Source organism: Leptopilina boulardi, unplaced genomic scaffold (genome assembly GCF_019393585.1).
Source record: "Leptopilina boulardi isolate dan_hultmark-lab unplaced genomic scaffold, ZJU_Lbou_2.1 LbouV2_226, whole genome shotgun sequence".
NCBI lineage: Eukaryota > Metazoa > Arthropoda > Insecta > Hymenoptera > Figitidae > Leptopilina > Leptopilina boulardi.
In genome coordinates this window covers 412,018-484,106 of record NW_026137781.1, presented here as the reverse complement: position 1 = coordinate 484,106, position 72,089 = coordinate 412,018, and the positions used below count along the sequence as shown (strand labels likewise).

General features: G+C 27.1%; 3 protein-coding genes across 4 annotated transcripts; 2 read left to right on the top strand and 1 right to left on the bottom strand.

The window, feature by feature from the left end:
* Window positions 1-35,428: 35,428 nt before the first annotated feature.
* LOC127279924 (uncharacterized) lies at window positions 35,429-49,588 on the bottom strand. The gene is made up of 2 exons (XM_051302581.1): window positions 49,441-49,588; window positions 35,429-37,851 (listed from the first exon to the last, which is right to left on the bottom strand). Exon 2 carries the CDS (start codon window positions 37,826-37,828, stop codon window positions 36,557-36,559), a length of 1,272 nt encoding a protein of 423 aa, XP_051158538.1. The 5' UTR covers window positions 37,829-37,851; window positions 49,441-49,588; the 3' UTR covers window positions 35,429-36,556.
* Window positions 49,589-53,288: 3,700 nt separating this feature from the next.
* On the top strand, window positions 53,289-62,292 carry LOC127279923 (uncharacterized). Of its 2 annotated transcripts, XM_051302579.1 has the most exons (8): window positions 53,289-53,442; window positions 53,518-53,622; window positions 59,236-59,391; window positions 59,581-59,768; window positions 59,986-60,204; window positions 60,290-60,556; window positions 61,103-61,312; window positions 61,486-62,292. In XM_051302579.1, the coding sequence occupies exons 3-8, from the start codon at window positions 59,247-59,249 to the stop codon at window positions 61,807-61,809; spliced, it is 1,353 nt and encodes a 450-aa protein (XP_051158536.1). In that variant the 5' UTR covers window positions 53,289-53,442; window positions 53,518-53,622; window positions 59,236-59,246; the 3' UTR covers window positions 61,810-62,292. The 2 variants fall into 2 exon arrangements, with proteins under 2 accessions (XP_051158536.1, XP_051158537.1); XM_051302580.1 differs by lacking the exons at window positions 53,289-53,442; window positions 53,518-53,622 and having other exon boundaries at window positions 59,126-59,391.
* LOC127279936 (uncharacterized) lies at window positions 56,668-59,091 on the top strand. Its single transcript, XM_051302596.1, has 2 exons — window positions 56,668-58,987; window positions 59,084-59,091. The coding sequence occupies exons 1-2, from the start codon at window positions 56,668-56,670 to the stop codon at window positions 59,089-59,091; spliced, it is 2,328 nt and encodes a 775-aa protein (XP_051158553.1).
* Window positions 62,293-72,089: the final 9,797 nt, after the last annotated feature.

The window sequence follows — 72,089 nt, the reverse complement described above, 5'->3', positions numbered from 1 at the left end:
GTCAATAAATATCATAAATTATGTAAGATAAAAAATAGGAAAATCAATGAATAATTGAAGTAATATTGTATTGAACTGTCAATTTATTATAAACGTTTGAAATAAAATTATTTCATAACACCAAAAATTCTTTTCACTTTCCTCTATAATATCACAGTGGATACATTTGAAAAATATGATTTTTTACATATAAACATGTTTTTAGTTTAAATTTTTTTAGTATCACGTAATCTGAGTGTTTCACGAAATATTTTTTTTTATAAATATTATCGCGACTATCACATTTCTGACGCTTTTATTTCTAATATCACACTGGATTTCTTTAGAAAATATATTTCCTTACATAATAGACATGTTTTTAGTTTGCACTTTTTTAGTAACAAAAATCTCATCGTTTTACAAATTAAAATTTTCATACTTTTCAACACGTTTAAACGCCACACTCACATACACTTTTATATATATATATATATATATATATATATATATATATATATTACTTTTTTTTGACGCAACACGAACAATTTTTCTCTAAAAATCACAGTCTTTGTAACCTTTATATAAATATTTTTGTAAAATTGCAACTCTTAAATATTTTTTATAAAAATCCTGTAAGCACTTTACCATTTCGATTATCATTTCTTCATCGCGAACAATTGTTAAAATTAACGTTTCGACTGTTGTATATATTATTAGTTTTGCTACGGATCTCTCAGTAACAAACAATTGCCCCTGAATTTGATAATAATAAGTGTGGTTCTTTTTTAGAGTTAAAAAACCACTCTCGTTATCGATTTCTAAAAACGGTATTGTTTTTTCGGATATAGGAGAAGATTTTCGAGAAAATGGACATTTCACTTCAACGACTTCATCGTTACCCAAGAGTCCATCCGGAGAAGCTCCTAAGAAAGGGTGGGTTTGACTGACAAAAAAACCACAACTATCCACTTCTACACCGAATGTCGTTTCGTATATATGGATAGCTTTATTTTCGTTTTAAATGCCCCAATTTGTTGCTTTTGATGTAAAAGATACGGGATTGATCAGCTTGTGAGCAACTTTCATTTGATTCGTATCGTCGCGATTAATGCAGCAAGTGTAAAAATTACTAGCTGTGATACGATTTTCTCGATATTCGAACCAAGAACTATTCGTTGCTTGACCTCGTGTAGCTTTTTCAATGTCAACAATTTCTTGTGGACAAATTTGCAACAATTTAAAATCATTCAAAATGATTTTTTCAGGGTCAACATTAGTGTAAGCGTGGTCCCAAATCGCAGCATATGTATCAGCCGGTTTCAAAAGTTGCATAAACGGCATTTTCGTATTGTGGGTTGCTGCAAAATTTATGCACTGATTTCTTACTTTTGCTTGGTAAGATTCTTTGTCTACAATACTTTGGTCTAAAACAAATGGTTCTTGAACAATTTTTCTACTTCCTTTTGGTAAATTAGCAGCTTTAATCGGCGATCCAAGATACATCCGAGATGGCCTATGGAAAGTTTGTAATTCCTGTGTACAAACTGTCCTCAGTGTCATCTTTTTCTGCCTTCCCTATTAATAATATTAATTCGAATTAATTAATCATAATATTTGTGACAGTTTATAATTAATTAGTATTATTTTCATTATATGCGTTACCATTTGCTCAATTGCCCACAGAAGCACAGCAACATGTTTGCAATGTGCTGTGTCTCCACTTCCCACAGCACATTCACAGTGCGACCCATCTATAAATCCATCTTTCGACGATATTTCAATATCGACTCTGTATTGAACGGATTTTTTCATTTGAGCTAAACATTGTCCTCGAAGAAATGTGGAATTATTTGTTTTAGCAACTCTGACATTTAGCAAATAAAAATTGTCATACATTTCTTTTCCCAAGTTTGTCTTCACTTCGTAACTGTAAAAAATATGATACGTAAATAGTAAATTATAGTAAATACATAAATATTTTTATTATTACCTATTTAAAAAAAATTCCACTTGAGATTTCGAAATTAACGGAATATTTGTTTGTCCATTTACGTCTCTATATTGTGAAGCATCAGGTGTCCAAAATGAAGCATCAGGACCAACTTGATGACCCTGAGAAAGAAAGTCTTTGTTCTTGTCGTAGAATATTAATCTAGGCGATAAAATAAAATTTGTATTTGTTATTAACATTAATAATAATTTATTTAATTGGTTAATTGATTGATTAACCAATTAATTAATTAATTAGTTAGTTACTTACTTACTTAATTTTTAATGGACAGTAATATGTTTGTCGTATTTATATTCAAATTTTATTTGTATTTTATGAAATATTTATTTAATTTGATTTTATTCTTTTTCAATCATTACTATATTGTGAAAAATATAAAAAACAAACAAAATTTACTTATTAATCATTTAAAAATTACAATAGAATTACAATATTTCTAATATTCAATATGCAAATAAGTAATTGTTTTTATTTCATTAGACAACATAACCTCAATTTTTTTATTTTGTTTTTACAAGACTCGGAGTTTTTATAATACTTTTAAATGTATTTAAACAACAATATTAATATTTTAAGACAAATTAAACACAATTTATTGAAACTTTATGTGAGAAAGATTTCTATTTATACACTTGCATATATTTACACATTTTCTTAGATGTATTATTTTATTTTATACATACCTTTCTTGTAAAACTTTCTTTTTTCCTGTAAGACGAAGTCCTCGCTTACGTAATTCGTTTTTCAATTGCACACACGACCAAGAAAAATATTTATTTATCTCGTTACTCATGTTTTTATTTTATCAAAACAAGAAGAAAATCAAATGTCATTTTAACCGTAATCAAAAATTTGGCGCTCCACGATCTTGCTATGGTGCTGCCCTCTGGGCTCAGCTTTACATATAATGGTCCCCATTACACATAGGTATAATTATATATTTGTTCAATGACTAAATTTACTTTTGCTTTTATTTCAGTAAAAATTTATTTTTAATATTAATAAATGCTGCTTGTTATTTGAAAAGTCACATTCTAATATATTTAATATTTACAAAAAAAGAAAACAATGCAAAATTCTTCTTATAGATTTTTGAGTTTACCTATTTTAAAATTAGAATTGTGTGACTTTACAGTTACTTAGTGACAGGGCACAGACAGACCAGTGGGGATTCCATGCATGCAACAATTGAAAATGCAGCAAAAGATAAATCTGTCTTCAGTCAAGAGGAATGGTGTGACATAATGCAAAATGCAAAAGTTGAAAATCCAGCCTACAATGTTCAAGAAATGACTTCTGACGATTTCCTTGACTTTTCTGTTTTAACGGACAAAAAATTTTGGGCAGATAAGAGAACTTCTCACATCAGTGAAATTAAAGTTTTTCCGGATAAAAGACTAAAACTTAAATACGATTTTGCACCAAATGAAACAGAAATAAAAATGAATTTCAACGTGAACGTACAGTTAAATAAATGTTATCCACAAAAATTAAAATTGGACAATGCCAAAAAGAACGATTTATACACCTTAATGACAAAAGGGTTGATTCCAGAGAAATATCACGCTTTTTACAAACAAATATTAGATTAATACATACTACGCTTTCTGTACACATTTAGTTATATTTTTAAATATTGCAGTCATTTAATGCTACGAATCATAGAAAATACTACCTAAATTAGAGGAATTATTATCGATTGTTATGATATGTTCTATATGAATTTTTACTTCGAAATTTAATACAATATTTCGAGATACACTACAACTAAATTTTCAATAAATTTTTATTATTATTATTATTATTATTATTATTATTATTATTATTAAAAATGTTTATATGTCGATAAATCTTAAAGAAATAAAACAGAATTATTTATTCTTTAAATTAATAGCAAATTTAATTACTATTTTGCATCAAAAATTTATTTTACGTTTAAAATTTAATAAACTTACAAAATATAATAAAAAAGCTTAGGGGAGGATGGGGCAAGGATAGTTAAGGGGCAAGGATAGTTAGTGGCTCTAATACAGAAACGGCTCGTCAAAAAAACGGGTCATTTATCATGTACACTCGTCTTAACACCAAAAGATGACAGTAAAAATTTGAGCTTGCGGGGACACTATTTGTAGAAGCTACGTGCCCATTTGTGTTACATCTCAGTTTTGCTAAAATATTTTCACCTTATTTTTATTATTCAATCTTATTTTTGCGGATATAATTTATTAAATATATTTGGATGCGTAAATGTTTTCTGGTGTAAAATTTTGTGCTGAAAACGAATATCATATTCGTTTTTTAAAAAAAAATTTTTTTTGTACTAAAAATTTGTGATAATTCGAAAAAAGCGCTCACGGGGCAAAACTAGTTAGTGCTTTGTTGTAATACTTATGACAAGGTAATGTCTGGCTAACACAATTTTTTAATTGCAAACGAAATGCTAATTGCTTTTTATGGATCGTGATTTAATAATTTTTTTGTTTTTCAAAAAATTCACAAAAAACATGTTTTTTTTTGATAAAAATGATCATCCTTAACTGCTAAGTTGTATTAAACATGATTCGATTTAATTAGAACAATAATTTTTATTGTTATTTCTTGACAAATATAATTCGATACCTTGAAACAATGGAAAATCAAATTTCATGATTTTTTGTATCATTCTTAGTAAAAACAAATTTTCAACTATCTTTGCCCCACTAGTGGGGCAAGGATAGTTAAAAATTTTTTTTTACTTTTCCAATATTATCTCGAAGGCATTGCAATCTACAAGAAAACAATGTATAGCAAAATTGTAGCTAAATAAACAGGCTTTCCAACGATACTATTCTTTTTCCGATGCCAGTTTAAATTTCACGGCTAGATCCAAAAATATCTTACCTAACTATCCTTGCCCCATCCTCCCCTATAATTTCATGTTAAAATTTCTATTTAATATTTCAATTTATTGTCTAATTTCGCGTCATTGTGTTGCCAACCTAAAAAAAAGAAAAAAAAATTTGCATCGTTGAAAAGGCACTTTCTTCATCCTTCGCCCGAAAAGGTACTTTTTTCACCGCGTTCGCGAAAAGGCACAGTTTTCACGAATATTTTGAAACGGCATCTTTTTCGTCGTTGGCCTGAAATGGCACAGTCTTCCCCCCAAGCGACGAAATACCGCTTAGAATTTTTGAAAGAAATATTAATAAGAACACTTAAATTATCTTCATATCCTCAGTTCCTGAACAAATTTAGGAATAAATTCTTGAAAAAGTTTTTCCGTGTAAAGTGACGGTACCAAAACGATACAATTTTCAAGATCATTTTCAAAAGCAACGCATTCCTTTTAAAAGCTATCTTGAGTTAAGTATCGGAAACTTTTCTGATATTCATTTACTTGTGATCATCTTTACTGTAAAAAATATCGGAATTTTTTCCGATGAATTGATAAGAAAATTTTCCGAAAAGAATAGTAAAAAAGGTTTTCCAAATATTTAGTTGGAAATATTTCCGAAAAAAGTAGGAAAAATATTTTTTCTATAAAAAAAAGGAAAATATTCCAAAAAATTATAAAAATCTCCTAAATTAATGGTTTTTTTACCAAAATTAGTAAAAAATATTTCCTAAAAATGAAGGAAAACTATTTTTTTCATACAATAACGAAAATTATTCCACAAACTTGGAAAAATCTCCTAAATGAATGGTTTTTTTACCAAAATTTATTGGAAGTATTTCCGAAAAAAATAAGAGAAATGTTTTTTCCACTGAAAACGGAAATTATTTCACAAACTTCGAAAAATTTCCTAAATGAATCTCTACGAACTTGGAAAAATTTCCGAACTTAACGGATTTTTTTAACAATAGTTATTAGTTGGAAATAATTCCGAATAAGAAAAGAAAAATACTTTTTCCATACAAAAATGGAAATTATTCTACTAACTTGGGAAAATTTCCGAACTTAACGGATTTTTTACCAATAGTATTTGGAAATTATTCCGAATGTAGGAGGAAAAATACTTTTTCCATAGAAAAACGAAAATTGTTTTTAATTATTCGGAGAAATTTCCAAAAAATATTTTTTTTACCACTATTGTATAACATTATGTATTTCCAAAAAGTTCAACCCTCACTACTTTTTTTTTTTTAATTGACTATTACTCCGAAACTTTTGGTCAAATATTTTTACAATGTTGAGCAAAAACATTACATTTTAGTAGATCATTCGAACCATATGCAAAAAATCTCAAAATTCGGCTTACAGAGGAAGTTATAGAGAAAAGTCAAATTATTTCCAACCCTAACTACACTCCCCTAATAAAATAAATTGTAAGAATGTATTAAAAAAAATAAATTTTTAAAGATTAAATATAATATAAATAATAATAAATATTACAATATTTAGTTACTTAAACATTTAAATTGAATAACTAATAAATTAATAAAACATTAATTTTGAATTATAATAAATATTATAAAATATATAAATATATGACTCGATTTTATTAATTATTTGTAAAATTATTAACAAGAAGAAATAATTATATAACATTAAATCAATCAATATAAATTATTATATTTTTCATGTATAAATATAATTAATTCAATACTTTAGAAACATTAAATTTACTTTTGAATATTCCCGCGCTGCTCAGAAGAGTTTGCGCATGATAAAACTTTAGACAGTAGCCATTAGGGTGCGTAAGGGGTTTTTCTTCTCATTAATAAGATACTTGAATAGGTATATATAAAGAGACTGCAGCACCGTCAAAGGCACAGTTTAACTCTGTTCAATTTTTGAATTATGTGTTCAATCACAGCTGACGAATTTTTGTCACATCTATTTTTTAGAGCTGTGTAAATGAAATAATTAAATTTTTTTGGTTTTTTTAAAGTACTAAAATTTATTTTGTGGCACACTATTGGCATGTTACCCAAGCAAAACTTTACAACCGGCGCAGTGTTGCGCCAGTACTGGCAAAGTACTAACTGCCAATATTAAACCAATACTGGCATATGTTTGGGATGATAACGTTTATCAGTACTGGTCATTAGTAATGGCTTAGTACTGGCGGTCAGTACTGGTTCAATACTGAAATTTAGCAGTAATTCTGTATTCAAATATATTTTTTCAGTGTAAGAAAAATAATTTGAGAACTTCATTAATTATGTTTTTTTTTTTATTAAAAAGTTTGAACATTAAATTTAAATTTCATAATTCCGTTAACGAATCCATTGCAGTAATCGAAAAGAAGTATTAAAATTATATATATATATATGAGAGATTCTTTTTCAATCGCCCCAGCCCAAAAAGTCAATGTTCTGGGATTGGCTTCATACTTTGGTAAATTGTTCTCCTATATGATAGTAATAAATCCCTAAAATATAAACTCATTAAAAAAATATTTGTAGAAAGTAGAGGGGGTTGAAGTTTTGACGTTAAGGGTAACATTGTCATTTTCAAATCCGTATAACTATGACAAAAGTTAATGGATTTTAATTTATCTATAATGAATTTTATTGCATTTTTCACGTACTTTTCAAAAATGTATACGAAATTTAAAAAAAAAAATTTTAACCCCTTTTTTTTCAAAATCAACCCTTATTTTTCGCTTTTCACCCCTTCGGGTATTTTTTTTTTTTTTTTTTTTATTTTCATTGGAAAGCTGAGGTTTTTTCCCATGAGCTATGTAAATATGAAAATGGGACAACAATAATTTTGTGAGTAACAGAATATTAAAGTAGGCGGTGCCGATAAGGGTGCCGTTAAGGGTAACATTGTAATTTTCAAATCTGTATAACTTTGACAAAAGTTAATGGATTTTAATTTATCTATAGTGAATTTTATTGCATTTTTCACGTACTTTTCAAAAATGTATACAAAATTTAAAAAAAAAAATTTTTGACCCCCTTTTTTTCAAAATCAACCCTTATTTTTCGATTTTCACCCCTTCGGGAATTTTTTTTTGTTTTTTTTTTATTTTCATTGGAAAGCTGAGGTTTTTTCCCATGAGCTATGTAAATATGAAAATGGGACAACAATAATTTTGTGAGAAACATAATATTAAATTAGGCGGTGCCTATCTAAATCCTCAAAGATGATCTCCAGGTACACCCCTTATCGGCACCGCCTACTTTAATATTCTGTTACTCACAAAATTATTGTTGTCCCATTTTCATATTTACATAGCTCATGGGAAAAAACCTCAGCTTTCCAATGAAAATAAAAAAAAAAAAAAAAAAATACCCGAAGGGGTGAAAATCGAAAAATAAGGGTTGATTTTGAAAAAAAAGGGGTTAAAATTTTTTTTTTTTAAATTTCGTATACATTTTTGAAAAGTACGTGAAAAATGCAATAAAATTCATTATAGATAAATTAAAATCCATTAACTTTTGTCATAGTTATACGGATTTGAAAATGACAATGTTACCCTTAACGTCAAAACTTCAACCCCCTTTACTTTCTACAAATATTTTTTTAATGAGTTTATATTTTAGGGATTTATTACTATCATATAGGAGAACAATTTACCAAAGTATGAAGCCAATCCCAGAACATTGACTTTTTGGGCTGGGGCGATTGAAAAAGAATCTCTCATATATATATATATATATATATATATATATATATATATTTATGTAAATATTATACTTTTATATATATTTAATTTCTAACCAACAATAATACACAATTTTCATTATTTTTCTCAATACTGGCATTCGGTATTGAATTAATACTGACCGAGTAGGGGAGACCGGGGCTGTTTGGCGCAGGGGTTGCTTGGCGCACTTGAGTTTATTCAAAAGTGTTAAGTTACATTAATTTTTCTCTTTATTCTGCTTAAAGTACTTGATAAACTGTAAGTTTGTACAAAATTTCATTAATATTCATTAATTATTGTGAAGTATAGATTAAAATAACTGATTTTGGCACTCCAAAGTAATTTTTTAACCTCTTCATTTTTTTGTGATATCTCTTTAAAAAATTAATTTTAGAAGAGCTTAAATATTAAGTTCTGAGCTCTATACATTTGTTATTAAGAAAAAAAAAATTTTTTGATTTATTTTAACAGTTTTTATAAAAAATTAATAAATATTTCAAAAGTACATTCGGGGTTAGGTGGCGCAGTTATCTGAAAATTTCGTTAAATATTTATAAAATGAAGTTGATTATATGAAATTTACACATTAATAAGCACCAATAACAATCCTATACAAAACATTTAACCGAATAATTGTTTTTAAATATTCACAGCGTTATTATAAAAAAAAAAAATATTTTTTGGTAATTTTACGATTTCATTTAAATCAAATTTCATTTAATTTAAATGAAATTTTCCAATTTTTAAATTTATAATAATTTTATTGTAAAATTACAGTACAAGACTTATTTTGTTAAGTCTTATATTATTTAAACTTTAAATCATATAATTTAATTTTAATTTCACTCCTGCGCCACGCAACCCCGGGCCGGGGTTGCTTGACGCGCTTTGCACAGCTTCAAATAAAGTGGTATAATAATAAAAGTATTAAATATATTTCAACTTTTCTTTTTTAATTAAAGCTGATATGTTACAACAAGTTTTCTATACATTAACTTTTTAAAAAAAAGCAAAAATGAGTGAGTTACACAACAAAGAGTAAAAAGTGCGCCAAGTGACCCCGATCTCCCCTACTCGTTTGCCATTACTGAGTCTATAATACTGGCACAGTAATGGAAAAATACTGGCATGCCGGTATTGACTTGCAGTATTAGCACAGTACATAATTTAATCCATATCAGTACTGAACCAATACTCGCAAGCCAACTGTCGGCCAGTCAGTATTGGTGCATGATTGCGCCTGTTGTCAATATCGGCGTTTGACAGAAATTTTTGCTTGGGTAATATTGAAATGATGATCGATTAGTTCAGTATTGGCCCAATCTTCGTAGCCAAGGAATAGCCAGGAATCTCGAAATGCGGCATTTGACTCGGTTGCCAATAATAATCCAATATTGACTACCAATGCATGTCAATGTCGTGATCATCCCAAGACTTTTGCAAGCTTGGTCCAATATTGGTTGCCAATTCTTAACATTCGATGTGTCAATTATTCTATATGACTATTTTGAAAATGTAGAAAATGGGAAGTTGTGCCTCACATCATATTTAACAGTTTTTAATTCTAATACGCACTCTCTATTTTTATTTCGCATTATTTATGAATAATTAGAATTTTTACACAATTTAAATATTGTTCTTTGGTAAAATGAATCTTTTTACATCGGTATTCACTGCAAATGAAATTAATTACCTAGTTTTATTCAATTATTTTTAAAATAATTTAATTTTATTTGAATTATCTAAAATTAATCTTTTAATATCTTATCTATTACTTTGTTTTATGTAAATTAGCTTACTTTTTCATATTTCATAATTTAAATAAAGAATATTCTTAAAAATGTTTTTTTCTTTAATTTACAACGGTGGAACACAACTCCCCACGTTTTTTGAAAAGTCATAAAACCAGTATTTTCGAAAAACAAGCAAAATTTTTATTTCCGTTTTAAATATTAATTAATTGATCATGCCAAAAGTTGTGTTTGTACGTGTACTAAAAGTTCTATATAATAGAATAGTAAAAAAAAATTATATAATAGTTTTGATCGAAAAACAAAACCCGGAGCACAACACTCCAGTCTCCCCACTTCGTACCATAATTTAAAATGTACCAATGTACATTCCAATATACAATAACCAATGCATTCTACCAAAGATAGTAATTCGCCAAAAACTAGTAGAAACTGAAATAAAATTCATTTTTAAAAAGACTGTTGAATAATTTTTTTTAAAACAATTTAAGGTCTATTGATATAGAAGAGGGGGGGGGGGGTTTGGTCAAATGTCCATGATTGTTCACAATGGAGATAGGGGGGTAAAAAAATAATAAAAAATTTTTAACGTGGTAAATAGATAGACGGCCCCTTAATAATTTTTATGAGCATAGATAAATTTTTTCCGCCATATTTAGTCCTAAATTTTCTATATTTTCAAACTGACGTCGGATTTATAATCTGCAACTGCACGAACTCCCGATTAGTTAACAGATTGAAAGTCATTAATAATTTTTTACTCTCTTATAATAAATCTAAGGCGACTTAGAAGGGGATCTAACATCTCTGTCATCCTTGTAAATTGATTACAGATTTTAAAACTGATGCGATCTCGATTTGAAATAAATCAATCTACTCCAACAAAATGTTTAATTAATATTTAATTCATGTTGCTTTTGTATTTCAAAACGTAATGTAAGTTCGTCTTCTTTGGCATAATAGTTGTTCAGCAATATCTAGTTGAAACTTCAGGAAATTAAATTTAGACAGACTAAGATGCTACCATGACGGCGTTATCTTTGTGCACACTGCGACTGCACGTGTTCTTCCTTATGTGTTACGTGAATACCCTACCCAATCGCTAAAAGAGGAACGTTCCTCCCTTTCATATATCCGTAACGTTAGATAGAGCGAGAGTGTACCTGAAAATTAATGTGACTTTAACAGCGAAGCTATCAACTGCTGCTATCGCAAGGCATTTACATTTGTTCCACAGTAAATGTGCGTAGACTAACATGATATCAGAAACATTAAATAAAATTATTCTTATTTAAAAACATTTGTCATTATATGTAGATTTGTTTAAAACCCACAGCAACTATTAAAATCAATTAGAAAATATATATTTGTAGATGAGTCACTTATATCAGAACAGTTAATTCTATTCACACATATATACATATAATTTTTTCTCCAATCAAAGGACATTTTGTTGCTTGCACCAAACTTGCTACATGTTTGCCTGCAATCTTGCACGGCAAGCTTCCTGCAAGCTTTCGTGCTGATTCGGCATAGATGTAAGTCTTTGATAAAAATATTTTTTCATTTAGTTCAATATTTTCTGAGAGGGGGGGGGGTGAAATTTTTTGCGTTTTACGGTATACCGCATGTTTTAATAATTTTTTTAAATATCAAAATAAAAAAATTTTATCAATATTAGTTTCAAAAACTTTTTTGATGCTCTTTCGATTGGTAATATGCATTTTTGAAACAAAAATTTTTTGACCAAACAAAAATGAAACTCAAAAATAAATTTGACTTTTCGGGGTGAAAAGTACGATTTTTTTTTTTTTTTAATCGAAAACTGAGGTGCTTTGGGGGTATAGTCTCGGTATACAACCAACTTTCAAACAAATTTGTAATGATTTTTCGACAAAAAGTACAATTGCTAAAAATGACACGAAGCAGACCGTGGGGTCTGTGTGACCCCATTTTGATTTTCAAGACATTTACAAGCCAAAAAACTAGTGCAATGTAGTTGGTAAGTATCGAAAAGTGTAATCAGTACCTGAAACTTCTAACAGATGGCGTCAGACTCGACCAATTCAAAAATGCGTCCAAGATATACTAAGCAAAAGTTGAGGTTGTGGTCTCGGAGACCCCCGGTGTATTCTGAGGGTTAAGCTAAAAGTTCGCTTTTCAAACACAGAAAGTCAAATTTCTTTTTTAACTTACTTCTTTCTACGTTTCGCCTAATTCTTAAAAGTTTCATTTAAAACTACACTTAATTTAATTTTTTAATTAATTAAATGTGTCCTTATAATGAAATAAGTCTCATAACTGAAAAAATAATGAGATAATATTAGTTTATAGTTAAATTAATGATTATTATACCAGGACTTCTCAAAAACAAATCTTTATAAAATTGAACGATTTATGACATGAAACCGTATTCTATGAGAAATATGTGACTCTAATTTAGTTATTAGTATGTATTTTGTTTATTTAATGACATATTAAACTATGAAAAAAATTAATTTTAACCCCAGAATTAAAACATGTTATCTTAACTTTTGTGGAGCATTATTTAGAACAAAAATATTTGCTTTTGTGTGTCACGTTTCAGAAATTCTTGCCCAAACGATAATTCTTTATGATGTATAACGTACATGGTAAAATCCCAGAAATATAGCATTCCGGTTATTAAATCGTTTTAAAATCGGCTTAGCCTTAGTCGAGGTACTTTAAGCTGCTTGGTAAAATGATTATCATAGCTTCCCATACTGAGGATACACTGATTTCACACTAGCTGTTATCACCCGTTGATTAATTGTTATGCAATATGACGTCGCACAGTCCTGGATTAGACTCCTATGAGGTGGTTTATACCTAGAAATGAAGGGGAGAGCGCCTTCTATTGTAGCTACGTTATGACAGGGATCAGTGTGGAGTTTCAATCTACTCCTGAAATTTAAGCCATCCGAACATATTAGGCTAATGAATATTGGTATGTAAATACATAGATGTTTATTTAAATTTGTGAAACAGTCAGGTTGAACAATACAGCTGCTGCAATAATAATTTTAATCGAATGTCTTCTATCGTAGGTTATAATAGGTACAGTTGAAACTATCGTGATTTAAATTTATAATATGATCCAACATACTGAAATATCAATCATAAAAAATAGAGTAAGTATAAATCATAAATTATAGAAATAATTTTTCTCTTTGTTAACTTAATACTTAAAAAAAAAATAAAAATAAAATTGCTTAAAAAGCAAATTATGTTAGTCTAGTTTCAAAAATATATAATATTCAAATCACAGAGTAATAACGTTTACTTAAAGTTCCCAAAGATGGAATCAAATTACCAGATTCGTAGCACAAATTTTTTGTGTTTATGTTATAATAAAATGGAATCAGTAGGGGAGAGTGGGACTGGTTGCACCACTTTTTTTAAAAACTGTAATAACTTTTATAATATCATTCATTTCATACGTTACATACGATAAATTAAAAAAGTAATCACTCTTTTATGACTCAAGAGTATATACGTCACGTAATATAATTTTCTATTAATAAAATCATCATTTTATAAAAAAATCGCTATTGGTGCAAGATGCCCCACAGATGGGGCGTCTTGCACCACCTATGGTGTATCTTCCAAAAACTCGCAATATGGGCAGCGATTATGTATTTTGATTTAACTTTGACGTCAAAGTCATTTTCATTTTGACTTCGTAGTCAAACGTCATTTTTTGTAGTTTTACGTAAAATGATTGTTTTGATTTGTCAAATTGTAATAACCACAATTTATTTAGGAATTAAATTATAAAAAAGTAAAGTAAGTAATTTTAAACAGTTAAAAAAGCGGTATAATTAAGGAATTTTTAAAAGATTAATAATTAGGTTAAAATTATTTAATAAAAAATTATTTCATCTGTCAACAGTAAGTATTTTTTAATGTTGAAATCAGGGATATGTTATAATTGTTTTGAATAATGCCTTACTTTCATTTTTATAAATGTAGTCAGAATAAAATAAACTAAAATATTAAAAACTAAAGAAGAAATTATGTCGTTTAAAAGATAATTCAAAACATAAAAAATTACTTACATTTGACCGATGAAATATTTTTTTCCTAAAATAATTTTAACTTAAATTAGTTTCCTACTGTTTTGAGCAAATTGACATTTTGTACATAATTTACTGATGTAATTTAAAATAGAAAATGCTCAACATAAATTATTATTAAAAATACTCAATATTTTGGCATAATGTAATTGCAATTAATTCCTAAACATAAATTCAGTAACGAGACTTATTTATATTTGTGTAAATAAAAATTAACGATTAATTTTATTTAAACTGTAATTAATTATATATAACTAGTAATATTTAAATAATTCTTTCAATTTTTCTTCTTAACATATGTGAATGAATAAATTACTTAGTTTTACTTAGTTTGTTAAAGTTATAAAAGTTTTTTTAAAAATCTTTGTAATGCTGTCTTGATCTTTTTAAAATTACTTACTTCACTTTTTCATCATTTAATTCCTAAATAAAGTTTTTATTCTTAAATTTTTAATAAACGGAAAAAAGTAATTAAATACTTCAAAATTGTGGTAATTCCAATTTGACAAATCAAAACAATCATTTTACGTAAAACTATGTAAAATGACATTTGACTACGAAGTCAAAATGAAAATGACTTTGACGTCAAAGGTAAATCAAAATACATAATCGCTACCATGTTTAAAAAAAATTTGACTCGATAATACTATCCTAGAAACTTTTGTTTTCAAGTGAACTTACGATTATAATTACTTTTATTAAAATCGCAAACACATCGAAAGAAAAGCAATCTTTTTTTGGAAAAATAGGCAGAACCAAATTTAGTATTTTACCCACAGGCTGATTTCAATTCTTAACCGACAAATCAGGAAAAATAATTCGCGTTTATGAACTTGCGTAAGGTTAGGTGTTCTGTTTAGCTAACGCCATCCGTGATCAAAACTCATAAATTCCTAGAAATGTAAGAAATATCTCATATGGTGCATCTTGCCCCGTGGTGCAACCAGCCCCACTCTCCCCTATTTCTGAAAGGAGTCGCCCAAAACCTTTTAATTTTCTTTTTCGTTATAATACATATGGAAAACTAGGAGTTTTCACCATGACTGACCGTTTTCTAGGTCGATTTTTGTAAATTTCTACGAGGAAATTAACCTAAGTTCAGAAAGATGGAAAATCAGATGGTCGATTATATAATTCCGTTTCCACTTTCACTTCCAGGTTTTCTAATTTTCATTTCTATTTCCATTTCCTCTTCCTTTTGTTTATATTCATTGCCACTTTCACTTCCTCTTTTCCTAATTCTCATTCCCATTTCCACTTTTTCTAATTCCTATTCCCACTTTCACTTCCACTTTTTATAATTTTCATTCCCATTTCAACTTCCGCTATTTTATTTTTATTACTAGTTTTTCTTATTTTTACTTTCACTTCCATTCCCATTTTTTTAAATTCCATTCCCACTTTCACATTTTTTAATTTCCATCTATTATAATTAAAAAAGTGGAAATGGTTGTGTGAACAGAAATTAGAAAAAACAGAATTCGAAATGGAAGTGGGAATGAAAATTAGAAAAAGAGGAAAAATGGGAATAAAAATTTTTAAAAATTGGTCAAGTGCGAGTTACACTTGCTTACCTAGGGTTCCGTTCACGATTATTTAAATGTTTATATACACCGAGAGAAAGAAACTGTCGTTTTAATGGTAAAACCATGCTATTCTGGCATGAGTTGCAACTGCCAACAGAAAACAGCTGTTTTAACATGAAACACTGCCGTTTTAGCATTGTGATACAGAGCGTTCGCAGTATCACAATGCTAAAACGGCAGTGTTTCATGTTAAAACAGCAGTGTCCCAATGGCGGTGCAACTCCAGCTACAATAGCATGACTTTACAGACGTCGCCATGTTAGCCAATTGTTTATTAACAATCCACTAACCCAAAGTACTTCATATAGGGCTCCTTGGATGCAGAATTTTCTCAACTTTCATTTAGTAATGTCAAAATTATGATACCTTTATTTGTTTATAAAATATATAATTTTTTATTAACATTAATTAATTAATTAACTAATATATTAAAAATAACAAAAAAACATCTCAATATTTTTTGAGGTAAAAATGCACATTTTTAACTTTCAAAAAAAATAAATAAATTTAAAAAAAGACCAAACTTAAAAAAAAGTCAAAAAAATTTTTGATTTTCAGAAAAAGGGTCAAATTTTGAATTTTTTGAAATCTTTTTTTAACCAATCGAAAGAGCACAAAAAAACATTTGGAAAACATATATGTCAAAATTTTTTTTATCTACTTATATAATATTAACAATTTTTAGTTAATTAATTAACTATTAAGGTTAATAAAAAATGATATATTTCATAAACAAATAAAGTTATCGTAATTCTGACGTTACTAAATGAAAGTTGAGAAAATTCTGCATCCAACGAGCCCTAGGGTATATGAAGTACTATAGATTAGTGTATTGTTAATAAACAATTAGCGAACATGGCAATTGTTTATAAAAAATCCTCTAATCCAAAATAGTCCATATAGGGCTCGTTAGATGCGGAATTACGTCAGCTTTCAATTTGTACCTTCAGGATTGCAAAGAACTTTATTTATTTGGGACATATTTCATTTTTTATTGCTATTAATTAATTAATATCTCGAAAATAACAAAAAAGACATCTCAATATTTTTTGTGGTGAAAATACACATTTTTAGCTTTAAAAAAAATAAATAAAAAAAATAAAAAGGACCGAACTTAAAAAAAATTAGAAAAAAAGTTTAAATTTCAAAAAAAGGGTCAAATTTTAAATTTTTTCTGCACCATTCGAAAGAGCAGGAAAAAACCTTTCGAAAACTCTTCGACAGTTTTTAAAAAAACCTAACAATACTTCGTGGTTAAATTACTTATACAGCCCGAACCGATCAACTTTTTTTTCACTTAATTCACTACAGGAATTTTACCCCATATGTACAAAGTTTGAGATGATTGGTTAAAAAATTGTCAAATTTAAGATAAAAAGGAATTTTGAGCTTTTTTTAGGAATTTTGAGTTTTTGTAGCGAGGCAATATTTAAGCCAATTTCAAAAGGAATAGCTATATTTTTCGTGAAATCTACACGTGAAAACTGTTAAAGCAAAGACGGGGGGGGGGTCACGCTTTTTCAGAAATTTCGAGTTTTTCGAATATAACTATATGCAATCCAATTCCAATCGGGTTAGCTATAATTTTCCTTTAATCTACTCGCGAAAATACGTATGTATACCAAGTTTGAGCTGAATCGGTTGGAATTGCTAGGTTTTAGAGGTGGGGGACATGATTTTGTGGATTGACATGAGTGAAACCATAACGGTTCACTGCGTAAACGAAACCCTAAAATACATTCTCTTTTGATTCTCTTTATTCTCGAAAACTTGCAGTTTAAGAGAATCAAAAGAGAATTAAAATTTCGACTCGGGTGGGAATAGAGGTGATAATAAAAATTGGAAAAAGTGAAAAGGAAAGTGGTAATGAAAATAAAAAAGTGAAAGTGGTAATGAAAATAAAAAAGTGGAAGTGGGAATGAAAATTATAAAAAGTGAAAGTTGGAATGAAAATTAGAAAAAATGGGAATGGAAGTGGGAGTGAATATAAGAAAAAGTTGTAATAAAAATATAAAAGTGGAAGTTCAAACGGAAAAGAAAATTAGAAAAAGTGGAATCGAAAGTGGTAATAAGAATTAGAAAAATTGGAAATGGTAATGTTAATTTCCCTTTAGAAGTTAGCCAAAATTGACCTAGACACCAGATCATACATGGGGACCTTTTTTTGCTAAGAAATACAAATTTTCCGGAATTTTCTCCCGGGAACTTTTCCACGTGGGAGTGATTGCATAATAGATTTTACAGTACATTTTAACCCTATTTATAATTAGTTTAAATATTCTTTAATTTTTAAATAAAGTTGTGAATTTTCTATAGTTTAAATTATTTTCAACTATGTTTATATTCTTCTTCTAAATTTTTAAACGGATAAGTAAGAAAAAATAATTTTTCGCAGTCATGAGATTTATTTTTTCTTAAAAAATATAAGTAATCCCAAGTAGATATCTGCCACTGGCATAGTACTGACCCCACACTGCCAGTCAGTATAACAGTAGGTACTGACTGCCGTACTGGGCCAGTAGTGGGACAACCCTGGCTGGTAACGCTGTCCAGTACTGATTTTGTCCCGCTCACCAGTACTAACGTAGTACTGGCAAAGTACTCATCCGGAGTTAAAATCTTACTTTATTTTTTACAAAATGCTATTTACATGGAAACGCTTTCCATTGTAAATTTCATTCTTATAAGCTTATTATTCACATTTTTACATTTAATAGTTAATGTTATTTAAAATATTTAAACTATTATTAATAATAAATAATTAAAATAATAATTATCGTTTTTTTAAATTTGTTTTACTTCGCACTTATAGTTAATTTAATAATTAATATTAAATATTAACAAATATTGTACTTATAACACTTAAAACTAAGAATGAAAAATCTCGCACGCGTGGGAGATCGAACCCTAAACCCTAAGAACGCAAATCAGATACGCATACCGCACAGCTTTTTTTTTTTTTTTTCATTTATTTTAGAGGAACAACATAGACTTTACAAATAGTAACGAAATAACAAATGAAAAAACAACGCTGTGTACATTCTTTGATAGTTTCTTTTATAGTATCGAACGGACCGCTTTGGTCAGAACTCGTCGAATGAACATATGATATTGGTGCGTATGTAGTTGTAGCATTTCATGTCCTAATAGTAGAAAAAACGAAGACTCGGGTTTTCCATATAAACATTTCGTAGAGGGTTTAATATCGTTGCCAGAAAAAAATACAGATATTGCTATCACAAAAACTGAACGTACACTTTTAGAATATTGAATAGAAAAGAAAAGAAGAGAGAAAAAGAGTTCTATTGTAAATAAGAAAAAAGATATGCCAAATTTAAATTAATACAATTAAAAGTATTTGAGAAATAGTTCTTTATGATATTCGTTCTTTTCCACTTCCTTTTTCAGTTTATTTTTATAAAAGTGAATTTGTTGACCTTTGTGTCAACAATGGAGCCCTATTAATTTTTAATGATTATTACTATCTCATATAACTTAAATTGAATTTTGCCTGATTATTATCTATCTCAATTCAATGTAATCCCTGATGAGATTGAGAATGCGATGAGACATAATTTTTTTATGAAATGCAATTTGTGTGTCGACTATGAGTCTGAAATACTTGCAAGCGTAATTGTACTGAGAATTTATTTATTTTATTTTTTTTTTATTTTTTTTTTTTATTATTTTTTTTCCTCCCTTGAGGCACAATACATTTCCAAAGTATCACACTCCACTCAAGTTACATTCGATCGGCGAAAAACATTATTAGTTATCGTAATTACACTATCAATTCGGGATGGACAGGATAAGGAAAAAGAACACAATATCAACAGCAATAAAACAGAATTAATAAAATAAAAGGAAACCAGTTTGCATATATTTATTTTTTCCCAAAATGGGACTATACCTCACCGTTTAGCCACCAGCAGGACTTTAAGAATAACGAACTGTCCTTATTTCTCTCTCGGGCGGATGCCACTCTAGAATATTTTACTTTTACTCTCGGATTTGTTTCCAAATCAATTACATTATATTTGATTATTCTATCGCGTGCGTGTCTTTGAATGTGGTAGAATATAGGGACATTATCCCCATCGACAATGAAATTATATTTGTCCAAATAAAGGAAAGTATCGGGGGCGAGGTTTCCAGTGTCTATTAAGTTTTTTAAATTTTTGTCATTCTTTTTGAAGCTATTCGAAATGAGCGGATTCTCCGTGTTCTTTGTCGTCCTGATGATCGCATACCGCACAGCCGCGCTGGCTTGAAGTGCTGACTTGAAGTAGTTCATCCTAATGCAAAAGTTTTGATTTCGAAGACCGTATTATCTTTGGATCATGAAAATAAAATGAATTCATTCTAGAATTTTTTTACCTCACAAAAATTTATAATTATTTCAAAGATTTTATGAAATAAAACTGTATATCAATTTCAGTTGAATATCATTAATAAATTATTTTTACCGTAAATAATTATATTAAAACAAAAAAATGATTGATGAATTACACAATTAAAAATAAGTTAATAAAAGACGATTGTAAAATATAAATGGTAAAAAAGTTTGAAAATTTAATTTAAAAATACATCAAATATATCGAGTTATGAAGAACTGTCGATTATAAAGGTGTGTAATAATAAATTTGACACATTTTACTTTTAATAACAAAAATGGAAACACAAAGAATCAACTATTTGTCGTTTATTATTATATAAATAAATAATATTAATAAAAAATCATCGTTTTCTACCTATTAGAACAATTTTAAGACTTTTTATTTAATGTTTTTTTACCAGCGATATAGTACTGATTCGGTGTGTATGACAGTCTACTGCCAGTACTGGTTTTAATATTTTTTTACCTCCGACATGGTACTGATTCGGTGTATAAAAAAATTCAAATTTCAGAAAACATTAATTTCTTGTGTAAAACAATACATAATTAAATTCATAACAGTAAATTCAATTTTTTTATCTAAACTTTTCGATCAACCTTTTTTTTGTATGAAAAGTATTATAATAAATGTGATATTTTGGGGAGATAATATTCTTTTAATACAGAGATTTGAGATCTATAATGTTGGCTAATGAAAGTCCTTGGTTACTTAAATAAGCTGTTTTAAAAGTATATTTTTTAATATTCGTGCGATTCCAGGTCAGATTTTCACTTTTTCGGAGTAGGTTAACCGATTGCAATGAAACTTTGGAATTTTTTTTACATATTGTTCGACTAATCTTTAACGTAAATTTCAGCTTAAAATATTTGTTAGTTTACGAGATTTGCAATAATAACAAAAAATTTTAAACTGCTATATCTTCCGTTCTATTAATCAAATTGAGTTCTATCTTTTTAAAAAATATCAAGGAAAATGAGAAGAATAAATCTGCTTTACAAATTTTTTTTCTAATTTTGCAACTAAAAAAATTATTAAATAATAATTGAATAAATTTCGTGCGCCAATATAAAATTCAATTTCTTAAACGCTAAAATGATCTTACCTGTGTTTCCTTTAAGGAGGTCACCCCGTGTGATGGGTTCAAAAAATCGATTTTTTTTGTTTTGCATAAATTTCATCTACAACATATGTTGAATATGTGGGTAAAGCGATTTTTTGATATAAAACGTCCTGTAAAAGTTATAGCACTAATAAGCCAGTGTGTTCAAGCGCGCGGTTAAGCATACTTAAACTTTCAAACGCGTTTTTCTCGAAACTACTTCAATTTTTAATATTTTCAAATAATCCTAGTTTCGGCGATAGCTACAGCCTTACAGATTAAAATGCTATTTTGCTTTTGGATCAGTCAATCAGCCGGAATCGTGGACGCCGATGGACAACTGTCTAAAAATCAAAGTTCCTTCACAGGAAAAACAAAGTGTTATTTTAACACCAGAATTGGTGTTAAAATAACACGCAACAAATTTTACCCTAAATCTGGGTTAAATCTTATGGGTTTTAGCATTGGAGAAAATTACCCGCAACAAAAATAACACCAGCTTTTTTCTGTGTTGTATTATAAGTCCAAAAAATTTAAGGATTTTTACTTGAAATAATTTGTACTTGTTGTTAAAATGTCACTAAATGTCCAGTAAAAAATTTAAAGTTTTATGTTTTCATAGATTCAAAAATAAAATCGCAAAAAATGGCAAAAATAGTTGCCATCACACGGGGTGACCCCCCCTAATGTTCCAAAGGAATCAAAGTGCAATGGTAAGTTTAACTTATTAAATTTTAATAACTTCCGAGTGTAAACAATTGTAATTTCTGCTTTGTTGACTTGCAGACGACATTTGCGCACGCAGTAGCATTCTCATGTAGACAGTTTGGTTACAGGAGAAATAATCTTATCAAAAATAAAATACTGCATATATTATTTGCTTTTTGTATCTCAACTAATGGGCAAAGAATCTTTTATAAAACGATGGCAAAATATTTCCTCCCCCCATGTCACAAACTTTGAACACTCCTCTCCCCCTACAACGTCATGTCACACACGTACATTTTTTGATACATTACATTATAGACTAGAAAATTAAAAATAATTTAAATTTACTTAAAACTTGTTAGTTTACATCGGTGAAGTTCAAAACGTTTATGATAAACGATTGGAAAAAATATATTGTTCACTTAAAAAATAGTAACTAATTTTTTGCCTACAAAGAGCCTCGGCAAAAAATTACCCTTTTTCGTACCTCGAATTTTGAAACTTCCTTTAATACCAAATGGTAACATATGATTGCCCAATAATCCCTGCAAAATTTCAAGATGAGCATACGCTCCCTTTCGGAAATACAGGGGGTCAAAACGAGCCATGTCAAAAAAAAGAACATGCAACATCGAATAATAATTTTTAAAAAAATCCGTCAAAATGGTTCCTTCAAGATTTTTGTCTGCTGATTAAGAATTTGAAGTCCGTTTTCAAAAATTCAAAATGGCGGATCCAATATGGCGGACATGAAAATAAAAAATCGACTGAATTCGATTAAAACACGTTATTCGGGGGTTTTTGGGGTCACTGATTACGAATTTAAGATCCGTTTTTAAAAATTCAAAATGGCGGATTCAATATGGCGTATATGAAAATAAAAAATTGACTTGAAAATTTACTTGAAAATTGTTACTCAGGGGTTTTCGGGATCGCTGATTATGAATCTAAGGTCCGTTTTTAAACATTCAAAATGGCGGATCCAATATATCCAATAAAGACTAAATGTAATGCCGAATCCAGCATGCGAAAGGAAGATGTAATAATCCCACCAATAAAGGTAAGATGGAATAATCCAACCAACGAAGGCAAGATGTTATCGACAACCAGATCAACGAAAATAAGGGATAATAATCCAACGAACAAAGGCAAGATGTAGTCGACAAATTATAATAATAATAATAAATTCAGGCTTGATACCAGTCACAAGGGGTAAAAGGCTCAAAGGAGGGAAAAACGTAAATAAATTACCAAAATTACGTTTCTGCAGGCGCGAAAGAGTTTGTGTTGTAAACTATTTTTATATTTACTATAGCTAACTGCGGGGGTGGAATTTGATAGTTATTTTTCTTATTTGATTTTTACATTATTGATTTTCACTATATTTCATCCACTGTTTTTCATTTCTAAAATCAAAATTTGAATTTAGATGACATTGAACACCTCTGAGTAACCATACTAACTGATCCGACATTTTTTATTTTTGAAAATGGACTTTAGTTTCATAATCAGTGATCTTGAAAGCCTAAGTGCTATAATAAGCTATAGGCATCTACTAACAGAAAATATTTTGCTTTTAATTTCTGATGAATCTGTCATGTCTTATGCTGACAACGCCAAAACAACTTTTTTTGAAGGGTCACAGAAAACAAGGTCCCAATGGCTGAATTTTTAATCTTTTTTAATCAAAATTTCATAACTTACTCTCCAAATGTGTCCTTTTGATTATGTACATAAATTGTTTGAATAAAATATTTCATTTTATCTATTAGAAAAAAATTCGTAAAAATATGCTTTTTTGGGTGAACATCTAACTATCAAAAAAATGAATTCCAGCTTCAAAATTTCCAAATCGTTTTGAAAGGAATAAGAAATTTAAAAAGTGATGTAGATGTGGTTATTTCTATAAATTGACTATATGTCAGGCCATTTAGAGCGCATTTCTATGTTTTACAATTGACTGCGTCAGGTTGTTGAGAAGAATATGTATAATTTACAGTATAAATTTTAGCCAAGTCAATTAAGAAGAATAGATTTTTTTTACTTTTTTTGCTTTATCGAGGAATTGAATAAAAACGTAAATTCGCCCATTCAAAGGAATTCAGATTCTGAATTCTTTCCAATTCTTCTGCTTTGTTATGTCTCACTTTATTCACAAGAATTTTCATGTAACAAGAAGCTAAACAAGTTGTAAATTCAGATGTTCATTACATGAACATTTTGCTTCCTCTTTACGATCAGCAAAAAAATTTGCTTCCTCGTGGAGAAAGCATTAACATTGAAATAAACATACAAAAATAATATAATAATAATATAAACATTTGAGTACCTATACATACATTTGAGTTAAATTTAAAGAATTAATGGAAGTTATAAAATCAAAAATTCACATTTAAGCCGAAATTTCTAAATATTAATGAAAAATAATATATAATTTATAATTATTTACAATTATATCGATTTGTTTCAATGCAAGAAACACAATTATTTGATATTTAAACTTGAATTTAAATAAATACAAAATTTTTCAGCTAAAATGTGAATTTTCTATTTTTTAACTTTCATTAATTTATTAAATTTACCTCAAATGTAAATTTTATATATTTTTATAAACGAAAGGACTACAAAGCTCCCTCGACGAGGAAGCAAAATTATATAGATTTAGTCAAAAAAAATTTATAATATTTCCAAAAAGATTCTCTATATGGCCTTTAATTATCACAATAACATATTTCTTGGTATTATTGATCCGGTCAACACGTTTCACCTTCTCTTTATAGGTAGGGTTAACACCTTTTATCTTTCCATCATAGGACGGATTATCACATTAAACCTTGCCTTTAATGTCCGGGAAATATATCCTCTAACTTGCCTTTAATTGGACGGATAAACATTTGATACACTGCCTTTTATCTTATCTTTTATCTGCCCTTAATGGTTGAATTAATAAATTCTCTATCTTGTTTTACTGTCAGCTTGAATAAATTGTTAGTCTTCCTTTCGCGTACACAAACCTTATTTGACCATTACTAGCCAATTAAATACCATGCACATTGCCGATACTAGTCGAGAAACCAATTTTTACTAGGCTTAATTGTTTAGATGAAGTACAATATGTCAATAAGTTTTATTCTAATTTAAAACTATTTAAAATGCATATGAAAGCATTATAAAAAACCTCGTATTTAATATAATGTGCTATGTGAGTATTGTTATTCATTGTTCAGTCTTTATAGTAAAAAAATTCGGAAAAAAGTAGTGTGATCGTACAAACGACATTAACACTGGTCGAACACTGACATGTGTCATTTTTTTAAAAAGTTTTAGTAGTTATTAAAATGTTTCCCTGGAAATATCTTTAATATTTAAAATTATCTAATTTTCGAAATGTAGCATACTGTTTTTAATTTTTTCACATTAAATTTACCAACTGCGACTTCCACGCAAAATATTTCAAACAGTTCTGTAAATAAATTCGTACAATGGCTGTTTAATCTTGATGATACGGTATATGACTGAAATTTGATTAATTATGTAACTTCAATGATTCGAAGATATAATTTAAAAATTCATGAACCTATTTGTGAAACTATAGAAAACAATACCATAACTGACAAAACCTTAAAAAACATTATACTCAATGTTTAAAGAAGAATGTAAGTATAATTACATATAAATGAAATTATAATTTCAATATTTAAATGTTTAATTAATATTACATATTTTATAGAAGAGAAAAATATAAGGAAACTTGTGAAAGGAAAGAAGAAAATATATTGCTAAAATTGAAAATGAATTCTTCTATTTTAAATAACGATGTTAAAGAGAATTCCGGAATTGTTTTAAAAGTCAACCAAAAAACATCAAAAAGAAAAAATAATATAATTGTTGTTGAATACGAATATTTCTGAAGAAGAGATAATTTTTACGAATAGTGGTATTTATTGTGAAAAATTGTTTTCCAGGAATTAATACTTTTTTTAAAAAAATATTTTTTTATAATTGTTTGTTTTTTATTATTATTTAATAATATTATTTTTAAATAATAAAAAATTTAAAAAAAATAATGCATACTAATTATTTTTTTCTTTTTAGAGAGTTATGAAGATAATTTTTCTATTCCAAATAAAATGAAGATGTCACAAAAAAGTAAAAAAAAATTGACATGAACAAGAAGATTATTAGAATCATTAAAAAACTTGAAAATTATGGCCATAAAAAAGGAACACTGATTTGATGGAAAAATTAAAAAATATTCATTCAAAATTGTAAAAAAAAATTATAAAATTTATATATTCGTTTAAACAATTTATAATTTAATTTTTCATTTGTTTTTTGAAAAACATATTAGTACAGGATCCGCATAGGAACCGATCTTCACTGATCTGTTTACCGGATGAAAAGTGCTTTAAAGTTTAAAAATTTCATGAAAAACAAAGATTCGCAAATGCTTTTTATCCGAGCGTTAAACAATAGGATAGCGTTACTGAATGGCGGGCGCCATCTATAATAATGCGTAACACGTTAAGAACATTTTGTATACAAAAATTGAAGTTACATTCTCTAAGATGGCGCCCGCAATTCAGTAACGCTATCCTTATGTTTAACGTTCGGATAAAGAGCATGCACGAATCTTTATTTTTCATAAAATTGTTAAACTTTAAAGAATGTCAACCGTGATTCCTGTAAATTTTTTCTCAGACAACTTTATATTATCGTGTTCGCAATAAAATTATCTATCTTTCCATATATGAGGCATTTTACGTGTAATGTCCTAAGTTGAAAAATTGATTTCTCAAAAAAAAGTGAAACTTGGGGAAATTGTTGTTCTACCTAAAAGTAAAATATCCCCAAAAAAATTTTGGACTTTTTCGAAATTTTGGGGGAGATAGAGGGGCGTCAATTTTATGAGTTTACCCTGACACCGCCTACTATTTGAATTTTTGCTGTCTATAAATGCAATAAAAAAAATTTTGTCAGATATGTTTTTTGAATGATTTTTCATGCTCTTTCCAATGGTGAATTTTGAACTTCATTTTCTGTATAATTAAACATAAATTTGCTATTTTCACTAAAATCGGTCCGTTTTTTTTTAAATAAATAATTGCAAACGAAAGCTGAGGTTTTTTCCGGTCTGTATATAAATTTTCACAAATGCCGATTTAAAATTCTCATTAAAATTTGGAAGAAATTAAATACACAATCTCACTTTAATACCAATTTGTTGGAAAAATGACATGTAAGCTGGTACAGTAGGAAGTAAATTCAACTCAACCTTAAAAACAAACGAATGCTCGAATTTCATTGATTACATAGTATAGAGAGGGTTAAATAACTTTTAAATCTCAAAAAATTATTAATATTACGATCTGGTTTACATACAAAATGTTATTTTATTATATTAGCAACGTAAAAGCTATAAAAAATTTAGGTTAGGTCATTAAATATATGTATTACACTTAGTTGACGTAAGAATTTATTAGTTTCTATTGCGTTCGCTGCTAAAGTTGTCAGTATCTGAAAAATCAACATGTTTAGCATATAATTGTGCAAATTAATTAAAATATAATGGTAATAATTATAAATTATAATTGTATTCCATTATTTTTAAAGATTTTAATAAAATAAAATTTTTAAATTCTAACAAAATATTCTATAATTTGCTTAGTTTTTACGTACACAACTAACCTACTTTTATAGATTTTCTCCACATTTTCAATGCAATTAAAATGTCTTCGGAACCACCAGATCCAGTGACAATTAGATGACAATAAAGAATCTAAAGAGACGGCCAGTTATCGCAAGAGACGACCAAAAAGCTCAAATAACGTCAAGTCTAAACCAAATAAAATTGCAAAATCTCCTTATAAAAAAGAAACGAATGCATTTGCTTTTTTTAAAATAAATGTCTAAATTTTATTTATTAAATTAATTTTATTTTCATTTAAATGCACTTTTAATTTAATTTTAATTAATTATTTATTAGTTTTACTCTTTATTGCATTAAATTCACATGGAAAAAATCTGATTTCATATTGGTTGTATTATTATTATTTTTATTAGTATTGTCATCAAACGTTAATGGAGGTATAGTAGTACAAACATAAAAAAGTTAGAATTAGGCAGAAACCAGCTGTCATAGACACGTTTATTTTAGTTTCACACATATATTGCGACACAAATGCTACATGTATATTAGCGCTGGTGAGGATGCCAAAAAACCAAGAACGGAACTAATTCCATTGCTTAAGTAAAACACATGAGCTTTGCTGGGTTGGACACCCCTCGTTGAATTCGCGTATTTCACCAAATTCCCACGACTATTTTAGGTCCATCTTATCATTTGATTGTTATCCCAGTAAATATTAATTAATGCGAATATTGATTCACTACGAAATTTTAAAAATGTTATTTAAAAATTTTATAATCTCCAGATCAATCTAAGTATATAAATATATATTTCACTTCATTTTCCCTTGTGCAGGATATCGTGATTATGCATCTTACAAAGCCAATTGGAACGCCATGACGCTCAAGTGATTTGTTCTTAAACTAGAATATTCTACTGTGCTGTAAATTTTAACTGAATCTAATTAATTTCTTTTTCATTTATTTTTAAAAAATATTTAAATTTTTAACGAAATAAATTTTTTTTTTATTACTGGCTGCCGTTGGCCCTGCAGTGGGATTCCTTTAAGTGCCAGCGCAACATAGCAGCGCTCTATATATAGTAAAAATTCGAAATTTTTATTTGACATTTACTGTCCGGATTCGGATTCACCGACCCAAAATACGTAAGAATTGAGTAATTTGGTTCGCCGAACAAAAAATAATTTTTGTTGTTGGGCTGTTAAAGTAAATTAAAATTAAACCCTTCGGGAATCGAACCCCGACGCATGACCTAATCTGAAGCGTTTTAACGACTGTGGCTATATCGAACCTTCTTTTGAACTTTCATTTTACCTGCCTATTTCAATTGTTAGTGTAAAAAACGTGAGAATTTATATAATTAATTAAAATTTGATAATAATGAAAAGGAATTTAAGTCATTTATAATTATTATTTTAATAATTGTTAAAAAAAATAATAAAAAATATATAGTAAGAAAAATAATTTGGAAATTTCATAAATTGTATTTTTTGTTTTTTTACGGTATGATATCTGCGAATTATTCAAATTTTTACCTGAGTACCTTTGTTTTATTGTTTATAGTATATTTTCACATTTTATTGTGAGAAAATTTTTATCTTTAAATCTCTCCACAGATCTCAAATTTTTAAAGAAATTGAATGTTCTTTTGTAATAAATCTTAATGATTTGATCATTTTTTTGTCTACTGATCTGTCAAGTTAGATTTTTAAAATCAAATTTAATATTATCATGTATAACGAACAGAAAAATCTATCTTTTAGGCTAGGAAAATGATAAGTAATTAAAATGTAGATATTAGAAAAAATATGATAGTATTGTTTTCCATTAATCACAAATAGAAGATAAAAACATAATTAATACTAAACTATTAATTTTCCTCAATTTCATGATAAGCCTATTAAAGTATCTGTGAACTAATAGAGTAAACAAAGTTCGATTAAGAATCCAGCGATTACTCGTGTTCACACTGCGGAAAAGGTTTAAACAAACTATGTTAGTTAAGTCAAAATACAACTATAGGAATTGATTCAACAATTTGTGCAATAACTAATTGTATGATTAAAATTTTAATAGATGTCCTCTTTTAAAGTAATATTTATTATTAAATATAATTTTTTTTATACTTTTTCCTATGCACGATTACCAGTCATGTATTTTTATATACATCTTTTCTTCGTGTACAGTTTAATAAATAAAAATACATTTATTGTTTAGAAACAAAATTAATTTAAAAACACAATTTTGAAAATAATAATTTAAATCCGACAAAGGTTTAATTATATTAGAAAAAATTCAGAACACTTCATAAGACATTTATTGAATATGCTATACAAAATCCAAAAACCATGAGCAAACATCACAAAATATTTCAGTACTATTATCACGAATATTGAATATTTCATTGCAATAATAAAGCAATATTGATTATGTACACTTTATTGTAACTTTAAGTATTTTTTTCGATAATATTACTGCAACATATTGTGCTATTTTACATCTCATATTTAAAAATTCATAACAAACAAAATAAACTTTTTTCCAATTTGTAGTTTCCTACAGTAACGTAAAAAGGTTAAAGCTATTGATTCATGTTTATCTCCATATCAAGCGATTCTTTTGACAAGTGATAAGAGTTCAAAGTGAACTGACACAAGTGCATTGAGTTCGGCATTCGATTATAACGCATGAATTATTCTCTTAATATTATGAGTCTGAATTTATAGTTTTTTGACATTTATAAAGTCGGGTTGCTATTTAACCTAATTTTATAAAGTAGAATTTATATTGAACCAAATTTTCATATTAAAAAACGTGTATTTAATTTATATTCAACTGAACTTTTAAATATCAGATTCTCTAGTTCACCTAAATTTCATTAAACTAAATTTCTATTTACTAGAATTTTCAAAAATATGAAAATTGTTTTTTTTTTTTAATTTTTATTATTCATTACACTGTGAAAAATGTGGATATTAGATTAATATCCTTAACATTTACTCTCTTAGCATTAATTATACTTTTACTTCAACTCAAAGGGGTGAGACTTTTAGACTCCCGTAGGAATTTAAAATCTAACTCCCTGTATTTACAGAGTATTTTTCATTCTAAAAGTTTGAATTTAAACGAATATTCATTTTATTATATTTTTATTTAACGAAATTTTTAAATTTCAGAATTTCTATTTCACTAAATCTTTATTAACTCTTAAAAAGTATACACTGAGTACAAATCACGCATGTGTTTTTTAAAATTGGGCTCCTTCTTTGAAAACATGTCATTGTTTATTTTTAAATATTTTTTTAAAAATTAATTTTGTATCAATAAAACTATATTTTTTGTGTTTCTGAAAAAATTTTCTATCAATTAAAAAAAATCTACTGAATTTCAACAATTGTAGCTGAAGATATAAACTTTTAAAGTATTCTGGGATATAAATTGCCCATGTGTGTATCGAACGTAAGTTTAAGTGAGTACTTTAAGGGTTAAACTAAAGATCCATTTCCAGAAATGCTGATTTGAAAGAACTTGTAAAACACAATTCTCAATCATTTTTTGAAAAAATATCTGGCAACAACAATTTATCGTGAATTTTGAAATTAACCAATCATAAATTATTTTAATGAAAAAAGTGATTGATTTTAAAATTGACACTAAAATGTTTTTACCATATTTTTTCAGAAAAATGACTAATATGGCAAAGTAAAAATTTAAAACGTTTTAAGAGAATAAAATAAGCATTGATGGAAATGAAACTTCTTTAAAAAAAGTTTCGGTGGAATAGGAATATTGCATTAAAAAATTCAGTATATAGAAATTATGTTAAGTAATAGGTCACTTAAATAAAATTTTTACGATAGTCGTTTCAATAAAAAATCTACTTTATAAAACTCAACTAAAAGGAAAAGTGCATGAATTTCGCTATGAAAATAATAATTCTTTTTTAGAAATGCCTGTACATTATACACGTAAATTACAAAAAAAACATTTTTAATTCGAGGTCCTAGATTTTAGAACAAAATTTTAATAAAAATAAATTTTTATTTTTTATAAAAACTTGATAATTCTTTCTTTGAAATAACTATTTGGTTGGACTTCAACTGCGACATTCATGTTTAACAAAATTAAAATAATTTCATGTTTTTTGCGTTATAAATTGCAATCTACATTCAAAATTAAAAGATGAGTAACACAAATTTGTTATCATAAAAAGTTAATACGAAATTTAATTTTTTTTCAGAATTTTTCAGTTATAAGAAGCTATCATTTTAAACTTCGATACAATCATTACTGTTTATTTAGAACGAAACTTCTTTCATTGTCAATGGCAGTATACCGTATAGGGTAGTCCAAAAGCAGATGAGGGGAAAGAAAAGTCGGAATTATTTTGCTCTCATCCCCTAGGATTGAAGTATATAAAAAAAGATAACCCTCTTTTTTTTAAGCAACATTATATCATGCCTTCCAGGCCTTACAAATTCCCACGTATATTAAATAGTTAATAATTGGTTTTTCCTAAATCTGATATAAAATCCTAAGCAATTAATAATAATTCAATTATTAGAAGGTTGCATTAAAAGACTTAATTCTAAGTAAGTGGATCACCTCAAAAGACAAACAGTTTTTTCTACCAGAAAAATGTCTAAAAGTTATAACTTCTGAAGGGACATACTTTGATTAGTGCAGCTCCTCATTTATGTTAATAATAAATAATCAAACTTTAATAAAGAAACAGCGATTTTTAATACAACCCCCTAATAATAATTTTCTCTTAAGAAATGTTAATATTTTTACAGATTTTACAAAACATCTCATAAAATCTCAAAACCGTTAATTGAAGGGCATTAAGGTACAATTTAATTTTGTTTCGTTTTATTCTAAAACTCAACAGGTATATATTTTTTAAATATACTTCAATACTATAAGGTGAATATGAAAAAGAATTGCGACTTTTATTCTTTGACCACTTTTGTGTGCCGACGCGCCGTCGCGGAGAAAAAATATTTGTCTTACAATTTAGATTAATTCAACTATTGATTACTTTTACTAGATTTATTTTTCAGATAACTGTTAAATAAAAACAGTAAAACGTAAATTTATATTTAAAAAATTGTTTTAAAATTTAATCAAAACAAACGTCGAAATATCAGAGCATTTTGATATTTTTAAATTTCTGAATTTTCATCTATTTTTAATTATAACTTATTTTTAACTGCTTAAAAGTCGCAATATGCTTAGACAATAGATGAAAAATAAACTTGTAAAAATATAATTTTTTTAGAATTTAATTAAAATTAAAAAATATTCTTAACAGGACATTTTGATTAAAACTTTGTTTAGGTTTATAATAATTTTTGTTCTCCAAATTTTTTTAGCAATCTGTATGATTTAAAATAAATAATACAAGTTTTATTTTATTACAGATGTTAAAAATATAGTAAATAATTTTCTTTTTATAATAAACAGAAATATACTTTTAATATAACTAATAATAATACATATAATAACTCTTTATGATTCACTTTTTTCAAATAAAAAAATAAACTACCTGGCAGCAGGACTCTACAAAGTTGTTTTCAATGAAGTATTGACTAATTCTCTATTACTTGTCTATTTTTATTAACGTAATTCTTTTTTCTAATCAATAAAGTATTAACAATTTTGCTACTGCTTGTGTAGTTTCATTAACCTATTTATTTTTATAGGTATTAAATAAAAATAATAAAAACAAACTAATATTACAATAAATATTAAAATTTTACATTAATAAAAAAAGATTAAAATAATAAAACTGGTTATCTTCATGATCACTTGACAATGAGTGAAATAGTTTATAGAAAGTCTGCGGGATGTCAGTAGACTTATTTCTGCGGACTATTTTAGTTGACCAGTAATTAAAATAAGTTATGAATTATACGGTACACATTTAGTTATTGAAGTTTATTTTTTCAAATTTTACAATATAAGTAACAACACCGGCACACAAAGAAAACGAGTTGTCAAATCATTTAATTATATATACGTGTCTTATAGTATTTTTGACTTCAAAAAACTAATTTGAAGTCAGAATTGCTCCATCACCCTCTGCGTTTTTTGCCCTGACAAAAATTTCGTATTAAATTTTTATACTTCAGCATTATTACGAGACATTCCGAAATTGGTTTTCGAGTCAATCAGTTTCTATCAAAATATAAATTTCAATGCGAAAATTATTTTTTCAAAATCAATCCGTTTTGTTCTAAAGCAGAATTTAAATTGTTTTTTTTTTATTCTGAATCAATTCGTTACATTCCGAAACTAAATTTTAATCTATTTGAATCCTAAAATTTTCTTCCGAATCAATCCTATTTATTTGGAAACGAATTGATTCGGATTTATTCGGAATAAAATTTCATAATTTAAAAACGATTAAAATTTAGCTTGGGATTGATTCGGAATGAAATTTTAAAATTTAAAAGTATTATAATTAAGGTTTTAAATGAAATTAATTAATTTGGGATGATCCGGAAAGAAATGTGTTTCACAAATGTGTTTTTCCTAAACAGGTGTTCGGAAAGTAGAATTTTCCGACGAAAATTTTATCGCTTTGCTCGAGCAGCAACTTAGAAGCTCGTCAGAAAACATTTTCTTTCTTCTCTTGGTGCACAATGTATTATTGTTAGGTTACGTAGAAATTTAGATTTGGACAAAAACTAATTGGCTCGGAAACAAATTTCGAAATACCTCGAAAGAATATACTTACCAAAACTGATTAAACATCAATAAAAAACTTTTGTCAGGGTAAAAAGCTACTATTAAATGAAAAGAATCAAAATATGAAGATAAAATTGAAATAACAAGTTATTGCATCTTAAAACAGAAATATATCTTACTGCATTTTGTCCGCTAAAAACGAATCTGAAGTTAACATTTTTTATAATGATATTTTTTCCTCTGAAACAACACCAATATTTTAGAATATCTTTATTCTAACAAATCACATCTTCAAACAAAATTTGTTATGTTAAATTTTTTGATCTGCAAAAACTACTTTTAAATATGGAAAATTAAACTATGGAAAAAGATTTAAATAAAGAAATGTCTCGTAACACTTAATTTTACTATAATATATTTATGACTTTAGATTTCTTTAGAGGGAATTTTTATAAATTGTCTATTTATTATTTAAAAGATGATATTCAGGAATAAGGGTGGATCGAAAAATTATCCTTAGGACATTTAAGATCTCAAAAATTATTATCTAATCTCTATAGAAAAAAACTGTTAATAAATCTAAAAATATATAAAGGGCATAATTTTTTAACGTTAAAAAAATTAAAAGTGATGAAACAATTTTACTTTTTGATTTATGTTCTTCGAGAAAAAATATAGGATAAGATATAGGGTGGAATGATTCACTGGTCTTTTATCGTTTATAAAGATAGGTTAGATGAAGTTATCAGTTGATTTCTTCTTAAAATTAAATGAGATGATTTTTCAATAGTTGAAATAAATAGAATATCTGGAAAATATCGACAGTGAGGTGAAGTGGTTAATTTTGTGGAGTGGAATAATTTCATTCTTTTTAAATTAATCAATTTTGAGTCTCACTCAAAAAATTTCATAAAACTGAAAAAATAATAGAAAATTAGGGTTTTATGTCTAATAGAAATTAGAGCATTCAACTTATTGAAAATTAAATTTGTTTCATTTTTATGGGCAAAAATAAAAACACAAACCACTCTACTTTGTTACCTTTTAAAAATATATATTTTTCTGTTTTAAGAGACAACCTGTTTTTTCAATTTCATATCTCTTAATTTTTATTTGTATTCAATTAAGGATAGTTTTCTCGATTTTTTTCAAAAAAGAGGATAATAAAGCAAATTTTGACTTCGGATTCATTTTCAGCAACTAGATATGCTCCAGTTTTAACTTTCAGACATTACTGGGTTAACCTAATTTTAGGTTAGTCTTTTTAAATCTCGCGTCATTTCTATATAAAAATAGTACAATAATACTTGTGCGGAAAAAAACTAAACTTATTAGTAACTACTCGGCATAGCACATTTTACTTTCCGTATTCCACATGTGGAATGTAGAATGCGGAAGGTGGAATCCGTAATGCGGAAAAAAAAATGGAATATGAAAGGCAAAAAGTGGTATGCAGAAGGTGGAAAGTAGAATGCGAAAGGGAAAAAGTGAGATGCAAAATACAGATTGCGAAAAGTGAAAAGTACATTGCGGAATGCGGAAAGTAAAAAATGGAATGCATAATAGTTACGTAATGGACCCTCTGTAAATATCCTGACTTCGCTTTTCACAGACTTTTCACTTTGAGAACTGCGGTTTTCTAACTTTATAATTTTTGTCAAAAAGTGTAGACCGTTTGAATTTACCATCTGAGGATTAATAAACAGACAACTTGTTTTCTTGTGCATCAGTGTAATATTTTGAAAATTTAAAGTACTTGAATATTATTACCGACTTAAGGAAAAATAGTTGTTTGAAATAGAAATTTTTCTAATGATTGTGAATCTGTTAAAACTACTTTTATATTGCAAGTTTCTGTGTTGAAAAGTAACTTTTTTTGTAATATCCTATAATAATGTATTATGTAAGATCACAAACTCACCTAAAGATGAGATCTTATACGTATTGATTTAAAGTTTTTAATGATACCTTGTGAATGAAAATTATTCGTGGACTAAAATTTGCTATGTCACTTGCTATGAATGGGAGCAGTTCTTCTCTTGACTTCTACTTGATCAACCATTGCATCACTTTCTTTATCTTGATGTGCCGTCATGTGACGTGTAAGATGGTGCCTTTCTCTAAAGCTTTCGTCACAAACTGGACATCTAAGTTTCTCTTCACGTCGTCTTCTCGATGATTCCCCCAAAGTTTCATTTTTATGATGCGATCTCATGTGATAAACTAAATCTGAAGTCATACGAAATGAAAGATTACATTTGGCGCACACGTTTTGAGCTGGAAGTGTCAGCGCTGCTAAAGATGCTGGTAATAGTCCTGTTACACTACCAGTAGATGTTAGGAATCTAGGTCTTGAGAGAGTGTCGCTTATTTGAGGGAAAACGGAAATTGGATTATATGGTAGGCTGGGATACATTTGATTATGTATCTTTGGTGTTTGTGAAGTCTTTATATTATCCAAAAAACTAGACTTTTGTGCATCCGGTCCCATTAAGAATGGATATGTTATTTTTGTAGGTAATGAACAACATTTGAAGGTAGAATTTCCTGACAAAGGGAGAACAGGTGGACTAATACTGCTTTGATAGCTTGCTCCGTCTGGTGAAATCGATGATCTAGGAGATGTTTGTTCATCATCGAAACCGTTTCTTGATGAATTCAATGATACTTTAGTAAATGCGCTTTTTGATTCACCAATTCCTTCCGAACATGATGTTGAACAAGTTAATCCAATTGGTTCAATCATATCCACATACCTCCCCAAGATATTTTGCGAATCCTGAGAGAGACTTGGCAAAGTATTACTTTTTTGTGATCTGGCATGAGTATAAAGTTCTACATTTTGTTCTGAAGAAATTCTTGTTAATACTGGACTTACTGTTTTTGAAGAAATATAAGAACAACTAAAACAGTCTTCTGGATATTGATGTAACCTCTTTCTATGATTTTCAGATTGCTTTTTAGTTACTTTTTGAGATGATTTCTCCTGTCCTTCACAGTCATGTCGATTTCCCATTATAGAATGGCGAAAATAATCATTAGTCATATCTGTCAATTTATTAACACAAACTACGCTGACTTTCTCGCTTTGACGTTTTGAAAGGTTCTCATCCGGTGCTACCAAAAAAGCGACATCAAAGGATCGTTTATTAACTTTTTGAGGAGAATTCGAAGTATTTTTAGATGTATCATCAGACAAAGAAGTTGAAGATAAGATTGTAGTTGTTGAAATAACAGGTGTTTCACGTTCACGGCCACAGGAACGTTCTTCCATTGTCATTTTGTAAATGAAGAATATCAGATCTGTGAACATTTAAATAAACATATGCTTTTAGATGTATAATAAAGTTTTTAAGCATTTTTATTGATGTAATATTAATTTGTTATTCATAGTGTTCCAAAAACATTTTAGTAATTATTAGAGATAATAAACTTGTCTTTCAAATCTCTAAGAAATCAGTTTTTCGTTTGTATAATTGAACTTTTTAATTATCCGTTCAGCCTCACTTTCACTATCAGTGAAAATGTTAAAACTAATACTTTCCCAGATACTCAAAATTGTAAGCACGTAACATGCTATCCAAGCCACGATTGACGTACACTTAAGGGGTTTTCATATTGTAAACAATACTTTTTACACTAATAATTTTTTGTTTTTTTCTAGAATGTTATCACTAATATATAAATAAAACTTTTTAAAATATATTTTCGCATTTTTAATGCAAAGTATAAAATAAAGAATGGTTTTACGGTTTACTTGATTCTCAAAATTCTAATTGACTAACATAAAAATTAAAAGTATTTTTAAGATATATGTTTACAGATTGTTTTCACCGCACTCGCGAATTTGCTCTACGGTTTTAACCGCCGCTGCACCTGAAGTCTTACCTACAGGCAGATGTACCAGCTTTCTGTTTCTACTGATAGGAATCACCTTTAACTTTCCCTTAGCTTATGAAATTAAAGGTTAAGTAAAACATTTAATTAATTAACACTTGACATATTTTCTAAATATATATGTGTTTTTTAATGATATAATGATGTTTTTTTAGATTTTTGAATCAGTTTTGTATTAAAAGAATAGCTTTTGAATATGGAAAGTATTAGAAGGTAAAAAGGGAAGGATTTTATAAGTATTAATAGCTACGTATTTAGATTAAAAACAGTTTTGCAAAACAATATTCAACGGAGGGTTTGTACAAAAAAAATCGTGTAAATCTTTTATTAAAATTAATGTTAATAGAGAGGGTGGTAACTAGGCGTAGCAATAGAGAGGGGAATCACTGGCAGGTAGGGAACCCTTTAGCCGCAGCGGCGGACGAAACCATGGAAATCTAATTTTTCAAGGTTTTTGTCTAGTACAAGTTTTTGAAAAATAAATCAATTGACACGAAAGGAAGGGTTGCTTTGTGATGCAGAAATTGCAGATTAAAATGTCAGTTTTTTGTATTATTTATTACAGCTTTGATTCTTCACTTTTAGAGTTTTTTTCCAAACGAAAAACTATAAACTATAAACATCGAAACTATAAAATAAAATAAAACTTAGAAAAAAAGATAATTAATTACCTATTAATTCAGACATTCTTTTCAAATGTTCAAAAAATTTTTAAATTTTGATACTTTCAGCTAAAATCACGTTCATATAGATAAAAAAATGTAAATAATTTCGAAAATATTGGATTTTTGATTTCAAATCAAAATTTTCACTTCGAAAATGTTTATCGCTTACCAAAACGTTCGTAAGCATCGAATGATAACTTTTACACTTTTTAAATAAAATATAAAAAAATTTAGTGGTATAGCTTAAAATATTAATAAGATGACATACAAGTTGAAAGTAATTAAAAAAAGTTCTTCATTTAAGGGAGAGGAACTCGTGTAAACAAAAAATTTTTTACAATTTTTTTTTGCATTAAAAATTAGTTTACTATCTGTAGAATATGATCCTACATTTGTCATTGTTTCGTTTTTTGCGAACCTAGCACTGCACTGTATTATAGCTTTATAAAGCTTCATAGCTAATAGGTGTTTCATCTCAACTAAAACTAAACTGAACTGAAGCCTAAAAAACGCTTGTAGCATATTAATTTGTCCATTTTTAATAGTTTTATGACAAAATTTTAGATCAAAAATGGTAAAATTCTTGCACAACATTAAAAAAATCACTTTTACACGGAAAAAAATGTCAGCACGTAATTTTGCAAAACTAATTTTTTAAAAAATTAAGATTTCCATAACTTTCAGTATAAGGAAGACCAAGGATAGTTGATACAATTTTGACAAAATCTCATATACTATACTGCCCTACAACAGAAAAACATATACGTTAGTGACATGTAAATACGTGTAATGTCTCTTACGTATGTGTTTTCATTGTAGGGCAGTATATTAACCCATTTTAAGACACATAGATTACCGAGAAACAGTTACCCCTATTTTTTTCTTTTTGCAAAATAATTGGTTATCTAATTTGTTTGAACAATTTAATAAAAAATCGGTTTTAAAAAACCAATACCGCCATTGGAAAGAACGTGAAAAAATAAGCAACTTTTCTCTTTACAACTTCTTTATACGTCCACACCTTTTTTCAGTTAGATATGCTATGAATCCAATAGTTAGTTTGGCATTAGAAACGCTGTGTAATCTATGGGCCTTAATAGGTTAATAGAAGTAATAATAATAATAATTTTTTATAATTGTTTTCATTAATTTAACAGCCCTACAAAAAACTATCATCTGCGGCTGACCCGAGTACTTAAAACTTTTCGGGGTAGCTAATTACAAATCTAATGGCAGATTTTGAAAAATCAAGTGTGAGTGCTTTATTGTTTATTATTTTGAATGGGTGAATATTCTTCCATGAGGAAGCAACTATCATTTTATTGAAATATTCAATTGGAAATTCAATAAAGAATCTAAAATCAAATAAATAAAAATGTAAGAATAGTTTGAAGTTTAAAAATAACATGGCCTACTTGACTCATTTTTGCTGCGGATCTAAATGATCCTGCTGGCTGGATCATTTTGAGCCCGGGTTTTTACTGTGTTATTAATAATTACAAGAAATATGAATGTTCTGATAATTATAATATAATAATTTAGGTTTCAGAAAGATTTCAGTTATTGCATTAAGTTTAAAATAAAACGATTCACACCGCTTTGCTCACATTATAGTCCGTTCAGGACTCAGTACTAGACTCGAGTAGAACTCACTCCAGAAGCGGCTATCGATATGTTTATCTGCTTTGCACCGTCTATAACCAAGCATATGAACGTAATACGTAAAGCCTATTAACGTGTTTTCCCCTTTTATCATTCATTTCCAAATTTCTCATCGTAGAGCGGGAAAGGTAGACTATTTTAGGAATGAGATTTAAATTACTAGTATTGAAGCCTAATATTTCAAATCGAATTTCTCTGTGTGTTTAAAAAAAAAGTTTTTTGAATTTTTAAAATCTGACTTCTGATTTGTAATCAGCGACCCCGAAAACCCCTAGATATTTACAAAATAAAATTTTTTAGTTATCTAGACCTTCTGGACAGCACCAGAGTTGGGTCTGGATAGACTTTCCAGACTAGCGACGCTATCCAGGGTCTGAGTAGCACCAGAACTGGGCCAAGCTAGATCTTCCAGACCAGCGATGCTAGACGCTTTCTAGATTCCGCTAGGCTTGACTCTAGGCGTTCCCAGAAGATTTTTCTACACCCCAGATAGCACAACTTTTTGCAGCAAATTTGCAATGCCAAATTATAAGTTTACAATGTAAATTTGCTGCAAAACTGTGGCAAATAGCTATATGTCCTCGCTTTGCGAAGTTCGCATTGCAAGTTTGCAGAAAAATTTCTCAGAAAAATTGCAGGAAAATTTTATGACAAATTTTAAGAAAACTTGCGGACATTTTACGACAAAAATTAAAAAATGTCATTGTTGTAAATATGATGATATTTTGTTACTGCAAACCTTTCCTAACGGAAAGGCGACTAAAATCTATTGCGCAGCCCTAAGTGCCAAAGAAAACTACTGCGCATGACATGAACTTGAGCAAATTATCAGCAAATTTTCTTCAAGTTTGCCATAAAAATTTTCTGCAAATTGTTTGTAAAATTTTTCTGCAAACTTGCAATGCAAACTTCGCAAAGCGTGGACATATAGCTATTTGCCACAGTTTTGCAGCAAATTTACATTGCAAACTAACAAATTTGGCATTGTAAACTTGCTGAAGAATTGCTGCAAATTGTTGTGCTATCTGGGACGGGGTTTTTTCTATCATTTTCAGCACAAAAGAATGTTAAAACAATAAAATAAAACATAACTGTGTTTCAATTTGATTAAATAAAAAATTTGAAAATAAATCATATTTAGAGTATGAATTTCTGGAAATTAATTTTTAAAAAAATTCATAAACAATGCCAGTTTAATCTTACTTTTTTAGTATCTTTGATTAATTTTAGAATAAAACTCAGATTTTTATTGACAATTGGAATCGTTAAAAATTATAATCTTTTAAAATATAAGATAATTGTGTATATTTATTATTAAGAGGAATACAAACTTTTGGAAGATTTTTATAAATAAATAATTTTTTAGTATTTTTATAATACTTTGTCTTTGTTACTATTTAGAAAGAATGCATGAACCTTTAATGAGTGTTCACTAAAATTTAGGAAACTGTTTTTTAAATTTTCTATGACTGTCAAAAAATGGTTAGACTGATAAATAACAAATAAAATTTTTATTTTTTTTCACAATTATTGTTAATTTTATCACTGATTGGCACAAAATGATAATATACTTTCTCGTTGCACAGTTCGATGTTTTTTACACTTTAAACCTATACACATTTACTAATTATCATGCATATTACCTAAATCTAACTTAAAAACTATACACATACAAACGCTCACTTACAACACTGAAAGTCACTGTTCTTATATACTACATGATTAAATTTTTTACCACTTTCGAGAAAAGATTTTGCACGGAACATCAATTAGTCAGAAACACAAAAGAAAATACATTTTTATAGAGGTTAATTTTTAGGCAGAAATTGACTGCAAATTATTTGTTAAATTTTATATTCACATTTTAGATATAGACGAAAAAAATAAGTCAGCAAAACTTTCGTAAACTAGTATTTCACTTTTGGACGGGAACGAAAGTTGTTCAAAAAGTATATAGACACAGTTTATTAAGAAAACAAAACTAATTATAGAAATGTGAACTGTGTGTATACGAGCCGATGCCCAATGTGCTCTGATGTTTCGGAATCAGTTTATCAAACTTTCATAAACTCTCAGCTAGAACTTAAGTACGAGCACCAAAGATTTCGTAACACTTGTATGCATAAAAATTCGACGACAATCAACCAAACGCTTGTAAACTCACAAAAAATTTCACATTCAGGGGCATTTTTTGGTATATTTCACTTAATTTGTACAACTTCACCTGAAACACAATTATTAATATCTTATATGCGCACTGTACACAATTTTATCGACATTAAAATTCGGAATTCGCTTCAGCGGATGTCGAACCTACCTACCTACCTACTTAACCAAGATATATAACGCATTTTGTCTTAACAACTAACCGCCGCGGCTATCGAGAGCCACGCGAACGAAGAAGTTAATTCCACTGACCAAGCTGCGAACTGCGCATATCGGAATTTTAGAAAAAGTCTACAATTCTTTCGTTGACTGCTGTCTTAACTACTCTCTTCTGTGTTCCAAACTTTCGAACCTTAATTATTACAATGTTGTAAAACTTTTTATAGAAATTTGACAATCTTTAGACAATATTATTAAAAACTTCAATATAGATTAGCAAACTGCTCTTTCTTTACATTTTGTAAATAATTTCTTGACTCTGTTTCACTTTTTCGGTAAAGTTTATGCTTCATTACTAAAAAGTGTATGAAACGTTTAAAAATTTATGCCCCATCCAAAAATGAAATACTAGTTTACGAAAGATTTGCTGACTTATTTTTTCCGTGTATAGTCTATGTATTGTGCAGAACCTTGAAAGAAATGTGCAACGCATCACTGCCTAGCTTGTCTGCCACAAAGTCAACTAACGTTTCACAGACTTTTCACTAATGACTTCTAAACATTTACTAAAGTTGCGTATATTCATATAGTATTTTATAAATTTTTTACTTTTAAACAATTCAGTTAAAAATATTGGAAAGTTGAAATGACATTCAATAAATATTAAGTATACCTTTCAAACATCTATTCCTAATAATTTAATATTAAATCAAAAATAACTGGTTACATACTGACGAACTTATTTTTTCCGTGTAAGTAAAATTTGAGAAACCTGACTAATATTAACCTTTTAATGATGATCAATTCTGATGTGATAACAAGATAGCTCTGTCAAACAAATTATGAATAATTTTTTAAATTATGAATATAGGATAACTAGAAAAATAATTGATTGATCTATTTAAAAATATGGGTTTTTGAAACCAATTTCTAATGAATTATTATCCATTATCTTTGTTGAAAGTATAATATCAAGAAAAATAATATGAATATTAGATTCTAAAAAAGTAAATTTTCAATTTCTATATTATAAAAAGTTAAATTGTCAATAGCAATTATGAACGCTTAGTAACTTATCTTCAAAATATCTAAAATAAAAAAACAGGTTCACAATTAAATTTATTTTTTAACTATTTTAAACTATCAGTTTCCAAGTCATCTAGAGCAATGTTTGTAAATAATGGAGAAATAGGAGCTGAACTCATAGGGATTCCATGAATTCGTGAAAGTTAGCTGCTGTCGGTAATACAGTCTGATTTTATAACGTATACTTTAAACGGATACGTACTAAATGTAGCATCGTTATAGTACAGTTTTTCAGTACGCTTTTTGTTATAAAGTGCTTTAAGATATAGGATGCTTACTGTCTGTAAATCATTAACTTATTTTTAGTTACTGCTTTAATTTAAGGCTAGAATGAAAGTTAGATCATTTATATTTTAAGTCAAACGTTTTAGTGTGTATAAGTCTCCAAAATGTTTTCAGAAAAGTTAAATTTTAGTCCTTCATTTATCTTCCATTTATCGAATTAAAATATTATATCACATTTTATCACTTTATTAACCCTTAGACTGTAAGGTGGTTTTTGACCTACGTTGACTGTAATCATGGGTCACTCATGTTCAACGCTTTAAAAAGTGCTTTAAAGTGCTTTAAAAAATCGGACAAAATTCATAATATTGCATTAACTATCCTAGAATAAGGACCAATCATTATATTGCTGAAATGTTGTTTGTTTAAATAATATATTTGTTTAAACAAACAAAAACACGAAAAAAATTTTTTTTTAAATCATAACTTTTAAAAAAATCAATATTTTTTAAAATTTCTAACGAGAGAGTAAAGCTTAAGAGTGGAAGTTTAAGGGTAAAAATACTGAAAATCTTTATAAATAAAATAAATGCTTAAGTTTTGAGCATGAAAATCATGTATTTCAATGTACGCAAAAGAGGTACAAATCACAATAAATAGACATAATATTATTTTTTAATCTTTATTAACTTTAAAAAACAATAAAAAGACATTGTATTATTTTTTAATTTTTATTAACTTTAAAAAAAAATTTTTTCTAAAAAAAACGTTATTTTATAAAAAATAAATAAAAATCATCTAAAAATATAAACATCAGAACTAAAAAATAAATTATTTAAAGAAAAGAAATCGAAATTTTAAAAAAAATACTAGAATTTAGCAAAGAATACTTTACTTAACATTCCACACTTTGGCACTGTTGACTGTAAACATGGGTCACTCGTGCACTTTTCAAAATACAATTGGTTTCTGTAACTACTGTTTATGCATTAAACCTTTGGCATTTATGGAACATGTAACTCATTAGTGTATAATTTTTTACAATATAGTTTGACCGACCAACCTCCGAGATAGCAAGAGGTGTCACTTTTTGAAAGGCACGAGTGACCCATGTTTACAGCTTAAGGGTTAAAAAACTGTACACCCCTTAAAAAATCAATGTGTCCATTTTTTGACTTGTAAAACTCGTGTGGGTATTCTAACGATATCTCAAAAAGAGTCATACATGGAAACTTTTTCCCTTTGAACCCTCATCTCTATAATCAACCGTATCGGAAATATTTCACTTGTATCAACTGTCCCTGCGGTCTCCCCTATCTTAAGTATATACACTCTAAATCTAAATCAGTGTAAAAGTCACTGATGTCAAATCAGTCGCTAAATTCCAGCTATTTGAATCATTGAAATCAGTAAAAAATACTAATTTTTAGTGAAATTTTTACTGATTGTCAGTGAAAACTACTAATTGAAAAAAGTTTTGTAAATTTAAAATTACAAACTGTTAAAAAACAGTAAAAGTAACGGTAAAACTGTTTTGTATTTCATAGTTATTCAGGAGAAGAAACAATATTTCTTTAAATTAATTAAAAGATTTATTTTACTTTTTTTATGCGATTAGTTACAAAATTAGCACCCCTGATGAAAGTTTTGGATATATTTAATCAGTTTTGGTAAGTATAATAATAATTATTAAAATGAAACTACAGAATTCAAAAAGATTAAAATTTTGCTTTGGAATGAAATGGATTGATTCGAATTCATTCGAAAATAATTTTTTGTTGAGTTACGTACAAATTTAGATTCAATAAAGATTCAATAAAGATTAAATTTCGGAAAAAAATTTCAGAATAATTCTTATAGCAACTGACAGAATATTAATTCGAAACTTTCGTCAATGCAGTTGGGTACTGTAAAATCAAAATGGATAGTTTTGGAATAGCCCACACGTGACTTAATTGAACTTCATGTTCAATGAAATATATTTCCATTATGTTTGACTTCCTTGATCTAATATAAATCTATGCCCTTTATAAGCTTTATCTTTACTAAGAGATAACCTCCCCACTCATTATTTAATAATGAGAAATAATTTTTTAAATCCATTCAATTGATTGTTGAAAATTATGAAATGAATGAATAAACATTGATGATGAAAAATATTAAAAATTGTGGAAGATGTAATATTTTAAAAGAATATTGCTAGTGTAATTTCAATTATTCAAAATTAACATTAAATAGAATTGTCAATTTTTTCTACATTATTTCAAACCTAGAAAAATAATTTTTAACAATTTTACATTTTTTGAAAATATTTTTAGGAATTTTAATTTTTGAAAAAATTAAATTTTTTCGAAACTCGTATACGATTGATTGTTTACAATGATAAAAAAATATAAAACAATTAGCCGTGAAAAATATTAAAAATTGTAGAAGTTCAAATTTTAATATTTACTGAATTTTAAGTTCTATTACAAAATTTAATAATTAATTAAAAAATTTTCTAAATTTTCACGTCGCAGTAGGTGTCTTTTAATACTTTTAAATAAAGTCGAAAATAAATTGACACTCTAAAAGAACAAAAATTTCAAAAATCTAAAATGTCACTGGTTAATAAAATTGGTATAATAAAATATTGTTTTGGTCATTTTTTACTCTTTTTGTTATTTTTCTTTAATTATAATTAATTAGAAATTAAGAACAAAAAAGTAAGTTTGCAAAAAAAATGTTTTCTAAAAAAATGCATTTTCTCCCATTACTCCACCTGTGAGGTATTGGGAGCTCTTACTTGAAATTTTAATAAAAGGATATAATTTATGTTTTCTTTAGATATTTTTCTTATTTTGTCAATAGTTGTCGACAGATGAACATTTTACAAAATATTTAAGACATAAAACAGACCTACAGCTTCTTTAGTATTAAAATATCCAATAATAACATACATTTTAGACAATAAAACACAAATATTGATTCTTAGCAATTAAATATTTCAATTTATTAATAGTTCAATTTTCCAAAAAATTAGAAAAGCCATATCGAGGTAACGAAACTCTGCTGGCTGACACATTTCTCCCATTACCCCAAAGAATTTTCTCAGACCACAATTTGAAAAAAAGAAGAAAAACATAAACAAATTTAATTATTATCTCTATTTTTATACATGTATCTAAATCTGCACATATTTTTCTCTAATAAAATCACAAAACATAATTAAATAATAAATTTTTAACTATTTAATTTGATCTCCAGAAATAATTTCCATTTAAGAAGAAAAACTCGAAAACTTGATTTTTCCTTGTAGTTTCTACAAATCTGTCAGAAATAAGACCGTTTGTCTTCGTATGACCGAGTTATTTCCACGAAATTCAAAGTCCCTGTATACTTGTAATTTAAAAGCTCCCATTACCTACTCTCTAAATTTGAATCAGTGAAAAAGTCACTTGTCTCAAATCAGTCGCTGAATTCTAGCTATTTGAATCAGTAACATTTCACTGATTTTCAGTCAAAGTAATTGATTCTCCAGTGAAATGTCACTAACTGTCAGTGGAAACCACTGATTCAAATAGCTATAGAATTCAGCGACTGATTTGAGACCAGTGACTTTTTCACTGATTCATATTCACATTACCCCACCTTCCCCTAAACTATAATAATCAACATAAAAATTGTTTTAAATATAGGATTACTTGACCTAATACTTGCGCGAACCTTTTATGATTAGATTTAACGGAGTTACTGACATTTTTTTGCTAAAAACTAAAAAATTTATTATTATAACTTAACAGCGGCTTTTTTGGTCTCCAATTTTTTTAAACTTTATGTAGTTAACAAAAAATAAATGAATTTTGAAAACACAGAGTGAAATAAAAATAATAGTTAAATTTTGAGAGTAATCAAATCTCTATATAAATATATTCTGTAAAAGTATATTTTTTTAAGTTTTACGGCTACAATAATTTTAATATTATAAGGTACGACTTCGTGGAGGATCAACCATTTGCAATCACATAAAACTGTAAAAGCAAATATCATTTTTCGGTTAAAATAAAATTATGCTAAATAATTGACAATTAGTAAACAGACACTTTTTATTTTATAGTACCTATAACTGACATAACACAATTTTATTAACTTATTTACCCTTTGAACCCCAAACAATGTCAACAAGTGAAGTGAGTGATTAATGTGCATAATTAATAAACAGTTATAAATACATAAATGATAAATATAAAATCGAAAAAATAATAATAATTTTTTCTCAGCAAATAAAACGATATAGTGGCATCTTCTATTCTAAATATTAACTATATATATGCTTAATCGTAAGAAACAATACTCTTTTTACATCATATAAAATAAAGTCTGCTTTTACAGTTACAACAAATTTTCTACCCTTACTTCGAAACTTATGTATAATATATATAAATAAAATAATATAATACATAATAATAAATAAATATATAAAATAACACTTAACTTTAGTACTTTTTTAAACTGCAATAATGATTTAACTATTAGTATGACTTATATTTAGTAAATAAATAATTATTGCTTTTTATTTCAAACACAGTATAAAATTCACTCAGAATAAAGCAGCTATATAGTCTGTCATATAATTATATTTTAAAACAGTGTTTAAATTTTGTCAGGAAATGTGCTTTATTCACTATATCTTAATAATAAATTCTGCCATTTTATGAAAAAAATAAACTACTTACAAAATTAAAAAGTTCACAAAAAAAAAATATATATATCACTATTTTCAAATGATTAAAAAAATTTCTAAGACATCGCGTGTAGAAATGCAAACTATGACAATCATGTTAATCAAAAAGGGAAAATGAAAAAAATCACATTTTAAACGTCTAGTTACGGTTTTAAAAAAACTTTTTAGAATTGCAACATTGTAGTCTTAATTTACGATTTTGGATATATAATGTCAAATTACGAAGCACCATTTATATTAATTTTTCAATAAATGATCTCATTTAAAAAATCACATAACAATAGCCATTTATGGTAAAAAAAACATCACCTTAAAATTTAGAAACTATTTGTTTCTTTATGTTGAAACCAGATATCGCGTTTAAGAGAACTAAACACACATTAAACACTATCACTGAAGAACTGACATATAGTTATAGAGGCGATAGACCAAGGGTCCATGCTCAAATGAGACTGCTTTCGCGCATCGTGCTATTTAGGGGTTATTCTAGCTAAGTCATAAGAGACAAGTGGAGGCGTCCAAGGGTAGCTTGAGCCAATCATAGGTTGTTCAATTTTGTTTAAGGGTGGAGCGTTCTTGGAGGGATGAACATATTCAGTCGTCGAGATACGTCTGCTAGTCAGTACTAGCCCCGCCTACAAATTTCTGGTTCGACACATGTGTCTCAACCTTTTTCTGCGCATGACGATTTCATTTACTATATTTCTACAACATGCATACATATTTCAACCTGACAAACGATATTGAATACATTTTTAACACTGCTTGCATTGCACTTTTTCGATTATCGAACCTTGTGAAAAGACTTGATGGTCGTAATGGCCGTCCATGCTGAACTGCATTTTGAGTGTCAATCTCTGGAGTTTAGCTTGAAAAAAATTACATTATAATGAGTAAAAGTATAAATCTGGTTTTATTCAGACAAATCTTATATAATCTTCTTAGGTCGTTGATTTATTTTTATTATTATGTTTAATATTATTTAATAAGCAAACAGATTAGAGCTTTTAAATATAATCAGAAAAAAGGTTGTGTTGTTTTTAAACAAATTCGTATCATAATATACAATCTTATAAAGTAAAAAATTTCGAGAGTTGGCAGCCAAAGTTGGGAGTAAAAATTTTGAAGTTCCAAATGTGAGTTAACATTATATTAACTCTCTTATAGCATTAACTCTCTATAGTCGAAAAATGATCTCCCTTAAGGAGGTATAAGAGTTTAAATGGCTTAAAAACAAGGTCATCTTTAGGATTTTTTTTCTGATTTAAATATTTTTAAATCGCTCATATTCTATTCGATATATAGGGGAGAATGGGGCAAGGATACACTGTAAAAATTTTTAGGAACTATCACCAACCTTTTTTGGTAAATATTTCATATTAATCTTTGGGAATATTCACTAATATTTGTAGAATATTCCCTAAAATTTTAGGGAAAAGTTTCTCCAGAAAATTTTAGGGAATTTTCCACAAAATGTCCTTCAAATTTGCGTCACTAGAATTTTGGGGAATTTTAACCAAAAAATTTTTTACAGTGTAGTTACCCGTGCAGAAATTTTGGTCTGGGCCTCTCAAGGCCCTTCCCAGTACGCCTGGATTCTGGCAAGGGCCTGACATGGCAAACTGGCAAGGCCCTAGTAATGGCTTGAAACGGTTTTGCAAGGATTTGCCCTACTTAGGGATGAACTTGCCAGAGCCATGAGAGTTTTTCTGGGAATTACCTTATATATTTTATGACAAAAATAACAATCAGTGAAAAATGTAATCCAGGCTTATAATCAGTTGTAATGAGTAATTGATTGAATCAGTAAGCAACAAAAACTTGTAACAAACAAAAACAGAAGAATGCACAATTCTAGCCTGACAAATAATAATCCCAAAGTCGACCCAACTTCAAATATGTATAGTAACACCAACACTATAAGCAAAAAAATTAAATACGGAATTAATTATAACACATTGTTTATTACTGGAGACCTTATATTTACCTCTACCTATTATTATTTAACGCAATCGCTTACATAAATTTTGAAAAATATTTAACGCTCCATGGGATCGAACCCCCTAACCTAACGCTCCGTAATCTAACACGCTAACCATTACGCAAACTTAACGTGAGAAAATAAATATAAAATTGATTTGATAAGTTGCGACTGAGGAAAATGAAGACTTGAGCAGCAGAACAATAAAGAAACAATAATTATATATAAATTATAATTTATTTTCAATGTTAAATAATTTATTTAACATAAGTCAATATTTTCATTTTTTTATTTTATTAAAACTTAGGAACATAATTTTTCTTATTATCTAAAATATAGATAATAAAGTAAAAAATCGGACAAGTGCGAGTTACACTCGCATTAAAACCGAGGGTTCCGTACCCCTAATCCTAAAATTTGAGGGGATTAATGTGTGAAGGCCGATGGAAAAATTCCAATTTTGTTTAATTTTTCCTGTAATGTGAGCATGGAAATACATAAAAACACATAGACCGAAAATTATCAGTTTTTCCTTGAAAACGCTATGATAATCAACCCCAATCGTGCTTACTATATTTTTTTGTATTCTACACGTATAAATGTATAAATAATTATGTCTATAAAGATAGACATAATCATAGACATAATCTAGGCATAAATTTTAAAATAATGTGAGCAGATAGATTTGAAAATAAATTAATAAAACTAATAAAAAATAATGATATCAAAACGATTTTATTTAAAGAACTATTTATAATGTAACTACATAACTACATAACTATTGAGTGAAAACCCTGGAATATTTTTTTAAAATCCATTTTTTTTGGCTAATAATTTTTATGTCGTCAATTTTTTGTGATGACAAATACATACATCAATCCTTCTTCTGAAAATATTATTATTATTATTATTATTAGATATTATATTAGATATATTATAATATTATATTATTTGTTTATAAATGATAATTACTACTAGATTTAATAATTCCTGTTACTTGCACATGGTCTCCTTTTTCAAAAAATGAATTTTCTGTTTCAAAATTTTTAATTTTTATTTCAATTTTCAGTGTGCCATCACTCAATGCACCCCGAATAAAAATTTAAGACGGCAGATGTAAATCTTACATCACATCTGTATAGAATTTAAGACGGCCATCTACACTGTAAAAAAAAAGTTTTAAATTAGTACCCTATTTTGGTATTAAAATAGTACTCACTGAAAATAGTCCCTAGTTGTATTATTATAGCACAGTATATGATAATAATTTGATTATAATACTACAAGTGGTATTAATTTCGTACTAATGCAAAGTACTGGCCAAATTGTTCGTAATTAATGTCTTATAATAAAGTTATTATATAAATATTAAATATGAATAAAAATTATATTTATATAATATTTGTTCTTGTCTTAAAATAGAACATCACATTTTTAATAAATATACACGTATAACGTGATATACACACGTGTTATATACTAAAATAACAAAGAAAAGTTTTTAATTATAATTGTATTGTAAGGTAAGTTTATTTATATTACAATGAATATAAATATTCCTGATATTATTATGTGTATTTACTTTTTTGAAGGGTTAATGCCATGGCACCAAGAAACGATTAACGTTGAGCCAATGAAAATTATTCATTAGAATGATTTCCATTTAAGCGAAAGGTTTTATTGGCTAAAAGTTTTTCTCTTTCACGCCGATATGGGACTAAACCTTTATTCTGAAAATGTCAAACAATGAAGGCTAACGCACAATAAATTCGCAAACATAAAGCATATATTAGAAGAAGCGTATCGCAAAATTTTATTGGTTCGTCATTTGATTGGAATTTTCACAAGGGCCAATCAAATTTACTTTTTACTTATACGACACAGCAAATTCATCACTTGTGAGTTTCAGGCGATTTATCGTTCGCGCCATAAAGTAAGGAAAGTGAAAATATATTGATTGTGGTAACATCAAGTTTTTTTCGAAAGGAAAGATTTAGATTTCAACTGGCAAGTAAAACAAACGTTTCTTTTTTAATACGATTATGAAAAGTTATTCGAATCAATAATTAGAGTAGTGTGTCACTGTAGAAACTTAATACTTGTGATAATTTCTTTCATTCTTTAAAATTCCTAACCTAAAAATGTAATCTAAATACAATTGTGAGGAATGTTACAGTGTAGTAAAAAACCAAGAATAAGAATTTTTTTAATTAAAAGTGTAATATTTATAAATAATTTTCTACAAATATCTTTATCTTTTGTTTATAGTTTTCGCAAATGTGCCATAAGCAGGCCTGGCAATAAGGTTCCCTTTCCTTGTACAGAGTGACGTATGTACAAAAATACATCTTTGTTAACCTCACTGCAAATCGGCAAAAATACCAAATGTCTATAATTTTTTACAGATTTTGGTTGACAGGTATAAATTGAAGGTCGACGCATTGCAACGTAATTTCCTGATAAGGAATATTTTTAATAAAGAAGTGGACGTCACAGAATAATTAACGAAGGTATTTTTCTTATATTTATGTTCCTAAATTTAAATATGAATTAAATTTGTGGTAAATAATAATAAATCAGAATCATAAAATAAATAATAATAAATAAATAATTTATAATTAAATTTATATTAAAAATTTCCTAATTTTAAAGGTTTATTTTTAAGCTATCAATTGTGGATAACATTCAAATAACTTTTTCTATAAATTGATTATCTTTCAATTTTAAAATTTCCTAATATTGTCAACTATGTATAAAAGTACATTAAATTAAATATTCGAAAAATTTATTTATTTATTATTCATTTATATAAAATATTGAACTCTTGGAAATCTCGAAAAACAATCAATAAAAACTTATATGTTCAACAATTTTTAACAACAAACTAATTAATTTTTAGTTTTTTAATTATTTAAAACATTAATATTTTTAATGCTTTATAAAAAGTATATTTGATTTAGGGTAAACAATATTACGATTTTTTAAAAGTTTACGTTGACATATTATGTTTGCAGGCCTCGGATAGTACGACTTTTTCAACTTTTTTAGACTATTTTTAATAAATGAAACTTTTTACGACTTACTTTCAAAAACTGCGACTTTTTCGACTTTTTTTCTAAATTTTCCAACAAAATAGTTCTTTTCTAGTATAAAGTGCAACTTATTTTTATTTCTATACTAAATAACTATATATATATATATATATATATATATATACGATTTATGAATGTAGTCAACTCATTCAACAATTATTTTTTAATAATTTTTTTAAGATAATTAAAGTATTGAAATAACTATATACTTAACTCAAAAATTTTAAAATAATTAAAATTTCGTAAAATTTTAATCAAAATAACAATTTTTTTAAGTGTTTTAATTAAATTTTTGAAATATACACTACCGTCCGAAATTGTGCGAACTCTGCTTTTTCAACAACTATAAAACTGTTCAAATCTTCAAAAATATTAAATCTAAAATTTTTTCCTCTTTATTTTATTAAAGCTAATAAAATTCTGAAAGAAATGACACCTTGACAAAGAGAATATGTTAATTTTTCAATTAGATATCTAAGAAAAACCCAATTTTCAATGTTTTTACTATTTTTTTTATTTCTCTGGCAAAAATTAATATTTTTAAACGTTCTTAGGCTCATTGAAATCGTATTTTGTTATGCAATTCAAATTATATAAAACAATTCATGTACACATTCTTCCCTAGCGTATGCAAACCGTGAAAGTTGGCTCATAAAATGTCAAAAAATTTAAATTTAATTCTACAATAAAATATAATGTTTAAAAATCAAGTAAATATATCATTCTAAACTTCTCTGATTTATGTAAGTAAATTTAAGATTTATACATTTTACTGATCATTTTTTGTCATATAAATATTAATCACAATTTTTTGACATTTTATGAGCCAACTTTCAGGGTTTGCATACGCTAGCGAAGAATGTGTACATGAATTGTTTTATATAATTTGAATTGCATAACAAAATACGATTTCAATGAGCCTAAGAACGTTTAAAAATATTAATTTTTGCCAGAGAAACAAAAAAAATTGTAAAAACATTGAAAATTGGGTTTTTCTTAGATATCTAATTGAAAAATTAACATATTCTCTTTGTCAAGGTGTCATTTCTTTCAGAATTTTATTAGCTTTAATAAAATAAAGAGGAAAAAATTTTAGATTTAATATTTTTGAAGATTTGAACAGTTTTATAGTTGTTGAAAAAGCAGAGTTCGCACAATTTCGGACGGTAGTGTATAATTAAAAAAAATTTTAACAATTGAAATTTTGTAAAATTTGATAATAAGTGATAAGTGTTTCATTAAAATTTATAAAAAATAAGTTTTGAGGAATTTTAATTGAAAATTTTGAAAATTAACTTCATAAAATTGTTTTACATTTTTTTTTAAAAATAATTCTTTGAAAGTTTTCATTATAATTTTTTTAAAATTCAATTCAATTTTTTTTAGAAATTTTCCAAATTTTTAAAATGATTCTTCAAAAAATTGATAAGCTTTCAAATTGTCCAAAAATTAGTTTAACAAATTTAATTATTTTCCATAATTTTCATTCCAATATTTCTAAAAAACTAATTCTTATAATTTTTTTATCATAATTTTTCAAGATTTGAAAATTTGAAAAAATAAAATAATCAACATTTTCAATTTTGAATTCAGAAATCAGTAATGGGTCAGAGAAATATAATGAAATTCGGGTAACAATACTGAATAAAGTCATCGACTTTTTAGTATCTTTAATCGATTTTTTTTGTGCCTCAAAGTCGATCCGAGCCTGTGTTTGCAAGGCTTGTTCAATTATTTTCACATTAAAGAGATTTTTCATTTTTATTTATCATCATTTGCATTGCAATTTGTCGTTTTAAAGTTATATTTCAATTCTCTGTCTCTGGTAACAGTGTCTTGAAGAAGTGAACTAGATTAAAAGGTTTCATACATTTATATTTTTTGAAAGCGACATAATTTGTTAAGTTTAAAAGTATGTGTTTATAAATACTAAAGGGACATCGAAATTTACGTTGTAGATGAATTTAAATTTTTTTTGAGGCTATTTAAAAAAAATAATTGTGAAAGTTTACACTTTTTAAAATATAAATAATTCATTGCTTAGAACTGTAAAAAATATAGAATAAATTGTCAAAGAGATTTGAACCTAATGTTCAAATTTTCTTTCTCTTCAAAAATAAGAATTGAAACAAAAAAAATATGAACAAATGAAGTGCTTTTCTAAATTTTCTTAATAATTAATTATATTAAATATGTCATAATTTCAAAAAATAAATCAGCACTCCTAAAATAATGTAAACTTTTATGAACTAAAATTTCGCTATTATTTTTTTTAATTGTTTTTGAGTCTTTGAGACCAGAAATGTATTGTGTAATCTCCTAATTATTTTTAATGACTGGTAAATTGAAAATTTTAAATTGGCAAAGGATAACTTTAAGAAAAATATGAATGAAAATTTATGGCGTTTTGAAGGTCTGTCCATGTTAACGTTCTTTTACTGACCACCTCAAGTTGTAAGGACGATGGACAATTTTTTCTATAACTTCGATTCAGACGAGGATTCTGAAGAAGAATTGGAGGAAGTTGACGTAGATTTCGAAGACAACGTTTTGAAGAGAGCCATTGGCACGTTTATATTACGACTAAGGGCGTCATCCAATTTGAGGCAACCAAATATTGACCAGATTTTACTCAATTTACGAGAAGTAGTTTCTACTTATGTAAGAACTACTTTACATCACGTTGAGGAAGTTTTGGAGCAGAATGGTATAGAGTTACGAGAATTTGTTAATATCCAGGAAGAACTCAATTTAATTAACTGTACTCAAAATTTGGATACGAAGCATAAGCAGGATAAATATTTCGAACATGCATTCTCAATGATAAAGCCTCAAAGGTATGAATTGGGCAGGAGGTTTATCAGACATGGAACCGGCACCTGTGGGAATGACCGTCCTACAAAATTACATAAGGACGAAATGATGATTGTTCCAATTGCCGACGTTCTTAAACAATGGATAAGACATCCTGAGTTTAGAGATGTCCTTCAGCAGCATATTCCTCGAGATAACTTATTGTCATCTGACGAAGATGGTCTTATCTTTTTCCAAAATGCCTTCTTTGCTCAATATAGGGATGCATTTAGAATTATTCTTGGATTTGACGAAGCCCAGATGTGCAACCCAATTGGTTCTAAAGCTGGTCCTAAACACAACTTAGGAATGATATATTGGACTTTGGGAAATATACATCCAATGTACAGATCCAATTTAAAATTTATGAATCTGGCTGGAATTGTTAAAAGCGAAGACATCCAAAGGTACGGCATGGATGCCATTCTTGCACCAATTGTTGAAAATATTCAAGGTTTGGCAAATGGTATTGAGATTGAAAATGGGGATATAATTCGTGCAAACCTATTTGCAATCTGTGCAGATAATCTTGGTCAGCATAAGATATCAGGATTTAAAGAAGGTTTTACTGCGCAACATCCTTGTATTTCCTGCGAAGCTAATTTACATGATGTACGAACATTAACAACCGAGAATGTTAATTTAATTAGAACTCCAGAAAGTTATTTACGTCAAGTTTATGAAATTGAACACGCTGTTGGCGCAGAAAAGATAAGACTTTCGAAACTTTACGGCATTAATCGAGATACAATCTTAAACCAAATTGAAAACTTTAGTCCTGTTGTTAATATTCCTCCAGATGTTATGCACACTATTTTAGAAGGTGTTTTTCATAGAACAATTCAGCTTTATTTGCGAAAAATGTGCCTTATAGATCAAAGAATTACACTTGATGAATTAAACGATAAACTGCAGAATTTTGATTACGGCTATACTGAATTGTTGTGCAAACCGTCTGTAATTAAAATGCAGCATTTAACAAACAATTTCCACCAATCTGCATCACAAACATGGCTTTTAGCAGTAATATTACCACTTATTTTGAGAAGTATAGTAGACGAAGATTGTGAGTATACTCACAATTTCTCAAAATTATTAGAAGTCTCGTCTATTGTAATGGGGCATTCGATTAATAGAGGAATGATCGACTACTTAGCTATGTGTATAGCAGAATACCTTACCGATTTTAAAAGGTTGTACTCCGACGAAAATATGAACGTTGCGGAAAATATGGAAAATATGAACGTTGCGGAAAATATGGAAAATGAGGTTATGCATATTGACGGTGATATTGCGATTGAAAATATTGGCAACGAAAATGATTCTGGTGATGAAAATGAGCCTTTCCAAAATGAAGAAGGAAAAAAATTCACACCAAAACAGCATTATATGACTCATTTTCCTCGCGATTATGTAAAATTTGGTTCACTAGTTCAATTTTGGTGCATGAAAGTAGAAGCCAAACATGCTTTATTGAAGAACAAAGCAAAATGTGTTCACAATGCAAAAAATCTTGCTTTCACATTAGCGAATTGGCATCAAGTGAACCAAACTTTCCAAATGACGCATACATTACTGAAAGAGGTTGTGACTGGACCAAGAAAAGTAAGATTGACCGAGACCTTACCATTTCAACATTTATATCCAGATAACCCAACACTAACATTGGTTTCATGGGTTAGATATAATGGAACAAAATATACCGCCAGGAAGTGTTACATTCCAGTAGGGTACAACGATCAAAATTTCTTGCCACTATTTGCTGAATTATTCAATATTGTTATTGAAGATAATTTGCCAGTTTTTATATGCCGATTTGTCGAAACAGTCGAACATAATGTTCGACTAATGGCTTATAGAGTGGTAACTGAAGAAAACAATTATGTTAAATTCACGTTTAGAGACCTCATTTCACCCAATGTGTATCACAGTCACATTTCCGAAGAAGACATTTTTTTAATTGTAAAGCAGAATTTTTGTGATTTACATTAAATTACTGCGTCTTAATATTTTTTAAATTAAAAAGGTTCGTAAATTTGTGTTATTTTGAAAAAAGTTTTATTTTGTAAGAAAAATTGTTGTGGTCTTAAATAAAAACTTCATTTTCTTTCACATAATATTTATATTAAACTACATTCGATATTTTACATATTTTTACAGATTTTACATATTTTACAGATTTTCAAACAATGAGTGTGTGTGGAAGAGATTTCCGAAATACATTAAGAGGTGCTTGTGTTGAACATTCAGACTGCCTGGAATATGAATGGCTTCCAGACATTGGCTATAACTGCATATATTGTGGATGTTTGCCTGTACATCATAAACGAATAGGTATCAAGATTATATAAATTATATTTTATTATTAATTATATTAATAATAAAACAATATAAAGTAATATACAAAAAGCATCATCGTGTGAAAAGTAATTTACTGATGATTGGCAACATTTGTTTGTGAATTGGAATATTTGAAATATTACAATATAGGTATTACAATGTTTTCACATTTCTCTATTGCAGATGAAAATAACTCAGCAGTAATCGTTGATCGAGACAATGTAAGCAGAAGTGAACCAGAAATTGCTGGTCCTTCAAATGAAGTAGAACTTCCTCCTCCTAATAATTCACCTAGTACATTAAGTGGAGTTGAAAGAAACAATAATTTCTCTCCACCTCGAAATCACACTTGCATTCAGTGTCAGCAGCAGGTAAATATCATCCTCCAATATATAAGAATATTTAATAAAACTTATTTATTTGGATATTAAAACGTCCCGAGACTAAATTAAAATTCACTATAAATTCTCCCCTAATAATTTTCGTGCCTCTTTGTCTATTAAATAACATTTTTCAAACCTTCTTTGATTTTCTATAAAACATTTTGATGTTCCTACAAATCTAAAATAAAAAATATTTAATCCACAGGTTACTCTTGAATTTTTAATTCCGGACATATTTCGCCCAAACTTAATGAAATCTATTAATTCGGGTCTGATTGACTACAAAGAGCAATCCGAAATCATAAGGACCGTCGCTTCAAATATGATACAACACGAGAAAACAAATAAGGACCAAGTAACTGAAGTTGCTGTCGCACTAGTTCAAAAAATTCCTTCATTAAAGGGTGTCTTCGGCATAGAATATGTAAGAATATATTTCTATACATTATATTATGTATTTACAGTGTCTTTGTCTAACAACAAACAAGATTAATAAACATTACTTGTAGATGGGAGTAGAAAAATCATTAAAAGACTGCATTAAAAGACAGAAATCGAAGAAAAAGAAGAATTCGAATTCACAAAATTCTGATTTAGACTGGCAAAAAGAGCAGAGAGAGATAATGGAAAGAGAAGTTAGAAAGGGGAAGGATAGGAGTAAGGACATCCTTAGAAGAACACTCCAACAAACTAGGGAATGTCGTTCTAAGGAGAATAAAAAATTAACTGCAGGAGAAATGCTGCAAAAATATCCAGCATTCAAAGTACCAGAAATGGTAAGATAAACTTTACACGGAGAAAAATATAGAGTAACTTTTACTACTTTCATAGTAAAACCTAAGCTGTCAAGAATTTCTGCGCATTTCTGTCAATTTTTAATACTTTCCGAGTAAATTTTACTCCATTCGAAGCACATTTTTGTAAAAAATTAGTAACATTTACTTCAAACATATAAAAAATTTACTTCGAAAATACTGCCGTCCAAAGTAAAAAGATACATAAGCGACATTGTCGATTAGGTTCTTTTTCTTATGCTTATACAATAGAAATTATGACCTAAGCGACAATGTCGCTTATGTATCTTTTTACTTTGGACGGCAGAATAGTACAAGTTGACAGAAATGCACAGAAGTTACTGACAGTTTAGGTTTTACTATAAAAGTACTAAAAGTTACTTTTTCTTTCTTTCCGTGTATCAAACCGTTAAGGTGGCAGGGTCATTGGAAATACAAATTTATAAACAAAATTTTCTGACAGAATTTTTTTTTCATTTTAATTAATATTTTAAGATAATATTTGACTCTAGATATTCTTTTTTTCAGATCATTTGGGAATTTTCAGATAGTTATAATCTTCCTTTATCTGCTTTACGGAAAAATTGGATAGAAGCTCTTCCTAAAATTTTAACTCTTCTGCCATCTACATCTAGAATAGATGTTAATGGTCAAACTGTCCACGTTTTGCTTACTCTGCCAAAATTATTTCCCATAAGAAATAAGGAAAATCGGAAGGACTTGCTAATAATTCATAAAGTAAACATTTGAAAAATATTTTTAGAATGTAGTTATCTGTAATCAATTTATTTAAATTAAAGTTAATAATTTATAGAAGTAAGAACATAGTAAAATATTAAAAAATGAAATAGAAATAATATATCCAAAGCAAAAAATTGATAAAAAATTTTAACAATTTGATTCTATTACAGCCTGGAACTTCACTGGATAATCTTACTCCTCAGAAAAATGAACCACCTTTTTTAAGTGCAGTCGGGAATGCTGATGACGATAAGCTTAAATTATTTGGCTATGTTGATGGGATTGCTATGTTCAATAATGAACCAATGGAAGCTTTAATTGAAATGATGGCAATTTATTGGGTATTCAATATTCAATTTCATTCAACGCAGAAGCACCCACTGTTGTTTATATCTGCGTGCTTATTTAGGAAAGATTCGAGTAGACTATTGGGGCAAACTTTGGCAAAAGCTTTATCAGTTACAAAGCTTCTGTCTACTGCGAGAATTTCATAGTCGCCTATAAATTTTAAATCGGAACCTTTACTTTTCGTTTCATCGTCATTTCGTATTGAATTCTGTTAATATATTTATGTTGTGTAATTTTCCTGACGGTTACTGATCTCGATTTTATAAGACTGATTATTTTTATTTTATTTTATAATATTGTATAAAACTTTGTTTTTATACAATTTCTTAATCGAATTAATGGACTACATTCGTTAAAGTCAAACATTACCTCAATTTACGCCTAATGTACAACATCCTGGTTTCGTTGATACTTTATTAATTTAGCACCGAAAACTGTTAATTTTTTAATTGAATTTCAACACCACTAACGTTGCTGTTCAATTATTACTTTCATATAAAAATAGGATTTTATTATTTCAATATACTGCGATAATTTTAAAGTAGAGAAATTGTAACTCTTAAAACAAAATAAGTACTTTTTATTTTATTCTTTTGAACATAAGTTCTCCCACCGCTCTTGTTGTTAACAATTTAAAAAGAATAATATATACTTCAGTGTTTAAAACAATTTATAAAATGATTTCGATTTGTAAATATTTATTACTGATTTCATTATTACTAAAAGAAAAATCATTCTTTATAAATAAAAATAAATGGTTATATCGCTATGACTCCATAATACTACCCAATGGGTAGTATTATAATAAAACAAAATATATTTTTCCTTATGTGATTTTAATATTTCCTTGACTTTTTATATTTCCGTTAATTTTAATGAAAAGAATAGAATATGTTCTTTTAGCATAGAATATGTTTATCTTGCATATAATAATATTTCTTCAGCTTATAAATTAATTTTTTCAAAGTACTATTATTTACTATCTTAAAGTATTATAGCTTCTTAAAAATGTTTGAAAAAATTATTTTCGACATTACTTGATATAATTGTAGATAAAGAAACACATTTAAACTATTATAAATTTGATTTAAGAAAAAAAATTGCTTAGCGCCCTAATTAACCTTTACAGGACCTTTACTGATGTTTGCATTTTCCAAATTTTTTGTGTAAGAATTGTAATTTTCGCACAAAAAAATGTTAATTTGTGGGAAAAATTGCCGGCCCTCTAAAGGTTAAAACATTCCCCTTGAATGCATGTGCTTTAGTTACAATGAGTAACATAACCTCTGAATATACGTTATTTTCAATACGGTAATTGACGAGGTTGATTTTTATAAAGTATTCATCAATATAAATAATAAATTTACTTCTTTCATTATAATTTGTCGAATTTTCCGTTATGTATAATATTTATTAATAATAATTTCATTAATCAATTTGAATTTTTTGAAGTGTAATTCTTTTTTGTTACAAAACATTGCGGTAAATGTAAAAAAATAATTCAGCTTATTTAAGTAAATTGAATAAATAAAAAAATTAAACTTATAATATTTTGTCAACATTAAATACTTTTTAAGACCAGTATAAATATTTAGTAATTTTCAAATAAATAATATATTAATTATTATTTAATGAAATTAATTACATCTTTGATTTTTCAAAATTTGGCGCTATAATTTAAGATGGCAGTACTGCTACAGCTATTATATTAATACCGCCTTTTGGAATAATTTTCATCCTGCATTGAAAAGGATATTGATACCACATTTGTGTGCTAAAATAGACTCCAGCAGTATTATAATCGATCAGATTTCAAAAAGTACTCATTTTAAAACGTGAATATTTTTTACAGTGTACATAGGCCTTTTGATATACAGTCTAGGTAGGGAATATATAGGCCTTTCTATATAGGTCATTTGATTTCAAACCTATGTAGAATCTATGTAACCTTTTGATGTAGATTCTACATAGGCCTTTTGACATACATTCTACATAATAAATGCATAGGCCTTTCTACATAGGCCATTTGATATCAAAACTATGTAGAATTTATGTAGGCCTTTTGATGTAGATTCTACATAGGCCTTTTGACATACATTCTACATAATAAATGCATAGGCCTTTCTACATAGGCCATTTGATATCAAAACTATGTAGAATTTATGTAGGCCTTTTGATGTAGATTCTACATAGGCCTTTTGACATACATTCTACATAATAAATGCATAGGCCTTTCTACATAGGCCATTTGATATCAAAACTATGTAGAATTTATGTAGGCCGTTTGATGTAGATTCTACATAGGCTTTTTGACATACATTCTAGATAATAAATGCATAGGCCTTTCTACATAGGCCATGTGATATCAAAACTATGTAGAAATTATGTAGGCCTTTTGATGTAGATTCTACATAGGCTTTCTAACATACATTCTAGGTTTGAAATGCATAGGCCTTTCTACGTAGGCCATTTGATATCAAAACTATGTAGAATTTATTTAGGCCTTTCGATGTAGGATCTGTATAGGCCTTTTAACATACATTCTATGTAGAAAAAATATCTGCATTTCTATATAGGCCTTAAAATGTAATAACTACATAGCATATACGCAGGCTTGTTTATGTAGGATTTTTATAAGACACATGACATAGGATTGAGATTGTTTTCCTGCAGGTCATTCAATGTAGGTCGTAGGACATAACATATTTTATGTAGAATAGGTCTTTTTATATAGGTGCTTATATTAGAAATATTTTTGAGTCACTTATTTTAAAATTTCAAATTATATTAAAAATTATTTATTAAATTTATTATTTATTTATTAAATTATTAATTTATTATTATTATTTTATTATTATTATTAATTTATTAAATTTGGATTTATTAAAAATTACAAATTGATACTCTGCATGTTTGATATTATTGAACATTTAAGTCATTTTACGTTTTAATATTATTTAAAATAATAATTATACGTGAAAAACAAGATTTTTGTTTCATAATGACATTATATAATTGTCATAATTTTTAATGCATAATAATTATTTTATTTGTAAACAAATAATACTAATATAAAATTTTGTTATCCATTTTTAATATAAATCAATATTAATTCAATATAAAGTACTTGTGTACTTGCTGTATTTTATTGTGACTATATAGCGCTATACTTATAATAGTTCTACTGCGTTGCTTTGTAAGAGAACATCTACGCTACTCCACTTATTTCTTAACTTTGTACGGAACCTTCATAGCCTCCCTTGGTCGAGCGCGTTAAGGCGCCGCTCCCAATGGTTGTAGGCTCCCCTCCCCAGACCCAATTGCACACACAACACTATAGAGTAGAGGGCTCAAATCTCACCTACCATTGTATAGGAAAATCCCGCAAAAATATGAAAGGTACTTTTTTTTTATTGAATTTATATTGTTTAGATTATATTGAAATAAACTACTAATTTTCCTGATTTTTTAAATAATAATTTAATTATTAATTAATGAAAATATGCCTTTCAATGTAGGCTCTACGTATGTTAGCCTACGTAGATTGGATGTAGCCAAGCGTTACATTCTTGTGTAGATCCTACATCATCTGGCCTATATACAAGCTAGTATAAAAGTCCTACATAGGTCCTACATCTCGTGGCCTATGTACACCGTATGTAGCCAAGCGTTACATTTCTATGTAGACAGTATGTCAAAAAAAAGTCGCAGGCCTATGTCGCCAGGTAGGCCAACCGTCATAGGTCCTATATAATGGCGACTTTAATTTTTATTCGGGACCGCATCCATGCTGAATAATTTCATTATTTTTTGTATAATTTATTAATAGTCTAATTTGATTTTTTATGTATCCCTCAATACCTATCAATTAAATAATAATAATAATAATAATAATAATTTAATTTTTTTATTTAAATAATTTAAAAAGTGAATGAATAAAACAATGGTTACTTACGGACAAGGTTATTTCGTTCATTCACGATATCCTTAAATGTTATTTTTTTTGGTTCGCATATTGGGAGAACATAATCAATTTTTGAATTTTTAAAATTTTTCATAATTTTATTTTCCTGAATTTCTAAATAGTAATTAAGGTTGCCATCATTTAAATTGGGGTTATTAAATTTCGCTGCTTTGGCGCCTTCAATGCTTATAATCTGTAATTTTAATTAATTTATATTAACCCTCGTAGCACACATTAGATCGACATAATTTTTTTTTAATATTCTTCAACCGGGAGAATCGGGAGAAAACCGGGACTGAAAAATTCATCCGGGAGATTTTATGTGTTTTGTGATTCGCGCAATTGTTCGAAAATTGTTTAACTTTTAACCATCTAAAATTTCGTGTTAATTATGTAAAATATATGAGCAATTCCACTTGAGATTGAAGGGTATATCCTCAGATTTTTTCTATACTACATCTAATCTAATTCTGTGTCAAAAAAAGAATAATAAAAAAAAATAAAAAAAAGTAATACTAAAAATCGTAAATTAATTATAAAATGTTATTTAGAGAAAAACTGAAAAATACCGTGCCGAGAAGGTAGGAAACCCCCGCTAAGTAAACGGAGCCCAATAATAAGTTTAAAAATTAAAAACAAATTTTATTTTTTAAATAAATAAATACAAAAATTTTAATTTTTCAAAATTAATTTTTTTTTCTGAAACTTCAATATTTTCTGAGCAAAAAACGTTTAGGAAATTTTTTCTAGGACTAAAAGTGTAAAAGTTATGAGAAAAAACTGGAAAAAAATGATATAAAATATATTGAATCTCAGTATAAAGATTTTGTATAATTACTAAAATTTGAAATACATTTCTTAAAGACTGAATAATATTTTCAGAAGTATATTATTTTTTGTATCAATATTTCCCATTTTTACACGTTTTCTCTAAATTGAAAAATGTTTACTAAAATGTCTACTATACTTAATAAAATTTGTTATATATTTTATTTCAATATACAGAAAAAATCACTAATTTCTACCGGAAGAAAACCGGGAGGCAAAAATTCTAAAAATAGTGGCCACCCTGGATCAATTTTTGAATTTTATTTTGTCAATCAAAATACTTCAAAATTACGACTTGAATACTTACATTTTTCTGTTCGACAGAAATAATTTTTTTAATATTGTCACTGCCCCAAGCTGTAACATGACATCTTGAACCATTTTGGTTATTAATGACAAGTGACATTACTTGAGTACCTTTTTGATCCACCGCTGATCGAATTTTGTCTATATAACCAACCGCTTCACTGCAAATAATTTATAATTTTTTATATAATACTTTTATTTTCTAATAAAATAAGAAAATAAGTATATTTTACAGTTATTTTTCTATATAAAATAATAATGAATAACATTTACTGAAATAATAACATAAATATATATATATATAATTAATACTTACACACTTAAATCGTTAATTTCAATTGAATGAAATTCTTCGTTCGATGTAAACTCTACTTCATTCATATTTTCAGAAGCTTTTATTTTTTCCTCCATTTTTTTACTCCAAATTTTCAAAAATCTGTCACTTTAATTTGCAAACAAAAGTGTAAAACATATGTTTTTATGAAACATATGAAAAAATAGAAATGCATAACCAACTTCAAAAAAATTTGAGTGATGACCTGATCTTTGCCAATTAAATTGACATTCAAATCAATTTTTTCATTAGTGATAAAAAAAAGTAATCAATTTGATTAGTTGTGTGAAAAATTAAATATTAAATATTAATAAATAAATTAAATTAATAAATTAAATATTACAATATTAATAATTATCAATTATAAATATGTCTGATTTTGCAAACGTAATCGAATCAGGAGAAATAGAATTATCTTCGAATAAAATGATGAGAAGTGTTGTAATTTTCGATACAACAGTGTTCGTATTAATTCAGTACTAATTATTTTAAATTATTATTAATAATCTTATTAATTTCTAATTTCCACAACATTTTTATATAATTAAAAATATATATAAATAATATTTTCGTTTTAGCGAATTGATTGGAATTATTGAATCCGTGACAGGACCTGAAATTGTAGGAAATGAAAAACGTTGTAAATTAGTAACATTTATTTTGAGCAATAGAATTGGTTGTCGCATTTTGGTGAAGGCTTGGAACGAACAAATTCCAAGAGTAAGTAATTTAATTCGACCTAACAATGTAAGATATCATATTTACAAAAATGACTTCAAAAATTTTTTTAATTGATAAATAAAGAAAATAAAAATAATGAGTAAAATAATCAAATTTTACTAATTAAATAGATTGTACACATTGACGCAGCAATAGCAAAAAAAAACTTTTCTTTTTCAAACGAAGGAAATGTACATTATCAATTATGCATTCAATCAAATACGATAATTACATTTATAAAAACAATTAAAGCTGATCATTTACCTAGTGAAATTCTCCCAAATTCTTATCAATTTCAAGATCTAGGAAAACTAAAATCACGTGAACTGATAAGTAAGACTATTTTTATTATTTAAAAAAAAATCTTTTTGTTTAAATATTTTGTTTATAAAAATTTTTTCACCTTGATTTTATTTTTCAAAATTAAAATGTATTTTATTTTGCTTTTCTGTGGGTAAAATTATTTGAAGAAAAAGTTTCCTGAGACCAATTCCAATATATTTTGCAAGATTTTCTTATTGTCTTCAAATATGCAATAAACCAAAAAAGAAAATTTTAAACGAACAAACTAAAAATAAATAAATTTGTTTATAAATAAAATAAAAATTATTTAGATAATTTTTTTATTAATTAACTTCAGGAATTTAGTATTCATTATTCATTAAATCATTATATTTGTGATGAGTTAATTTGTTAATACACTAATTTGTGAATTGAAATACATTAATTTGTTTAAAAATAGAAGGGTATTTAAAAACAAATTTATGTGAAACTACAGAAAAAGGAAAGAAAATTTTGGTTGCATCCATTACAGATAGCAATTACAAATTAGAAATTAGAATTTCTTCTATTGATAATTTTGCCAAAAATATTTTCAAAAAAGGTGACAAGTTGGAAATAATCGGTAGAATAATTTTTGAAAGTGAGTTTGCATTATTAACGTTTCGAAATTTTTTCATATATTATATTACAATATTTAAATTTTTAATTTAGAACCATCATCTTTGCAAATTGATTCAATAAATAAAATAACAAAAGTCAACAACGAAAATATGAATCAAGTATTATTAAATAAAGGAATAAAACGAATTTATAAAGAAATAAATAACAATGATGATGTTAATGATGATGTTTCAAAAAAATATAAGTTCCCTAAAATTTAAGCGTTCAACAAATTATTATTGTTGATTATTATTAATTTGAAAAAATTGTTAATATTGATTATTATTGATTATTAATTAGAAATAATTTCAAGAAAATTTAATTTAATTAAATTCTTTTTTTTATACTTTAGTACACTTGTACGAAAGGGCATTGCCCGTATATATATGTAAATAAATAAATAAATAAAAAATTACTCATTTAATTGAAATAAATTAATTATGATTAATTTAATTGATAAAATATTTTTGTTACAAATTTTTTAATTAAATTTTTTTTAAATTAAAAAAAATTTTTTTATAAAGTTAATAAATTTAAACAATTTATATTTATAAATAAAATTATATTTTTAATAAGTCAGAAATGAAATGATCTTTTTATTAATAAATAATTAATATTTTCAAAATAAATATAATTTATCATATTTTTTTTTCTTTTTAATCAATATTGACATGCTTGTCATTTTTTTTCCCATTCGAGGACTGCATTCAAAATCTCCTCATCGGATGCTGTTAACTCTATTAAATAAAGAAAAATATATTTATTAATATATTATTAAGAATAATAATTTTCCTAATATTAAAAACTGCGTGGCATTATTTAAAAGTTCAATCATTTAAAAACAATTTAACAGCTTTTTTGAAATAATTAATTTTTAATAAATAATCACTGATTTTTCAAATAAATTTAAAAATGTAAAAAAACAAAATTATATATTAAAAATTTAATTAGTAATTAAAGTACAATTCAAAAATTGAAAATGTTAAATAAATAAATGAATTTAAATATCTAACCTTCTGTTATGTCATATTTTAAATAATTTTTAATTTTACCTAAGCTGAACTTATAATTGTTCCCTATTCTAATTCCTTAATTTAACTTAGTTAAATTAACTAAGTTGGGGAAAGGATTATTAAATGAATGTTTAAAAAAATACAATATGAAAATTATTTATTTAAAAATGTTAAATGTTCTCAATTATTATTATTATTATTATAAGACAATCAAACAATCCTTATTTTTAAAGATTCATATTATTTACCTTTAAATAAACTTTGTAATGACTCTTCAATTAGTTTTTCCTTTTTTCGAACACCGGGTCTCCTAAGATTATATCTTCTAAGTCGTAAAAGTTTTATTACCTTATTGACACAGGTATTTTTTAGGCTAGACCGTAACTGACGAAAACTTCTGAATATGTAAAATTTTAACTTGTGAACTATGATGACATTTGTGTATCTTCGATGTATATTTTTAAAAACTGTTTATTACACTCGTTATAATGAACTCCGTGCTTATAATTTGGGACTGCCTTGTTAGTGAAAGGGCTCCCATTATATAGTAATATTTTCCAATGTATTTCTCGCAGCGGGACCAGTTCGCCTCTATGGGTAGATTCAATGTCGGGACCTCACAGACACGAAAAATCTTTATTGCTTTTTCTTTTAGTAGTGGTGACTCCATAATAGATTTCCTGCTTTTTTAGATCGTCTTTTCTAATTTTAAATATTAAGAACATCACACCTTTATGAAATATAATAATTTTACATATTGATTTACATTGATTATTTTTGTCTATACATTTAGTTTTGATAACAATTATTTTTGTTTATAAATACATTTGTTATTTGCAAATATTTGTTTACAAATATTTGTTTATTTATTAACGCTCGTTTATAATTTAATATTACAAGAATATTTATTTTATTAAAATTAATTATTAACAACAATTATTATTTATTATAAAAAAATGTGACGGTGACATGATTATATATTTGTTTATTTATAAATATATTTGTTTATTTATAAACAATTGTTTATCCACAAATATTTGTTTATTAAAGAACAATTATTTATTTACAAATATATTTATTTATAAAAGAATTTATTTTATATAAATATTTATTTATTAATTATTATTAATTATTATTATTTTTATAAAAAATGTTACGGTGACGTGACACTTCAGTGGTATTAATCGTTGGAGACCTACTTCCACTTGGCTTATTTTTTTCAGGTGATTCTAAAAATTTAAAATATGAAATTTAATATAAATATGCAAAATATAAAAGTCAAACATATAGAAAATGAATTATTTTTTTAAATTATTAATATGTTACCAGTTTTAATTTTTTTCTTTCCAGATTGTTTTTGTTGTTTTGGTTTTCTTTCTGCAAAAAAGAATTAAAAATATTTATTATTATTATCTTTATTATTATTAGAATTTGAAAAATTAAATTTTTTTGTTTTTCGAGTAAACCTCAATTTTTCAAATTGTGTTTGTCAAATTTAACAATTATTCACTTTTTTTAAAAAAAATTTAGGTTAGTTTGAAAATTTTTGATGAATAATTATTTTTTACATAATAAAGTTTAAAATATGCGAAAAAAGTAAATTTTAAGATTTTCAATTTTTTAAAAATGTATTTTTTATTTTTTACTTACTTTTTTCATCACCTTCCATTTTTAAAAATTAATAAAAAATTAATCTTCAGAATTAAAACAGTAAAACTCTTTTTTGACAGATTAAAATATCTGAATTTTAGTTAATTCATAACAAACTTCAGGATAAAAAAGGTCTGAAGTTTTGTATACAATCTGTCAATTAACAGATTAAAAAAAAAATATCTCTTAAAATAATTAAAGAACAAGAGTTAAAAAATTTGTTATTGAAAATATTATTTATTTGGCAATTGGTGAAAATAATTCCTTGTATTATAATAATCATATTTTGACAATCAAAAACCGATAAAAGAAAAATAATACGTAATATCGAATTTTTAAAATTTTTCAACTTTTATGATTACAAGGTATCATTTATATTATTGGTTTAATATTTTTAATGAATTTTTGCTTCCTCGTGGAGGAAGCATTGTAGTCCTTTCATTTATAAAACTTTTCAAAGAGGCGGAAACAAATTTTTTTCTTTATAGAAACATGTTATCTGAGATCCTGATCAATTGTCCGGATGTATGTATGTGTGTGTGTGTGTGTGTGGATCCCTTTTTTGTTTAGAAGATAACTTTAACAGGTTTTAATGTATTTAGATAAAATTTGGTAGGCTCATTTATCATATTAATATCTCAAATCTGACCAAAGGATTTTGAAAAATAT

Coding starts and splice junctions, on each gene's coding strand:
- LOC127279924 (XM_051302581.1), bottom strand. CDS start 37,828: ATGACAATGGAAGAACGTTCCTGTGGCCGTGAACGTGAAACACCTGTT.
- LOC127279936 (XM_051302596.1), top strand. CDS start 56,668: ATGGACAATTTTTTCTATAACTTCGATTCAGACGAGGATTCTGAAGAA.
- LOC127279923 (XM_051302579.1), top strand. CDS start 59,247: ATGAGTGTGTGTGGAAGAGATTTCCGAAATACATTAAGAGGTGCTTGT. Junction 59,392..59,580: donor TGTACATCATAAACGAATAG/GTATCAAGATTA, acceptor TCTCTATTGCAG/ATGAAAATAACTCAGCAGTA. Junction 60,205..60,289: donor GTGTCTTCGGCATAGAATAT/GTAAGAATATAT, acceptor CATTACTTGTAG/ATGGGAGTAGAAAAATCATT.